This window comes from Lepidochelys kempii, chromosome 19 (genome assembly GCF_965140265.1).
Source record: "Lepidochelys kempii isolate rLepKem1 chromosome 19, rLepKem1.hap2, whole genome shotgun sequence".
In the NCBI taxonomy this organism is placed as follows: Eukaryota; Metazoa; Chordata; order Testudines; family Cheloniidae; genus Lepidochelys; species Lepidochelys kempii.
Genome location: NC_133274.1, coordinates 693,672 through 754,619, shown reverse-complemented (window position 1 = coordinate 754,619; position 60,948 = coordinate 693,672). Strand labels below are relative to the sequence as shown.

At 47.9% G+C, this 60,948-nt stretch overlaps 1 protein-coding gene across 1 annotated transcript; it reads right to left on the bottom strand.

The window, feature by feature from the left end:
• Nucleotides 1-5,964: 5,964 nt before the first annotated feature.
• POU3F1 (POU class 3 homeobox 1) lies at nucleotides 5,965-7,233 on the bottom strand. Its single transcript, XM_073317603.1, has one exon. The coding sequence runs from the start codon at nucleotides 7,165-7,167 to the stop codon at nucleotides 6,046-6,048; it is 1,122 nt and encodes a 373-aa protein (XP_073173704.1). The 5' UTR covers nucleotides 7,168-7,233; the 3' UTR covers nucleotides 5,965-6,045.
• Nucleotides 7,234-60,948: the final 53,715 nt, after the last annotated feature.

The window sequence follows — 60,948 nt, the reverse complement described above, 5'->3', positions numbered from 1 at the left end:
ACTGAGGAACTGTCAACTGTCACTCACCGCTTCACAGTTTCATAACAGGGCTGAATTGACCCAAACAGGGATTATGTTGCTACTGCTTTCGTTTGCGGAGAGGCAGTTCGTTCTACCAAGAGCTGAGCAGGATCAGGCCCCATGGTGCACTGGGTCTAGGCATGACCTACAGTTAGTGGAATAGCGGGGCTCTGTTGCGGAGATCAAATAGGTTTCTGGGGCATCAATAACCAAGAGTGTCTAAGGCGGCAAATTTCCCCAGGTTGCAATGCTCTCCAGCCACTTCCATGGCTGTGTGCGTGCGATTAGTATAGGGCCGGTTTATTCCTCACAGACAAAGTCTTCCTCCCTTTGCAGGTTGCTGCCATAACATTCTTAGACACGAATCCAGAGTATGAAGATGTTCTTGACACCCCCTGACCTTTGGCTAGACAGGCAGATGGGCAAAGCATCCATTGTCACCACCAGGCTCGCCCATCAGTTTCCTACCTTATTAAAGACACAAGAGAAAACAAGCACCACGCTGCTGAAAATTTCCCCTGCCTCACAGAATAGAGCCCTTCTCTCTCCCTGAAATATCTGATAACAATATCTAGGGCAACGCCTTTTGGGAACCACTTCCTCCTCTACACTGGCTAGATAATCATGGCAGGTTATTCTGCTCCCAAAAGAGCGTGACCTTCCCGCCTGGCTCATCAGGCTCCCTGCACTGTTATGGATTGGGCAGCACAAAGGCTGGGGAAGGGGTGGTCTGGTGACAGGGACATATTCATTGGGCTCCAACTGTCCCAGCTGGCAAGTGGCACTGAAGGGTTGTGGCTATGACTTCAGCCCCTGGGTGTGCGGGTGGATTTTACCTCCCGGCCCCACCACCCCTCTGCTGCATAGAGCCCCATTACTCTGGCTTTCACCCACTGGGGCTACGCCTGTGAGCAAGGCAAGATGGATTAAGCCTTTACTCCTCTGAAACCAAACAACTTGGAGCTCCAACCCAAGGATTGTTTCCTTGGTGTATTGGGGAATTTCTCATAATACAGCTTCATGTTAATTAAAAGCCTGACTAGTCTGGTGATTAGCGCCTGGGGGGGTGGGAGGGCTGGAACAATTTTAATAGTGGAGGTGCTGCTGATGGAAACCGTGTATTTAGTGGTTTTAATTATTACTTCAAGCCAGGGATGTGGCAGCCCCTCACCACCACTGATGACTGTAGTATACAAACCTATGTAGACTAGAACAGAATTTGAATGTAGGTGCAATGGAAACACCTTCTGTTTTCTGGGCGTGTATGCTGTGGCCAACCACTGCCTATGGGAGCAGAGTCTAAGTTCCCCTTATATCTGCTGGTAGTGGACAGTGTTTTCATAATTGTACTTTTTCTGACCTACTAAAACTACCTCCCCATCTTTACCTGTGTTATGTCCATATAGTAGACTGAATGCTCATGTTAACACATTCACTAAAGGTTAAAAATAAAACCAAAACCACCTCCACAAAAATCCCCCAACACCCTAATTGTTATTTACTCCTGGCCTGAGAAAAATAACTGTTCTTTTCACCGAGGCAAACCCTGGGGTATTTGGTTTTTGAAAGGACTAAGCGTTATGGAATTGCACAAATAAAGTGTCTTATTTGTGCTGTGGAATAGCATGAGCACGCTAATGCAAGGGGGCTGCAAGTGCCTGATATATTCTGACAAACCAAACAACCCCAGGGTGTTCGTCCTCAGCAGAACTCACTTCACATCTTATCCATTATGGGGATGAAATGTGAAAATTGACCCCTCTTTTTTAAATAGCAATGTAATACTGTTTGCTACATGGTCTCTCTTCTTTTAACTAGCCTACCTAAATTGCTCATGATACACACAGGCACGGGCTTCAATTCTGTACTGTTAATCCCCAAATGCAAACGGGAAAGACTTCCCGCAAGCCCCACAGTGAAGTTTCTCTCTCTCTCTTTTACTTATTTCCTTCTTTTGCTTTATGACTTTAAAAAAAAAACAAAACAAAAAACCAAAAACCCGACTAGATATCACCAAAAGGTTTCTAAAAATGGCCTCAACGTTACAATACCAAAATTAAAAGCAAGTGTCTGGGGGTGAAACCGAGAAAAAAATAAAAGCTGTAAAAGGATTTGAAATGTGGAAATGTTTCCATAGTTTCATAAAGGTATTTTGGATGAGAACCTGGTTTGCATGTATTTATAATTATTGTTACTTTATTTCTGATGAGCGTATGCTATCCAATCCATTGCAGACGCTCAGCAAATTCTAAAATTTATAAACACACACAAACTTTTTTGTATTCAGAATTCCACACCCCATTTCATGTTGCTGAACTACAAGTCCCTGCCTTTTTGTGAAACAGTCACATAAGCAGAAAGAAATTAAGAACATGAGCATGTAATCAAAGCTGACAAAATGCTTTATTAATCATGTGTGTTGAATCTTTTAAACAATATTGCGTTATTTTGTTGCTCTAGAGGAGTTATTAATGCGGTCTTCTGCAGTGTTTGCCAGCTTATTTGTACTGCAAGGTGAACCCATTTGCTGGTGTGCTAACTTATGGGTATCAAACATGATATTTAGTCTGATAATGGTCCATCATCGTGACTTTTTTTAAATTAAAAAAAATCCAAAGAAACAGTTGATAAGAGTAGGAAAGCTGTAGCTATTAATATCCTTTGTATTAGCCACTACACAATAACTACATTTTTGAAAATGACAGAGAAAGTAGGATAATTAATTTATAGTAACATGGCTGATTGTGACATTTGCCTGAGCAATAATGCATTTGCAAACAAAACACTGAAGGCACAAAAATACAATAAAACCAAGCAGAAGATTTTTGTGGAAAACAGAAGATTTTTCATGTTGGGCGCAAACTGTATTATTCACACCTAAAAAAATTAATTTGTGAATTGACACACAGTAATGCCCGATCGTCAACCAAAATTCCCTTTACACCTGCTGTTTCACAAAATAAGAGATGTATCCAAAGTCAACGTGTCAAATATTATAGACTGCGGATAGGAAGTTTTCTAGCAAATTATATTATCTGACATTTTACCCACTTTATGCAATTAAACATTTCTCCAGTGTGTGAGTTCCACAGACACAGGCTTCAAAAGTTCTCTCAACATACAAAGGTTGCTGGAAATAAAAGATCTGTGAAAGTGAAAAGAATCCACTTATGTGACCTTGCCTCACAAATTCTGAGAGAAAGCAGACTTTAAAAAGATACAAATTAATTCTTCTAGAAATACAGAGCATGAAATAAATAAGTATTCTCTAGACCTTGGTATAGGCATAAATATTAGGATATGATACTCTATAGAAGGATCTGGTGAAATCAAAAACCATCAGAGCACAGCTTGAGTGCTAGGATGGAATTTTCTTGTATTACATTGTTGTTTATTATTTTCTGTAATATAAGGTGAGAAAATTCTTTAAAAAAAAAACACCAAAAACATTTTCTGCTTGTATTCTATATTCCAAAAAGGCGTATTAATCTCAATGGACTATCATAGCACCCCAAATACAAATTATGCTATTCCACCGGTATTCTACATTTTAAAGCTCTGCGTGTGTACATAAAAGACACACAATATAGACGTCTAAGCCATGAAGATGGAGTTTCCCAGAAGTGTAATTAACAGGAATGTGAATGCTGATTAACTGTATTGGTAACAATTGTAAACATAGGTGAGTAACAGATTTTTCACATATTTGAGTTATCTGAAAGCAAAGATAATATTAAACAGAACATTAGAAAGCTGAATAGGAAAATAAAATTACAGGTCTTTTACCTCTAAAAGAAATTAATAACGTTGTCTTTTCAGATTTAAGTTTATGATAAATGAAAAATGAGGAGTTTTTTCTCCCTTTTCAGGTAAAATGTACATTTCTAGACTAGTGGCTTCCGCTTCAAAAAACAAAAAAAGGGTTTCCCTTTCTCTCTCAGGTAACAGGTGAGCATTTAGCCCTGTCTGCGCCTCTCTCTCTCACGGCACTAACTGCGAATATGATGTGGAAGAGATTTGCAACAGTCACATTTTGTTTTAAATTCTACCTTCTCTTTAGGGAAATCTTTGGAACTGAAAAAATGCAGGGTATGAAGAACAAATCAGACCAGATTCTTTCCCCTTAGCTAGGGCCACACAATATACTTATAATTTTCCTGAGATCCCTGTACGGGCAGCTCATCTCTTCCAGAGACCCTTGTAAGTGTAAGAGCTTCCACACATTTGTTTAAAGAGCTTGATTTTACACTTCCCTGCTGATAGAGTCCACAGCTCCTGGAGTATCAAGAGCAAGTTGCACACACTGCAGAATGGAGAATAATTTTGGCAAAACACCGCCTATAAGCTCTAGGAGTCAGGGGATCTGAGTTATAAGATTTTAGAAGGATGCAGCCAGTAAACATGGACTCTGAATCTCACTGTGACACATTCCCCTTGGACCAAACATGAACACCCGAAGTCATGATTTAGGATTCAATTCCCCATGCGGAATCAGCGGCTCCCCCCTCCAAGTTTAAATGCCATTTGCGATCAGGCCGGCAGGTGCCCTGCCCCGGGGGCGTTTATTTGCCTCGGTTTTTCAACAGTTGCAGTCCCGGTCTCTCTGGAGCTGCCCCATTGTCCTGCAGGGAGAGCACGGGACGCCCCTGCTGCTGGGAACGGGGGCTTGGTTCCTGCAGAGCCAGGCGAGGCGGTGGGAAGGGTCCTTGCAAAGGAAAATCCCAACTTGCCTCAAACTTTCTACGGGGATGAAAAAAACAAGCCGTCGGAGCGGCTGAAGCAACGGGCAGCCCCGCCTGGCCTGGGCCACAGGACCAGGGAGCGTCCTGCCCGCTTGGGGCCCCTGCCCCGGCCCGCTTGGGGCCCCTGCCCCGGCCCGCTCCCTGCCAGCTCCCCTAACGCCAAGCCCTCGCCAGCCTCCCGGGCAGGGTCCAGCAGCCTGCAAAGAAGACACGAGACCGGTTCCGGGGGGGATGGTTTATGTACGTAATAAAAATATTTACTATAAACATAAATAGAAACGTAACTTCGCGGGCTACATAGTTTTTTGCGATTAAAAAACCAAAAACTCCGAACCCAACGCTGCGGAAGGAACCGAACCTGCCCGCGGGAAGGGGGGCTCTGAACGCGGTTAGAAATAAATAGAAACGGGACGGGAAACGATATTAAAATAGCCTCTCGCAATCAGTCCGTGTAAAAAACCGGCCGGGGGACGGGGCGGGGATCCGGAGCGGCGGGCACGTGTGTACATATCTCACATATTTACAGCCGGGCTGGGAAAGTTACCGCGACCCGCCCCGCACACCCCTGCGCTCCCCAGCGCCCCTCCCAGGCCCCGCAGCGCCAGCCCGGGGAGCCCCTGGAGCGAGCCCGGGGAAACTCTCCGCTCCCTGGGAAGCCAAGAGGCCGCCGTCTGCACCGGGCGGCCCCCCAGGAGGAGAGGGGGGATCAGCGCCATCGGAACCGGTCCAGGGGCCCGCGGGGGGGGGAGCTTCGGCACCAGGTCTCGCCCCTCCCCGACCCGTCCCAGCCTGCAGCCGGGGGGGGGGACAGGGGGGCGGGGAGCCGGGCCGGAGAGAGCCCCCCGCAGGGTCAGTGGCATGGGAGCAAACGAAGAATAAATTAGATCTCAAACCTTTGGCTAGTTCTCCTCTCGCGGCGTTTGCAGAGCCGCGGGGCTCTGGAGCGCGCGGTATTTTTGGAAGTCAAATAAATACAGCGATTTAAATTAGAGACAAATTGCAGTTGCGCACCAGTCTGAGGAATAAATTAAGGAGCGTTTTCCACGCGCCGCCCGGCGAGTCTCGGCATCCAGGGCCCGAAACCAAGCGGCAGCAGCCCAAGTCCCGAGCGCGACTGCCCGCCGGGCCCGCGGGCGGGGTTCGGGCGCCCTGGCCGGGCCGGGCCGGGCGCGGTCCCTGCCGCCCGCGGGCCCGGTCCCTGCCGCCCGCGGGCCCTCGCTGTAAACTCCAGAGCTGCACCCGCCGCGGCCCGGCGCCCTCAGCCCCCTGCCCCGCCGCCCAGTCACTGCACCGAGCTCTGGAGCGGGTGGTGCAGCGGCGAGGTCTCCGCCTGCGCGTAAACATCCTCCATGGGCGGGTGCGGGACCCCGGCCGGCGTCATGCGCTTCTCCTTCTGCCGCCGGTTGCAGAACCAGACCCGCACCACCTCCTTCTCCAGCTGCAGACTGTCCGCCAGCGAGGTGATCTCGTGGGCCGAGGGCTTGGGGCACTTGAGGAAGTGGCTCTCCAGGGCGCCCTTCACGCCCACCTCGATGGAGGTGCGCTTCTTGCGCTTGCGGCCCTGCGCCGCGATCTTGTCCAGGTTGGTGGGGCTGCCCGTGCTGGAGTCGGTCTCCTCCAGCCATTTGTTGAGCAGGGGCTTGAGTTTGCACATGTTCTTGAAGCTGAGCTGCAGCGCCTCGAACCGGCAGATCGTGGTCTGCGAGAAGACGTTGCCGTAGAGGGTGCCCAGGGCCAGGCCCACGTCCGCCTGGGTGAAGCCCAGCTTGATCCGCCGCTGCTTGAACTGCTTGGCGAACTGCTCCAGGTCGTCGGAGCTGGGCGCGTCCTCGTCCGAGTGCTCCTGCGGGTGGCCCAGGTGCTGCGGGGAGGCCTCCAGCTGGGGGTCGTGCAGCCCGGCCGCCTCCTCGTGGCCCAGGGGGTCCCGCAGGCCGTGGTGCAGGGCCGGCGCCGGGGGGCCCAGCATGCCGTTCAGGTTGGGGTAGGCGGACTGCGAGTAGAGCAGCGGCTGGTGGCTGCCGGACGTGGGGGACATGGGCGCCAGGTGGTGCCCGCTGCCCTGCGCCCAGGCGCCCGGGTGGCCGCCGGGCGCCTGCTGGTGCACCAGGTGGGAGCGGGGGTGGAAGGCGCCGGGCAGCTCCTCGCGGCCCGCCCCCTGCACGCCGCCCTTGCCGTGCTCGGCCTGGCCCAGGTGGGAGCCGCTGCCCCAGTCGGAGCCGGCGCCGGGCAGCCACTGGGGGTGGCCGAGGCTCACGGGGTGGCCGGAGCCGCTGGCCAGGCCCTGCAGGTACTCGTGGTGCATCATCTTCTGCACCTCGCGGTAGGTCGTGCCCTGGTGCATGCGGCCCGAGTCGGGGGGCAGCAGCGGGCTGCTGCGGGGCAGGTACTGGGCTGCGGCGGCCATGGCTCCCCGCGCTCACTGAGGGCGCTCGGCGGAGCGCGGCGCTTTAGAGCCGGGCTGCGGGGCGCCGGTGGGTGCCGGGCTCCCGGCCACTCCCCCCCGCGCCCCATTGGCTCCGCCGGCCGGGACTGGCAGGAGGCTCCTCGCCTTCATAGGGTGCCCCCGGCTCGGGGAGCTTCCTCTCGCCTCCCTCCCCGATTGGAGGCGGGGGTGCAGGCGGCTCCCAGGGATTGGCCGGGGATGCGCTGGGGCTGGGGAGCCCGCGTGCTCCTGGCCCCGGGGCGGGCTCCGATTGGAGGGAGGCTGTTCATTCATGCTGGCTTGCGATTCGCCACGTGGGGAGGGCGCTTTGCGGGGCACCTGCTGCGGGGCGCGCCCCGCCCGGGCTCCGTGCGGCTCCCCCCGGGCCCTGCGGGGCTCGGCCTGGTGCGGGGCTCCTGCCCGCGGGGCCGGGGCGTCGCGCTGCGGGCGCTGAGCGGCTGGAGGCTCGCCCGGCCCCGGCCGTCGGGCTCGGTTGAAGGGAGACCCCCCGCCCAGGCTGGCCGGCGAAGGGCGGGACGAGGAGCCCCCGGGGCAGGCCGGGGAGCGTCCGGCGCCCGCGGGCAACTCGGCCGGGGCAGCGCGTTGTGTGTCCGGGGGCCCGGCCCGGGGGCCCGGGGGCCCGGCCGCTCCTGTCCCGCTGGCTCGGCACCGCTCCGCGCGCGGGGAGGTTCCCTGGGGCGGCTCAGGGCAGCGCCGAGCCTGGCTCGCAGCCGCCCGGCCGGGCAGGGCTGGCTCCGGAGGGGCTGGCAGAGATTTCTGCGCCGCGGACAACCCCGGCGCAGGCTCGAGGGCCTCGCTCCGGCCATGTCCTCTCGGCCCCGGCGGGCAGGCGGCGAGCAAAGCCCAGGGACCCACGCCAGCTCGGGGCGCCTGAAGGCCGGCGTGGCGCACGGGCGGGGAGACTCCCCGGCACTTCGGTGCCTCCCCACGGCTTCCCCCGCTGCAGCCACCCGACGGGGCGAGCCGAGGCACCTAGGCGTGGCCGGGGCACGGCCGTAAAGCTGGTGAAAGGGGCCAGATGCTGCCTTTTGTGAGGACGGTGGCCTTGCGTGGCGCGGGGGCATTTCCACCGGGATGCTGCCGGTTGCCATGGCGAGGGCACGAAGGGATCACAGAGCCCCATTGAAGCGGCTCCGCGCAGGAAGAAAGGCCCCTGTTTAACTTTCGAAGTCCCCAGCGCCACCCATGAATCGCGCCTCTTCCAGCGGCAGCCAGGGCGCCGCGGCCTCGGGCTGCAGCCCTTGGAGCTCGGCCTCGCGGCTGCTTTTCCGCCCTCGGAGTGCGGTTTGCGGCGTGCAACTCCGCGGAGCCTGCGGGAGGGATCCCGCCGCTCGGGCCCAAGGAAGGGGGCCCCTGCTGCTGGTCCTGACCCTGCTAAAGTGGGTCCCGGCCGCAGCAGGCTTGGCCGCCCTTTGGCAGAGCGCGGGCCCCTGCCTAGCGGGCCCCGGGTCGGCCTGCGAGCTCTGCGGTGCGGGGGCTGGTCGGGGGACGGTGGCACCGCCTGCCCCGAGCTTTGGGGCTGACCCTCGCAATCCAAGGGTCTGCCCAGCGCGCTCCAGGGCTCTGGGCCGGAGTAATACCGGGGGGAGGCCGGCCCCGGGGAGCCCGCGGACCCCAGGAGCCAGCGGTGCAGGAAGAATTTGTCTAGTGGGGGGTTCCAGAGCCACTGAGCCGAGCTGCGAACCCCGCATATCATGGAAACCGCTTCAAGCCGGGGGTGCAGCAGCCCCCCGCACCCCGAGTTTCAGCACCTGTGCCAGGAGCTGGCTGCTCCCGCAGCTCAGTGCCGGGCGTGAGGGGCTGGTACACAGCTGAGGGTCAGATGCGGGTTCTGCTGGGTGCGCAGTTCCTGGCGCCTGCTGGAGAAACCTCACCTGGCAGGCGGTGCCTGAGGTCACTGTCAATTAGGGTGACCAGACAGCAAATGTGAAAAGTCGGGGTGGGGGGGGGTAACAGGAGCCTATATAAGAAAAACATCCCAAAATTGGGTCTGTCCCTATAAAATCGGGACATTTGGTCACCCTGGTGTCAACATCCCCCGTTAAGGTCAGTCTGAGCCAGGAGACTGGGTCCCCGCTCGCCTCCACCCAGGCCTCGGCCGGAGCCGGGTGTTGCCAGCTGTGGGTGCAGAGAGCACACGGGGAGCGCCCTGTCCCCCAGCGCAGGGCGCACAGGGCGGCGGCAGCGATTGTCCCTGGCAGCCTGGGACCTGTGGGCTCTCGGGCTCCAGGCTCAGCTGCCCGCCCCTGTGCGCACCCGGCGGGTGCAGGAGCCCGGCTGGCTGGGAAAGCCCCGCAAGGCGGCCGGCTCTGCGGCTCCAGAGGGCCGGGGATGCTGCGGCGGGTTTGAGTGAGAAAGTCCCTGCGCTCTGAGCGCCTCAGCCAGGGAGCACTGTGGGGCAGGGCGGGTTTGCATAGGCCCCCAGGGGCTCCCCGCATACACGGTCCGTAGTCGCAGACGTGCACAGGGCAGGGGTTGGGGTTGGGTGGATCCTAGGCTGCCCTGGCAAAGCCAAGACCCTGGAATCACCCAGCCTGTTCTCTGCAGCTCCGTATCCCCTCGGCTCTCTTCATCGCCCCAGGGTTTGAGCAGTGAACAGGGCGCCAGCAAGTCCCACGCCCGCCCCACCCTGCGGATCCTCCCCAGGCTTTACACCTCGCGGAGGGGGTTTGTTGGACTGGGTTTTAATAACTGTTCAGTCGCGGTGTCTCTGTGCTGTGCTGCCGAAGACAAGGTGAACAAAGTGCGCCCAGTGCCTACAACAGAACTGGGGGTGGGTTGAGGCCTTTTCCCTCCCCCCGCCAGTTCCTTCCAGAGACTCCCCGACTGTCCCACTTCCACGCTTCCCTCCCATCCCTGGCGGGAAGAGACAGGTGTGTACAGTGCAGGTGTTGGAGGCTGGAGCTGCTGGCGGGAGCCACGGCACTGGAACCTTCCACTGGCCCCTGCACCCAATCCGAGCAGCTCTGTCGAGAGGTGGGAAATGTCGCTTTAAGCTGCTGACTGTTGACAGGGTTAATTTAACCTCGCCAGACCTGGCCAGAGTGGCTACAAGGATGGTGGGTAAAATCCATCACAAGTGAAAAGCACGTGTTCAGTCAGCTTCGTTCATGACCCTGGTGTGTTAACTTTCTGCAAACATTCAGGGGCCCAAGTTCTACTAGAACCGATACTTGTCAACAAGGAATTTGAAACTGGACTTTTCAATGGGAACGAATTTTTAATTGCTTATTTAGCTACAGTAACTGAAATTCACAGCAAAGGCTGTCTGTTAGGTACAGAAATCATCCAGTCAAGAAACAAACAATTCCAGATGACGAACGTGACTAGCCTATCAGTTGAATTTTTGAAGCTTGAATTGTGTATATTCGCAATGAACGCGTCTATGAATTGCAATTTGCACAGGGGAAAATATGCAAAGAAATTTATACGTAATTTCACATTATGAATGTCAGTTTTGCTTTCCGACCTTTACAACAAGCGCAACTCCCTAAAAAACACAACCCAGAAATTCTGCTCCAAGCAGAGGCTTTAGTGTAACCTGAAAAGGTAGAAGAGCCGGAACACCAGGACAGCCAAGAGACTTTGCCATCACTTCTCTAGTTTGCACAGAAGATGCCCAGATACTAGTGATGGGCAGCACCACGAAGTCCTAAGGCAGGATCTTGCTGTCTGGTGGGAAATTGGAAAAGGAACATAAGAATGGCTCTACTGGGTCAGACCAAAGGTCCATCTCTCCCAGTATCCTGTCTGCCAACAGTGGCCAATGCCAGGTGCCCCAGAGGGAATGAATAGAACAGGGAATCAATCATCAAGTGATCCGTCCCCCATCGCTCATTCCCAGCTTCTGGCAAACGGAGGCTAGGGACACCACAAACATGCTATATAAATGATCCCTTGTGAGTGTTTTACTGAGCTCTGCATATCACATCCTTTCACATCTTCCAGGCCCTGTCCATTGAAAATAACTATAAACATATACAAGGGCTGGCTACTGCTCTCCATCCACATGCACAACTCTCACTGCTGCCAGCTGGCTTTTGGTCTTGTGCCCGAGAAAGGACAGCAGGATTTGCCTCCTGTGTCTTTTCCCTACTCTCCGCCCACTGCCTGGCTCCCTGTCCAAAGCTGCAGCAGCTCAGCCACGCTCTCTCCCCCTCTCTCTCTAAATTTTTGTTTCTGCTATGTTGCTATGGCACTTAGTGTTGCATTCATCGGTAGAATTTAATATATACCTGTGGGAAAGAATTAGTTTGTAAGTGCTTTATACACCACATTGCAGTTACAGGTATAGCTTTTGCATCATTTCTCATTAGATTTTATACATTGACATGAAAGTGACATGGAATCTCCTTTTCCTTTATTTGTACATTTATGGCTATGTTATTTATATAAAAATAAAGAAGATTTTGTAAATGGGAGCATTCCTCCACACCCTGTCTCCTATGCAATCGTTTTAGTAGCTTTCAGACGAGCCAGGTACATTACACTTTAAACCTTATACAGAGATATTCAAATAAAAGACCTCTCCCAATGCGTACATTTAGAGTCCAGGCTGGGAACATGGACTCACTCAAACTGAAACATGCTGCATGGGGCAAGCAAAGCCTGCTTTCTCTTTTAGTTGAGGAATTCCTAGTAGCTAAATAGCTGTCAGCCATTCAGAGCTGTGGGGATGACCCCAGCCCTGGTTTACTTTGTGTCATTGTATTAATCATGTAATTTCAATATTTCTGGGCACTGTGTAATTATAGGGCAAATGCCTTTTCATACTACTATATCTAAGCCAGTGGTTCTCAACCTAAGGCCAGCAGGCAGTTTGTGGCCCAGTCTGCACCCAGTTGCAGCCCAGGTGACATCCTTAGGGTCATACAGGTGGTATATATATTGTGTGGATGCGGTCCACATGACACACAGAGAGCTACATATGTGGCCCACAGTGGTAGGTTGAGAATCACTGGGCTAAGCAGATATATCGATATGACAAAACATCACACATTTCCCTCTATTTTGGAGTGTTAGACTCTAGCCCCTGCTGTCGCAGTTACATTTTGCTACAAGAGTGAAACCGTTTTTTACTTACAAAGGTTTGTTGGCACCACTTGTAGAATATGGCATTTCTCTTGAAATAAGACTGGCCTTCAAGTGAACGCTGACATACAGTGAATGCTGCCAACCCCCACAGTCCTTAATGGCAGTTTTGTCATCTAATACCATCCATATGTGGGCTCTGTTCAGAGGCCTGGACCCGGCTCAGAGTCCCACTGTGCTGGGCACTGTACAAACAGAGGAAGATCCAGCTGCTTCCCTAAGGAGCTCACACTCTAAGCAATGCAAAGGGTACTGGAGAGGCAGCCCATCCAGTCAATATATTTTAATTGCAATAGATACAAACTAGCCGAATGGAATTTGCTGGCCCCACTTGTCCCTCAGCCTCGTCCCCAAATCCTAGCTGAGCTCTTGTGGATGCCGTGGGAACAGCAGGCCTCAAGGAGGAGAGGGGATCCAGTCTGGGAGGGTCTTCGCAGTATCATCAGCAGCTGGCTCACCTGGCAGAGTGGAAGGTGCAGGGCAAGGCAGCTGGAACCCAGGGTGGATAGTTAGGAAGTGCAGGGCGGGGAGGACAAGAAGGGTCAGTGTGATGTGGAGGAGGAGGGGGCTGGTGTGCTGGGAGTGGCAGAGGAAGTGGCTGCAGCTGGGTTTTGTGGGGAGCCAAGTAGAATGAGCTGGGCATAGGGTGGGGAGGAGGCTAGCCCTGGAGGCGGGAGGGGACAACTCTTATCTTCACATGTGGAAACCCTTCTTTCTGTTCTATATATAGCTGGACACAGTCTTACCACTGTATTAGAAGCAGAGAAGGTCAGGGTTGGAAGGGACCTCAGGAGGTCATCTAGTCCAGCCCCCTGCTTGAAGCAGAACCAATCCTCAATTTTTGCCCCAGATCCCTAAATGGCCCCCTCAAGGATTGAACTCACAACCCTGAGTTTGGCAGGCCAATGCTCAAACCACTGAGCTAGGGACGATGGGCTGAGTGTGAGTTTTAGCTACAGGGACAGAGAGAAAAGCTCTCATTGACTTTATCTGAGACTATGGGCATAGGTGCTGGAACTAAGGTGCAGGGGGGGGCTGCAGCACCCCCTGGTTTGAAGTGGTTTCCATTATGTACAGGGTTTACAATTTGATTCAATGGCTCTCAGCACCCCCTGACTATGAGTGGCCAGCACCCCTCAAAATCAGGCCCAACGTGTCCCAAGCCAAGCTGAGCACCTGAACTCACTGGTCACTTCTGAAGAGTAACTGCTGCACCGCAACATCCCAGCTGCAAGGCTGGGGCCATGACACTGACTGCCTCTGCAAAGGGCTCGGTGTGTCAGAATTGGAGCAGGTGCTCCTGTGTGTGACATTTCAATGGCTCGATAATAGATATTAGCCATCTATGGGGACGAGATCCCATACGGGGATCAGCCTGTTACCTTACACCCAGTACCAATCACTACCTTCTTGTTCCGAATAGTTTGTCACTTAGAAAATAGCCCAGATCCCTGCTCATATTAAAGCTGCATTTTGGGTTCAGCTCACCATTGCGCTGCACCTTAAGCACATATGAATTGCCAGAGTAGATCAGAGCAGAGGACTATCTAATGCAGCATCTTGTCTGATGGTGGCCAGGTGCTTCCCAGCAAGGTGTAAGCACACTGCAGCCTTCCAGTGGCAATGAGTTCCACAGCCTCATAACCTTGTAGCCTCATTTACATCTGTGAAAAATGCCCCTGAAGCTGAAAGGCAATTTTCACAGCCACTTCGCACCCCCTTTGCCTGAGTGTGAATGACACAAGGTGTAAGGCAATGGTGACTCATGCTCCTTGTGTTTCCATTGGGGCTGGCTAGGATGTGGAAGCTGGGGACAGGTGTGAACAAAGGCCCTGTCTCTCTGTCTGCCTCAGTGCACACATTAGCACACTCAGACGATTCAGATCGCACAGTGTGGCTGTTCGTATGTCCCATCCCTTCACACTTGAACGGCTACTTCCCTTGGCCTTGTGGGCAGCTTTTACAATCAGCTCTCACCCATTTGGAAACGTCTGTCTTTTCCCTGAGTGGTTTTAAATGGACGGTAGCCTATCAGGATTGGGAGGGGCAGAAATCATCTCTGTCCCCTGGTGGCTACAGGCAAAAATGTGGGAAGTTGGGACTGATTGGGCCCTTTTCAGAGACCTGCCTATTGTATCACATGGCTGGGGAGTTGCTAGCTCTTCTTTCACTGAATCACAGGATAAACAGTTACAAAAGCGACATACCTTGCTGCTGGCAGTCTTTAGCTTTGCACTCTCCTTGCCAAGTTTGGGTTTGAACATATATATTTTTGGCTGCAGGATGCTGTGTAATTCATTCCCACCACTGACCCCAGTTTCTGCTCTTGGGTAGGCAGCCTCAGAAAGCGGCCAGAGTTTGCAGAGGGAGAGATGGGCTTCATAGATCACCATGGAATGTATTTCATTTGGAAAATAATGCTCTGTTTTTCCCCTGAAGAATCCTTTGCAAACGCCGCATACATCTGTAATGAATATAAACCTTTCAGATGACTCAGTAACATGCTGTAAAGTATCATAGTTGGATAAGCATTTCATATTTTTTTTTTCTCTGACCCAGTCTCATATTCATGTCAACTTTCCATGATGCAGTGGCTTAATATTCAAATTTTGGATGGCCAATTGCTTTTGATATTTATATCCATTTTTAGGGGAATTGCAATGAATGAATGTCCCTGGCTCTAACTTTATGCAGAATAAGCTCTCTGCAAATCAGTATATCATTAATAGAAATTAATCACTTCTAAAGGCTGAGGTCGGACTGGATTTCATGTAAAACTTTTATCTGTATGGTTTCAGAATGCACCAAAGGAGAAAACAGATCATCTGTGATAATTTAAGACCCTGTCACCATCTTTTTAGACAGCTATATGGGTTTATGTCTGATCAAATGGTATTTTCAAACTGAGTTATTGCTCAAAAAGTTTACAGGGTCCTGGTTTACTTAGTATCAGCTAAATGTAAGGAACAGAGACAGCAAAACACAGGGAAAGATCAGGACCCTCCCCCCCCCCCCCCCCGAGAAACCATGTCTTTTAAGAACTGAGAGCTGGGTTGCAAATTAGCTCATTTGCAAAACCTTGTGATGGAGGTGAAACCAAAGGAGTATACTGAGTCACAGTAAAGCTGCAAGGGAGGGGGAAAGATTTCTGCATATACACAATAGTTTCAAATGTTACGTTTGTATGTGCCCAGTGTCCCTGCACCTGCTGGGGTTTTGGCCCAAGGAGGTGTGTTGTTCCATAGGTTCCTGTCCATTTTTCAGTGCCTTGAAAGTTTTTCTTTTTAAAAATTTAAACAGTGCTCTTTTACAGCCAGACCATCCAGCTAATTCTTCTAGGACAGTATTCAAGTCTTCTAGAAAAAACAGGTTCCTTCATTACATCCTGCCAGTAATACTGGCATGCAGTCCATTCCCTATATAACCAAGCCCACGGGCAATCTTCAAAATGATTCATTTTCTATGTGACTGAGAGCATCACACCTGCCTTACGTAACCAGGCTGAGGGTTGGTGGGACAACAAAACTAATGAGGTGAGCACAGTGTACAAAAGAGCTAAGCCTGCATCATGTGCCACCAACCCTGCAGGCAGTGAAACATGGACTGTAGCCCACATGTTGTATTCTACAGGGTGCCATCCAGAGGAAGGACATGGACCAGTCAATTCATCACTGCTGAAGATGGATGATCTGGCTACAAAGATGCCATTCAAGGCAATTAGTCCAAAGTTTTCAGGAGGGTCAGGGCGCCCACAGTGGGGAGCAGATTTTCAAAAGAACTAAGCTCCTAGTTGGTCTCATGAAGAACCGGCCGCTTTCCTGAAGGGCCTCCCCAGGAGCTTGCCCGAGGTGTGATAAAGCACAGCAGGTGTTTTACAGGCAGCCTTTCCTCAGAGCAAACCGTAGTGTATGTTATCAAAGAGCATGAATGGAAGAATTCCTCCTGGAAACTTGCACTCAGGTGCCCTACTCTTCCCTCTGGTCCCTGGGTCAATGCTGAGCTGCAGTGCTGCAGGGATGCATAACCACAGATATGTGATGCAGGGTAGGGGTCAGCCATACAGGCGGGTTACTCCCGGCAACAGCATGAGAACCCCTGGTGTTCTGTTTGGCAGGAGTTGAGCCCCTCTCTGCTCCACCTCTCCACAGAAGAGCCTGGAGGTTCAGCTCCCTAAGCCCAGACATCCGGGGGCAGCCAGTTGGGCTCTTACAGGAATTGCTCTGCCAGAGGCTCCTCCAACCGCTGCTGGCCCAGAGCCCTCCTTGGAGCAGTTCCACAGTACAGTGCGGGAAGCCGCAGAAGTTACTGCAGATTCTGGGTCCGATTCTCCTCTCCGTGCTCTGTCACTGGCACAGCAGTCACCAGCTGCTCGAGCAGTTGCTCCTTGTTCCCTCCACTGTAAGCGAAAGGGGGTTGCCCATCAGTTCTGTGCAAGAGACTGCAGTGAAGGCCTGCTCCCGAACCTTGCTCCCTGACACTGCCACCGCCTCCACACTGGGACTAGAGATTTGGGGGATAGAGGGGGAGCAGCATCCTCTCTGCCCTGCCTCCACAAGCCAGATCTGCTCCACTCCTGGCAGGTACCCTGGTATCTAAGGCATGGGCTGAGCTGGCTTTGGCAGCTTTGCCCTTCACCAGCTGAATGCCACTGTGCTGCAGTGAGCATCCTGTCCACGTGCCACTTGCTCAGAACACACGGGCTGGCAGCTTTTTCTCCATGTAACGGTGGACATTCTTCTCTAAGTCAGGGTTGGATGTCCTTTGCCCTAGGAGCCTCTCCCATCATTCCTGGACCTTTCTGGAGTTCATTTCTGTGCCTCCCTCCCTGGCAATTTCTCACCTTCTTCTCACTGAGAGGAAATGGAAAAACAAAATTCAGATTTCTTCCAAATTAAAGGTGGTTTTGATAAGCTGCACTGAGTTTTATTCAATGGAGTTAATGGTGTATCATTAGGCAGAGCCCCAGCCAGTGGGCCACATCACTCCATGTGACAAAACAGCTTGTTCATTGTGGCACTGTCTTGACATTAAACCTGGAGTTCTCATCCACTGGGGCCAATTCCATCTTGACTCAGAGCCAGAGCCTTCAGCCCAATATGAGTTGAGTTGTATAGGATGTAAATTGGGCCAGATTTGGCCTGGTCTTCTTTTATGCTGTATCTGTCAGTGAAAACACCATTGTTTCGACCTGCAGGTTACTGAGATTCCTCCTCTCCCCCCAGTATAAAGCAAAAAGGAAGCAGACAAGAAAAGGATGTAACTGGTCTCTGCTAATGGGCAAAGGATGGGTCCACTTGTCACTGGAAACTAACAGCAGAGGAATGTGAGGGTGGGGCTCCATAGCTCTGCTGATAGGCAGTGGAAACCAGTCCTGCAATCTGTGCACTTATGTATTTTCTGTGTAACCTTCATTGGTTACAAAAAATCCCCTTTTTGGAGTGGAAGCTCTTTGCAGTAGGGTCTGTATCACTACCTCTGATGTTTGCACAGCTCTGAGCACATTGCAAGGGAAGAGAGAGAGGGCTTCAAAATTACTGATATGTCACCTATTGGCACATGGCTTTTGCATGACCTCTGAACCAGTGCCCTGGGCCTTCACAAGCTTGGTGCTGCGGGTAAAGCAGCTCTTGTTCCTGACTGGGCTTTCATGTCAGGCGGCAGACCAAACAATTTTGTCAGATGTCAGAGCTATGGCTGGACACCACTTCTGCAGCAGGGAAAGCTACAGATATTGTCCACTGAGATCCTAAAGTCCAGTATTTCCAATGCAAACTTGGTCTTCACCTCCCAAGATTGTCAGCTGAAAGGTGGTGTTGCCTATGGGTTATAGCATTTCATTTCAATGAGCCTCAGCTGGAACCTGGCATTCAGGAGTGCAGATCTCACACTCATTCAGAAAATCTGCCTCTTAGATAACCATGTAAAATGTTTTTACATTATTGGAGAAATATTCTCTTTATTGTGCTGATGTAAACACTAAAACATGCTCTTAATTTAGCAAGTGAAAATTAGCAAGTTATTAGCCCAGAAAGTAGCATAGTCACTTGCAAAATTAGACAGAGACTGAATTTGTAGAGTAGCTAATATGAATGTGGACGGGCAGCTATCCCATTATTAGCTTTTCTTATTACATACAGCAACATATGATTTGAAAATTGTCTAAAAGCACCTTTGCACAATAGGCCAGAATAAATGTAAAAATTGCTGTTATGGTCTATTACTGAATTAACGATATGCAGAATAGACAGTCACTAAATTCCTATTTACACAACAGACCTTAATGGCTCCAAAGGAAGCACTGAAATATATTTGGCAAATAATCCCTATTTATGAAGGCCCCATAATATGCATTTACATAATCCGCACTCTAAAAAGCTCTGTCAACTCAAAGTTTCTCACTTTGGAGATTTGCCCCCAAGTAATTAAAAATACCAAACCACAAAAAGGAAAGTCACATGCAAACCAAGGTAAAGCCTAACACAAACTCTCTAAAGGCAGTAAAGAGAGACACCCCAGCCTGCTTCACCCCCTTCCCCACTTTGTGCCCTGGTATTGATGTGATCTGGGATGAGCGCTGGATGCTGCAGTATCACAGTAGCCAGCAAACCACGCTTGGCTTTTGTGAGTCGGTGTCATAAATGTAACGTTATTTAACCTGCGCGTGCCCTGATGTCAGATGCAACCCAGCCATTTGTATCCGTGTCCTGAGCGGGGTTGGTTTTGCCAACAGCAGACTTGGCATGAAGCCAGCGGGTCACAGGTTTTCTTCCTACTCAAGAACACTGGACACTTGTTAATATTCCCAGGTGACGGATGGGGTGTTTTGCTGTTGGCGGTGCTGTCCTTGAGATAAGAACTATAGGAGGATGTAGCCCTGCACTGAGCACGTTAATGTTCCTGAAAGGGGTTGAATTGAAAAGCTGCTCTTTATTGTGGAAAACAGGCTCTAAAATATCTGGCTGGTCCCTGAAAACCCAGTTGTTGGAAAGAAAAATGCAAATTTCAGATGTACTGATTTCTTCTATAATTTCATCCCAGATGGGATTAGTGGCTGCCCCTTTGTTTAGTAACAAAACGCTGTGCCCCTCTGTATGGTGCAACAGTTCCAGACAGTGATCTATTCCAGCTGGTGCATGTTTCTGTCTGCTGAGTAGCGCACAGGCCAAGATCTCTCAGACCAAGGTACAGGCAAGCTCCAGCGAGAGAATTCTGCTGCCAGCACTTCCTTAAAGGAGGTGGGTTTTCCTCTAGCCCTGTCTCTCATTGGTGTGAATTTAACAAAGTTACAAACTTAGAGGCTTTATGAAGCTGAGCAAGGGCCAAAGAGTAGAAACGCTGCTGTCTACCCTCGAATTACGGCAACATTCTGGGGTTTAGAATTATTACTGCAGCCAATGCCCTGGAATCCAGTGGAATCTACAGGCTGAGTTTCCAAATGGCTAAGGCCCCTGCTCAGCCTCAACTGCAGCTCTTGTGCTGGGAGACCCCACTGCAGTCTCTTGCTGACCTACAGATACTAGGGTTTCTCTCAGACCCTATTCCACATGTCCAGCAGTAGTGGAGATGGCAGACATGTTTCAGCTTCATACACAGGCCCCAGGCCTGCTCCACTTGGAGTCAATGGGATTTTCCCATTGGTTGGATTGGGGGCAGGGTACTACCAATGTTGCTGATGGCAGCCTTCTGTGTTAGGAGACTGCCTGAGACCAGCCCACACTGGGACAGAGGCTACACCGAGCAAACCACTCAGCAGTGTTCAGCTCACACTCCTGGCCTCTTCTCGTCCATGGCCCCAGGTTACACTCCCTGCACCCCTCTCGTGTACATACTGAATCCCAAACCCAGAACAAGATCCACCCAAAAGATTCCAGACTCCTTCAGTGGCATCAGAGAGTCTCTTTATTAGCAGTTTGCAGAGTCCTTTGGCTCCACCCAGACTAGTTTTTAGTGATAAAAGGCCCAGTTCTTCACCACTAAAATTGGTGTTCATTTTGCCACTGACTCCAATGTGAACATCTGCAAAGTGCCCAGTGCTTCCAGAGAGATGCTGAAAGGCCACCACACCCAGCAGGAGCCAAGGGTGCTCAGCGCCGCACTGGATCAGGCTCCTAAGGCAGCAAACTCCACTGCCCAAAATAGAAGACGCCAGCCTAGTAATTTCCCAAAGCAGCCCTGGGTGGCCTGAACTCAGTGCCACCTTAATAAGGAAGCTCATGAGTTAAGGTTTCCATTTAATGAGGATCTTTACAGTTTACATAAAACAACCACATGAATAAATACTGAGTCTTGAAAAGATAAGACCTGAGGATGAGTTTGGCTGGTGTTCAGCAGGGAGGATTATGCACTGAGCAAATAGACGTGTCTCTACAATCGTGCTGTCACTTGATCTTGTCAATCTAACATTCGCTCTAATAAGGCGAAGGAGCCTTTGTTACACCAGGGTGCGATGAGTGACAGGATACCCAGGAAATCACCACACTCAGAGTTTGCCAAAATTCATCAGCGCTCATATAATTATTTCCCACACTGACTAAGCAGAGATTACAGATGGAGTTTAGCAAACTGCAGAGCTGGATTGTCGAGAAACTCAAAATGCAGTGAGTGCTATTTTATTTTCATTCTCTGAAGAGATTTGGCACAAGACGTAAATTCCTGCATCCTCCCCAAGCTCTCTGGGTTATTCTAACCAGGCATGATTCCAATGGGAGCCTTTCAACATTGACGGGCTATGACTTGATCATTACCTACATGGCTACCAAAATAGATTCAGTTTGGAAGGTTTGGAAAATGCCCAGAAAAGGTGACTCCCTCTGAGCTGAGTTCCTGGGAACAGTGAATTAATCAGCACCCCCCACGCTCATTGTTTGCTGAGGAGTTTGACTTCCTGACACTGAAGCCAAATCCAGAACATCTCCGCACACTTGGTGGGAGATGCTCCAGATTGACAGTGGTGACCCAGTCCCACTATCCTCTCTCACCCCTGCTGGCCTGGAACCGAACTATCACTTCTGTGATTCACTACTGGCTGCTGTGGCCGAGGTTTGTAATAATTCAGGCGGAGAGCTATGGCTCGGAGGGACGAAGAACAGCGGTTTCTAAAGTAACTCACTTCTCAAGAGAATCTCCAGTGGACACTGGCTAGAGGTGTCTCTTCTCATCCTTACTCAGGCACGTTTTAGGTCAGCATCACTGAGTAGAGGAGCAGACGATGTATTTACCTCACCAGAAAGCGGATTTCGTTTGATGGGTTAGATACTGAGGAAAATCCCAGCAGCAAAGGGGCGGGGGGAAATCTGTTTTTGGACTTTCTCCCTAGTCATTTTCTTGGGGATAGAGGGGCCCCTCACAAAATAGGCCATGGGACGCCCACCCAACGCAGCCTGGTGAATCCATGGGAGGCCTGCAGGGAGTCTCATACCTCCCTGCTATCTAGGTCCCAAGCAGAATCCCAGGCCCTGGAGCATTCCTGCTGACAGCAGCTCCAGGGAGGGAGTGGGAGAGAGTGATAAGGGAGCCCCCAGCTCTAATATCGTCTCAGGATTTTTAAGGCCTGCTGGGTGGGAGAGAGGGGGATGAAGGATGTGCATTCCCTCCAGCCTGCCCACTCCTCCCTACTCGCCCAGCCCCCTCCTGCTGCAGGAACCACAGCTCTGTTGAGAGCCCTCGACAAGGTCTGCAGGGGGCAGTGCCATGAAGCACACATGGCCCCCTCCACATGTGGATGGGTAGGGCACAATCCAGGCCCTGCCAGACAGAGATGCAAGCAGCTTCCTTGTTTAAGCAAGTATTACTGAACTGCTGGAAAGGAGCAGACACTGTGAGGCACAGACTCCTCCATACATGATGCTGGACCAATATTTACTGTTCCCCAAAGCCTGTTTGGAGAGGAGGGTTGAGAACCAGGATTCTGCTCCATGCTCTGGCAGGATGCTCAATGCCTCTGAGTCACAGCTCTACTGAGCAGGGCCAGGGTGTGCACACTGGAACTGCGCCAGCCAGACAAGCTTTGCCTTTATTAACTCTTTCTTACAGGAGAAGCAGGAGTCAATTCATGATGCTTGAGACTTGATGCAATCAGCTTAGAGGAGCAGCGTGCAGATTCTCCTCTGATCCTGCTGCTAGTGAGGTCACTGCAAAATTCCCAGTCTTGGATGGGAGCAGGAGCAGGTGTGTCCCTGGGGAGATGGACATGCTCAGTTCATCTCCAGGGCATTGTGCCTCCTGGATACAGTGCCCTGATCACCAGCAGAGGTGATGATGTCAAAGCAGGGCCATCTACACTAGACCAGAGTGAGGGTGGGCACTACGGGAGTTCTCATAGGAGCCAATATATGGTGGGCACCATTAAAACCTGTACACATGCCTTCACAGGTAACAGGCAGCACCGCTGTGCCCCTGGGGCATCCCCTACACTGAGAAACACTATCCACATGAAAAGGAAACGCTGTGTTGCTTCTGGGGGTGGGGGGGCAGGGGTAGAACCTGAGAAGCAGTGTTTCCATCAGCAGGGCTTGCTTCACATCCTCACCTGGGAAAACGATGCTTTCTTTGATAGGAACCTGGGAGTTTGTACAAACACCTGTTTATCCATCCACATCCACCTCTCTCCCAACAAGGTTTCCTTGGTTCAGGAGGGGCTGGAGCCTGCAAACACAATCACTGTTCCCTCTAAGCTGTGCGCGCGCGCACGCAGATCCTAAACCCTGCACCCATGGCGTAACACCACGGGACAAAAATTTGCACAGAAGCTGAACAATTTGGACAGAAGAAATTTTTTGTGCACACAGCCTGTCAAAAATTAGAGGGAACATTGCACACAATGCTTCAGTCATTTAAGAATGACGTAAAAATACAGCAGAGAGCAACGCTCCTAACGAGGGCACTGAGAGACAGTGGCCCATTGTCCTCATTAAGAGGCTGGTTAAAGAAGTCTGAGAAGACGCCATAAAATATTGGAGTGAAGAGAAATAAAAGGTTAAACAACAGTCACAGCTTTTCATCTTTATTTCTTTTTTCTATCCATCTTTTTGTGGCAAATTCCGTCCCAGGAGTCAACGGTTTGGCCTTTCAGAACTGTTTAAATCCCTGGCTGAGTAAAACACTGCAGGAGGGTTGTTTAATATTCCAAGTCAGATTCCCAAAGGCGCCTCAGCTCAGCGTTGATTGTTTTTGCACAACTTTGAGCATGCAGATAAAACTTAGAGGTGCAAAACTCATTTGTGCGTGATTTGCAATTCTGTCAGGTTCATGCACTAGTGCCCGTGCTCAAAAATTGAGCACACAAGTGATTAGATGTGCAAAATTGCATGTGCACAATAGCGGCTACCTTCTGAAAATGTCTCTCTTTGCAGTCAGAGGCATAAGGACTGGTGCACAATTTAAACATCCCCTTCCTACCATGAGCTCATACAATAATCTGTGTGCTTCACCATGCATCTCCTGAAGCCTTTACTTGTGTTGCATGATGCACCGCAGCAAACTTACGCATCACCGCATGGTTACAAAGGCCCTGCTCCTAATACCCGAGTACATTTCTGTCGTTGCAAAAAGACTGTATGATTTCTCAGATGCTTACTTCTTCCAGATGTGCATATTACTGCTGACACTTTGGCAGACAAACCACACATGTATTTGAAACAAACAGGGTCGGACTCAGGATTTAGTGAAACGCAACAAGATTGGCTATGAAAATGTCCCATAAAGAACCTTCAGCCTAAGGGTTTTCATCCTTCTGTCCCTGAACCAGTTTGACTGATCTGATCCAAAACTTATTTTAAATACTTAGTGTATCAGAACTGTATATACCTCCTCTCCAAGGGGCCGTGTAACAAACACATGACAAGAGATATGTGGAAATAATCTTTAAAATTACCAAAGCCCAATTCCTCTAAACCTCTCTGATATAATAAGTTTGACTTAGAGCACTGTGAGGCTCTGCTGTACACAGGGACCATATTCCTCTCTCACCCACCTGCAGAGAAGGGGCAGTATGGACTCTGATGGGCAGTTATTGGCATAATGAGCCCTGTGCTGCATCTTTCTATCCTGCAAAACCCTGAGGTCGTGCCTCTGTTTTCACTTAGTCCTTTCTCAGCCAACTCCCAGAAGAGCCAGTTTGAACCAGGCCCGAGTACAAGCTAAAATAAAGGATGCCATTGTTTACGTGAAGTTGTGAGAGAAGGATTCTCCCAGCAATAGGAGGGGATTAGGCAGCAGAATGAGAGACTGGCTCTCCTCCCACTTACCCCATCAGGAGTAATTCAGTTGGTGTCAGTTGGTATAAATGCGAGAACGGTGCCTTGGAGATTGAAAGGGATAGAATCCTAATTTTCTTCACACTGTCCAGACCTCTAGCTAACCAAACAGCTTCAAGTCAAGAATTACTTGGCCATGGAGCTTTAATTTTTAACTCCTGATGCTCTTCCTCTCCCTTGTGCAGTCGTAGTGGGTTGAACACAATCTAGTCTGTAATTGTGTGTGTGTGAGGAGACCAATTAAAACAACAAAGGCCTGTGTTCCGTTCGGTCTCTCTCTGGTGGGTGTGCACTGCTCTGACAGCCTAATGAGAAGGGACAGCTAGAAATGCAGTGCTAGGAAATGTAACATAGTAGGTTTAGCTGGCTGCACTTATTGAAATGGAGAAGGCTGGCAAGTCATGAAGAAGAGGGGCTGTAAAATGCAGTCAACGCAAAGAGTCTGAGTGCAAGTGGGGAGAGGGAAGCAGCAGAGAAAACAATCAGAGAAACAGAGAGTATGAGAGAGAGAAAGAGACCGTAGAGAAGAAAAGAAGTTAAACTGTGAGAGATGCCCAGATGCCACTTACAGCAGAGACAGAACAGATATTTGGTCTGTGAGACTATCTTAGGGCTGAGGTCTTCTTAGAAGAAGCCTTCATCTGATCTGATCAGAAAATGTATCATCATTTTAATTTCAGGACTGTTAACTCTGTGATCCAGCATCCTCTTGTGGAAGTTGGTCATTGTCCACTGCTAGGGATACCCCCACCCTAACTTTAATTGAAATTAAACAAAACAAAGGGGTGTAGTCGCTTCTCTCTTCAGTACGTTGGAATTTGCATGTCTTGAGCTGGGTACCCACCTCTTCCAGGCAGAGTATTAATCAAAATGTTGGTTAGTGTTCAAAGGTGGTAACGGAAGTATAGCCTCCCCAAAGTGTAGCATGGATGATTGCTGAACTAGCTTTAAGGCACCTGCCTGTATGTCACAAGGACTGTAGGATTAGTGGGCCCTGTTCTTTGCGGGGAGCACAGAGAATACATTTCCTAAAAGGATTAATTATAATCATGTATGGTGTGTGCCTGCCAGTTGTTACAAGTCAGAGACACACAAACTGTCTGAGACCCCACTGTTAGTTCTGCACACATGGACAGAGCTATGTGCAGGTTTTTTATTTGGGTCAAACATGGCCAGTTAAATGCTAACACTGGCAATTACAAATTTAACAGTCTGGGGGAAACATCAAGCACTCTTCCCTGAGACAGGCATCCTGTGCAGATGAATAGGTGGTGTATCGACGAGATTCACAGGGGAGCTGCCTTCTAGCATCAGGTTCTGAAAACACCCTTGGGTGTTGGCCCTTAATTCCTCATGCAATTTTTAAATTCCTGCCCTTAGTATCTGGTCTGAACTTGCCATGTAACATGCAGAAAGTGGAATGGCCTTAGGAGTTGCAGAAGCTCAGAAGGGTTGTATGCCCCCTCTGTCTGCATCATTAAGCACTACGAACCTTTGTCTCCTGCATTAGGTACCATTTCCATTAGATACCTGACCTCTGTTTTTTATTTAATAACTGGTGTAATCAGACTGCAATGTCTCGCATCCCTAGCTGCAGAAATCCTTTTCCAAATAGGACTAAGCCTGATGTGGTTAATTACCTCAGCTGTATTGTTTTAATACAAGATATCTGGATGGCAAGAAGTTACGGAACCAGCTTTAGTCAGTCGACATACAGAATACCTTTGTCAGAGGTATTTTAGGCTCAGGAAGAGGGCACCTGGCCCAATGTTCCCCTCCCCTTCTCATCCACCTCAGCACGTGCCCTTTGCTTTGGCTGATTAAAATATCCCAGGTTTTCACTCACTTGTTGAATATGGGATTTCCAGCTCTTTGTTCTACCTGTGGGGATAATATATTCCCCATGATTGTTACAAAGCAATGCATTCTGGGATTCCTGGGAGTAATTAATGTTTGCAAGGTGCTTTGAAGATGAAAAATTCGGCCTCAGCACACAAATACGATCTATTGGCATTATTGCTATTTGTTAGTGTATTTTCCAGAGCCAATGTAATTCACATAGAAACAGACAAAGGGGCACACGGGCAACAAGGCAGCATCTTTGAGGGTACAATGTGTGCTCAGATTTACAGCCACATTTCCTTTTGTGAGTGTAAGGCTGAACATCTGCATCTAGTCCGTGGGTGCAAATTCATCTGCAGGTGCAAAAAGGGAGGTTTCCACTTTGAAAAGATGTACCCAAATGCATGAACTTTCCTCTGTTTCTCCAGGTTTGTCTGACCCACTGAGCAAAGAGCCCAGGCAGCCCCCAGAGGAGAAGAGCCACATTTAATCCTACACCAGAAGAAGCTACATGCAAATAGATGGGCCCAGTTTATGGAGGTGTGTTGGCAGATGTTTAAAGGCAGTGAAGGTTGTGGGTCTTGTGTCAGAGTCACACCTAGGGTAGGTGTATACTACGCAATCCAAGCCTGGGGTGTAAATAACCTTCTACATAAAACCTGATGGGCAATAACTGGAGAATGATTACGTAGGGGAATGATTATGAAGAAGAGAAGGAGCAGGAATGGCTCTCAAAATCCTTCCTCCCAGAAAGACAAGTCAAAGGACTGGCTTCCTATCTGCTTTCTACAGGTAGGCCTCAGAGAAACAGGCTCAGTTCCAGGTCAAAAGGTGACTGAAGGTTGGATTATCTCCTGGGTGCTTCTCTTTCCTTGTAACTTTCACACAGAAGCATGAAATATAACTGGATGAATTTCAGGCAAGACAATGGATTACCTTGTACAGACTTGCAGGACCAAGGTGTCTATTATTTATAGATCTCATTTTCTTGTAGTAGATTTGCATAGATGAACGCCTGGTGGCTGACAGGCCTAAAGCTGAGAGGCTCACAAGTCAATTCAGATACTGACGAGTAGGATAATTTAGCAGCCAGACATCATCTTGTGTTACATTACATCATGGACTCACACAGTGTGACCTACTAGAACTGCACCAGCCAGACCTCAAACCCAAGGGAAAGGGGCAGAGGATGGTTTTCCCAGAAAGCCGGTTAAAGGTATTTGGGATTTAACAGAAACAAATATCCTTCCACTATACGTTGACTTTCAATCTGTTCTGGTGGGCAAATTTAGCTATTCCTCATGTCACCTAGTTGTTACAAATGCTTAGCAGATGGAGGAGTATAAACACTCCCGTACCTGTGAGCTGTGTCTCTTCACAGTATTTAGAGGGATCCAGACTCCTGTCAGAGCGCTGGCAGCGTCTCTCATTTATACATTGTCACTAGGAGTAACTTCCAGCAATGACACATCTTTCAGGCTGAGAGAAAGCAAACTGCCTTTGGAAAAGCTAAACACTCCTACACCTGGTTTGAAACCGAAAAACTGTTGCGTGTCAGCATCTTTTCCTGTTGTCATCAAATAAAATAGAAACGTGTATCTGTCAGGACATCAGCAGCACATGCTTAATGGAGACTTTCCCCCAGCACCTCAAAACCTGCAGTCTCCAGCGGGCAGCCCATGGGAGAAGGTCCCATTGCTGCAGGACCTATTGCCCCAGTCTTCAGCTCAGCCCTGGGAAATCAGGGAAGAGAGCGTTAAAACGGCCACGAGTTCTCTTGGGCCCCACTCAGGGAAGAGTTTTTAAAATTCAGCCCAGAGGAGAGAAGGGCCATTGCTGCAGGGGTTTATGGGCCAAAGGGGAAGGAGATGTCATAAGCAGCCTGCTGGAGAATGTTAGTTAGCAGTCAGTTGTAAATGATCAGTCACCATTAAATAGCTGCAAGAAGAAATACTGAGCTGTGAATAGAAATTTGGAGGAGGGGACTGACTAACTCTCCTAAAGCAACTCCAAGTGTTTTTTTTTGTTTTTGTTTTTTTTGCAGTGCTAATACACGACACCTCTCCCAGAGCCCCCTGGCATGTTGTAATCTTCCCAATCTACTCCCAACCATTAGTTCCTTCTGTCACCCCGGGCTGAAATGTGCTTCTCTGGCTCCTGTTAGCATCAAGCTGTAAATGACCAGTAAAACTATGGTCTGTAATGGGCTTCTTACTCCCACCAAGGCTTTTGGAGTCAGAACTACTCCTCCGCACAGGAGTTTTACACACCCATCCACCATGTGATGCTCGATTTCTGTTGTTCCCTGCTGACTTGGCTTACCTCAGGCAGGTGTAAGTGTTGCACACTGCTTTTGAAAGGACCAATGGTTTTGGAGCCATTGTCTTGATAATAAGGCATTTGCTTCTCCCCGCTCTGCACATTTCTGCACCCAGAAATATAGCGGGTTTACATGTGAACTTTCATCTTTAACTGAATCTTGATTTCACAGCAAAAAATAATCAGGATTCCGTTAAGTCATTCTTTTGCAGTCATTATTCTAAAGCATTCTGCAGTGAATAAGTAATAAATTGTGGTCTTGGAGGCCTGGAACGTAAATTCATCACAAATTAATGTTGCAGGCAAACAGCACTTTTAACACAGCTGAAGAAGTCACTATGCCCATAGGAAAATAACCCCTGGCAAACATCCAGCTGTTGTCAGTGGCTGTTGGACTGTTGCCAGATATAGCTTCTGTAGCAATAAAATTTCTTATTGATGCTGATTTTCTAGATTTTCCACAGTAAACAAACAATCACAGATTTCAAACAGAGCTATTTGGTCTCAATTCAATAATCTTTAAATTCAGCTGAAGAGAAGAAAATCCTGGAGAAGTATGTTATATTATATCCTAAACTACATGAGTCTCAGTCACTGCTTAACTAAGCACCGTGAGTCAGATAAACCATAAAGAACTATTTTGCAAGGATTAGAGAGCTCAAGCCACCCAAATTTAAATAGAGTCGCAAATATAAGGATTGATCTGTGCAGATGGAGTTGCATTTTTCCTCCCAATCTGACTGAGGTTATAATTGCACATTGATCGGATTCTTTGGCAGAGCCCAAACTTGGTTCCTTAGAAATATTCTTGTCAGCAAACATGAATATTCCCAGAAACTTCCTGGTTTAGCTCTCAAATTTGTGGCAGTGGTAAGCGGTGGTTATAGTTTGGAGAGAGAAGGTATTGGGGATGGGATTGGCACTGAGAAGTTCAAAAGAAGAGAGAGAAAATGTAAAGCTAAATTTAACTGAGAACAGGGCTTCATTTAAACAGAATAAGTTGTTAAATTCACCAAAAAGCAAGATAGATTATACAGAAGTCTCTATTCATACATCAGGCATTTTCTACCTTCATAATGATTAAACACAGGTGCAGACTAGAATATTAGTTACAACTATTTCTCATCTTTTGTCCTTTCCCTGGGATTTCTAGCCAACATGAACACAGCCTTGCACATGTGAGGAACTTCCGAGAGACCTAAACAAGCTAGGTGAACGACCAACAGGATGGCAAGTGAAATTCAAGGTCGATAAAAGTAAAGTAATGCATGTTGGGGTGGAGGGAAAATTATTCCAACAAGGTTCTAAATTAACCGGATCAGCTCAGGAAAGGGACCTAGGCATCACTATAGATAGCTCAGTGAAGGCCTCTGAAATGTGCTGCTGTGGCCAAAAGAGTAAACAAAATGTTGGGTTGCATATGGAATGGGATGGAGACTAATATGGCAATTAGTAGAATACCATTGTATCAGTCAGTGGCGCAGCTTCATCTAAACTATGGTGTACCGTACTAGTCACCCCATTTGGGACTGGGTACTTCAAAAATGAGATGAAGGGACATGATAGAAGTATATAAAAGAACGACTGGTATTGGGAATGTCTACTCTCCCTGGCCCATAACACATGAACAAGGAAACATTCAGTGATTAAAAGGTGGGCAATTCTAAGCTGATCAAAGGAAATGCTTTTTCACACAAAATGTAATTAGACTGTGGAACTGAATCCCAAAGGAAACTGATGAGGCAAAGACCTAAACAAGAGCCAAAAGGGGACTGGATATTGATATGGATAACAACATGCAGGATTATAATAACTACTTATAACCCATTTTATGGTAGAGGGATAATAAATCTCTTGCTTCTAACTATTAGTGACCAGGATGAGACCTACTGGGGGGGCAGATTATCCCTTATCTGCTACCGCAGGGGTCTGACACCTCCCTTTGAAGCACCTGCTGATGGCCACTGTCAGAGCCAGGACATGGGACTAGATTGACAGAGCCACAGGCTGGTAATTCCTGTGTTCCTCTGACTCCAGCTTAGCCAATGTGACTCATTTGCAATGGGAAAAATAAATTATGAATTTAGGAAGGAAATACAACAATGGAATAAAAAAGTCAGGTACTGAATGTATATTAAGTAAAAGACGTGTGTGTGCAGCCACCCACACACCATTGTGCATGTGTGTAAATAAAACAAGCAAACCAAACAGAAAACTTATTCTAAAAAGACTAAAGGTTAAAACTAAAAGAAAAAGCCACGAGGAAGAATATTAGGAAAAAATCACAGAAAATAAAAGTTTTTAAAAAGAAAAGCAAATGCCATTAGAGAGAGAGAGAGAAAAACAAAAAATATCTCCTGAGAGAAGCCGAAGGGACCACAAGCAAGGAACTAAGGGATGAAAGAAAAATTGAAAGAAAAGTCAAGGCAAATATCATAAAAATGCCCCAAACAGGAAATGCCACTTTTGATGTAATGGACAAATAAACCTTCTCTCTATACTGAGAAGGGTGGGGAGAGAGAATTAGTGTCATTTATTGCTTGTATTACCACAGCACCTGGGAGTCCCAGGCAAGGACCAGGACTCCATTGTGCTAGGCACTGTACAAACACAGAACAAACTGTCCTTGCCCCAAGAGTGTACAATGTAAATATAAGACAAGCGGCAAGGGATGGGAGAGTACAAGGAAACAATGAGACAACATTAATCAGCAGAATAGGTGGTGATCCCTGCACACCAACAGTCATGAGGACATAAGAATATAAGAAAGACCATACTGGGTCAGACCAAAGGTCCATCCAGCCCAGTATCCTGTCTTCTGACAGTGACCAGTGCCAGTTGCCCCAGAGAGAATGAACAGAACAGGTAATCATCAAGTGATCCATTCCCTATTGCCTATTCCCAGCTTCTGGCAAACAGAGGGTAGGGACACCATCCCTTTCCATCCTGGCTAATAGCCATTGATGGACCTATCCTCCATGAAGTTATCTAGTTCTTTTTTGAACCCTGTTATATTCTTGGCCTTCACAACATCCTCTGGCAAGGAGTTCCACAGGTTGACTGTGTGCTGTGTGAAAAAATACTTCCTTTTGTTTGTTTTAAACCGGCTGCCTGTTAATTTCATTTGGTGACCCCCTAGTTCTTGTGTTATGAGAAGGAGTAAATAACACTTCCTTATTTACTTTCTCCTCACCAGTCATGATTATAGATCTCTATAGGACTCACCAAGTATTGGAACAGTTAAAATATTGGGAAACCATTCAGAATTTCCCACACTGACAAATGTTCTGGACTTCCTGATTAGATTGTTTTCCACATGGTGGTATGGCCAACATTACAAGTGAATCTGCAGAACATGTAGGATGGAAGTAGTCACCTTGGAGAGGCTCCCAGCCCTTCTTGCTTGAAGGATGCACCCAGCTAGTCTGAGCAATCAGCTCCTTCGTCACCGAGATTCCCGTGCACATGGGCTACAGCACCTCTGCTAGCTGAAGGATTTAGTGCTCCAGATGGTGCACTGTGTTTCTTTCCTCACTTTACTACATATGAAATGCATGCAACCTTTTTCCTTCACTTCTGACTGACAGGTTTCTAAGGTTTCAGGTTGGTTAAGTGTGTCCTGATGCCACCTTAAACAATATTAACACAAACAAAAATTTTGTTTTGTGACAGGTAAGTGCCAGCAGCATGATCAGCACTGTACCTGGCAGAGACATGGCCCCTGTCCAGAAATGTTTATAATCTAGCCAATTCAAACCCAGCTCAGGTGCCTGAGGAGCAAGCGGTCCATTTTAGCACATTCCGTGCCACGGTAATATTTTAGTAAAGTCACTTCTACAAGGCGAGTGTCTGTTTTTTGTAGTTTAATTTACTCCTGGGGGAATTCTGAATTACTGTGCATGCACAGAATTCATGTTCCCCGCAGATTTCTTTGCTTCCCCACAGAAAAATGCCTTCTGATGAGGAAGCAAAGGGAAGGCACACAAGTGGTCATGCACCTCTCCCCAGCACCACAGGCAGAGGCAGGTTGGTTTGGGTGCCCAGAGCAGCCAGTAGAGACATAAATCCCTGCTGGGGTGGCCGTCATGTGTGTGAGAGAGAGAAAGAGACACTCTGTGTCCCTCTTGCTATTGCGGCATGCTCAGCGTGGAGGGGCAGGGTTTCGGGGTGTTTCTGAGGAGGTAGGCATGGGGCAGGCTCTGTCCCCTCAATCAGAGCAGAATGTAGCAGCCTGCCTGCTTACTGAATTGTCTTTGTGAATTTCCCCAGAAGTATGAAACAGGTATAAAAGTTTTAAGGCTCCTTCACATTGCCAGAGGGTGTAAAGGACAGTATGGCCTTATAAATGTTTATGGTGTTTTAGTGATTAGAACTGGTCTAAATTTTTGGGCTGAAAACATTTCCTATCAGAATGTGCTCCATGAACTGTTTCATAGAATCATAGAATCATAGAATCATAGAATATCAGGGTTGGAAGGGACCCCAGAAGGTCATCTAGTCCAACCCCCTGCTCAAAGCAGGACCAATTCCCAGTTAAATCATCCCAGCCAGGGCTTTGTCAAGCCTGACCTTAAAAACCTCTAAGGAAGGAGATTCTACCACCTCCCTAGGTAACGCATTCCAGTGTTTCACCACCCTCTTAGTGAAAAAGTTTTTCCTAATATCCAATCTAAACCTCCCCCACTGCAACTTGAGACCATTACTCCTCGTTCTGTCATCTGCTACCATTGAGAACAGTCTAGAGCCATCCTCTTTGGAACCCCCTTTCAGGTAGTTGAAAGCAGCTATCAAATCCCCCCTCATTCTTCTCTTCTGCAGGCTAAACAATCCCAGCTCCCTCAGCCTCTCCTCATAACTCATGTGTTCCAGTCCCCTAATCATTTTTGTTGCCCTTCGCTGGACTCTCTCCAATTTATCCACATCCTTCTTGAAGTGTGGGGCCCAAAACTGGACACAGTACTCCAGATGAGGCCTCACCAATGTCGAATAGAGGGGAACGATCACGTCCCTCGATCTGCTCGCTATGCCCCTACTTATACATCCCAAAATGCCATTGGCCTTCTTGGCAACAAGGGCACACTGCTGACTCATATCCAGCTTCTCGTCCACTGTCACCCCTAGGTCCTTTTCTGCAGAACTGCTGCCTAGCCATTCGGTCCCTAGTCTGTAGCGGTGCATTGGGTTCTTCCGTCCTAAGTGCAGGACCCTGCACTTATCCTTATTGAACCTCATCAGATTCCTTTTGGCCCAATCCTCCAATTTGTCTAGGTCCTTCTGTATCCTATCCCTCCCCTCCAGCGTATCTACCACTCCTCCCAGTTTAGTATCATCCGCAAATTTGCTGAGAATTTTTCTGGAGACGGTCAGTAGCCAATATAAATTGTGAGTTTATTTCTCCATCCCTCACTTGCTCTTCAGTTGCCTACGATGTAACACTGAGCATATGGCTGCATATATTTGTTGACTAATAACTAGAAATAAAGTGTCAAACCCAGCTACATTACTATTAGGCAAGAGGGTTTGGGGATTTCCTCCAACGCTCCCCACTCTCACTCCACTGTATTGTAGTTTAAATAAATGAAACCAGAGTGATTATATTGCATTATTTTGACAAATAAAATATGCAGAATTTTAAAATATTGAGAGTGGAATTTTTAATTTTTTGGCGCAGAATTCCCTCAGGAGTACAAATTGCCCTGCTAGCCAGACCTAGCTCCTGATGATGCTGGGCAATGCAGATATCACTGCCATCCTCTGGAACAGCATTTCAATCTGCAGTTGATAATCTTGATAAACAGCCACAGAGGTTGCAGTGTGCCAACTCTTAATCAATTTTTGGCTGGACTGGCCTCTGGTGCCTGTGGAAGGCCCAGTCAAATGACATTCTTGGACGGTTGGAAAGTGAGTGTCTTTGGATGAGTGCAGAGCATTAGGCATCCCATTATGGAAACTGCCATAAAGGCTTTCCTCCCATACACTGCCTTCCTGATTCCCATCCAGAACTGGTACGGTCTGGCTCTCGTTCTAAGCTGAGTAAGCCTGTAACTGTGGACATTTGGAGCTGCCATCGGGCCCCCTTGGCAGCTCAGTGCTTTAGGGAGGGGTGCCCTCCAATCCTTAGAGATTTGCTAGAATTTCTCCTGGCTTCAAGGCTCCTTGAATCACAAAGGTACATGAGCAAGTCTGATCGTAATTAGGTGCCTAAGCAAATTTAGATCCAATTGCATAAAGCAGGATCATGTATCATAAAACCAGCTTTGCTTAGTTAATCCTTTGATTGATTTTAAGGCCTTACAGGCACTGAAAGACTATTAAAAGATTTGTGTTGGCAATGCTTCTCTGCACAAGTACACTCTCAATTGCAGTTCACCTGACATTTATCCAATCACAGTTTAAGCCGCTCCTGTGGGAAATGGAACCAGTAAAGCCTTCATTTAAATTGTATCAACTTTCTCCAATTATTTGTTAAAAGTCTGTTTCCAGGATTAAAACTTAGGTGTAATTAAAAAGCAGATGCCACATTAGAACACAGCACTGCACGTAACAGTACCTGCCTAACACAGGCCGAGATGAATGACCTGCTGCACCAAGTTATTGGTGTGCAGCACTGAACGCAACAATCCCATCGCTCGGACCTTACCCCGAGAAGTAAGATTCTCACAAGGTCTCAGAATTTCCCTGGTTTGCCCTTCTTGGCACCTACATTAGCTTTTGTGCTGGCAGGGTCACCTGGAGTCTGCTGTGAACCCCTGCTTGCACGTAAATTACCTTCTCTCCCAGCTATTTCTCTTGCACTGAGGTGGCTGGAGGTTTTGGAGAGGGAGGCTGGCGCCATGCAGATACTGATCCCAGCGATGTCCCACATGGTGTTACATGGAGATTACTTTAGTTGCCACTGACCTGCTGTCTGACTATGGGCAAGGTCCTTCCTCTCTGATTCTGGGTTTCCCTTTCACCCTCAGGCCAGATTGAGCCGTTTGGGGCAGAGACTGTCTTTTACTTGGCAGAAGTACAGCTCCCAGCCCCAGGGAGCCCCAGCCTCCTTTGGAATTTCTAGGCATCGTTGTAAGGCAACTTACTGGCAATAAGAGAAAGTCAAAACACCAAGCCCCATTGCTGTACATTCGCTCTGATCTCACCATCACCTGTCACTTTGATCTACTCCAGCTTCCAGATCCCACCAGCCTCAGCTGTCTTCATGCCCTCCCTCTGCGCCGGTCGATTAGAACTCAGAGCCCTCGGGCAGCCAGTGGCTGGTAGACCAGGGCAGCAGGCACCAGCAGCACCTGTGGGGCTGGCAGGGACCACAGACGGTCAGAAGAGTTTTGCAGCTATTGCAGCATGACCGCCGCACATCACTTAGCTTATCTCCCAGCACCCTTGGCTGGATCTCCCTGCTGGCGCTGAGTGAGCAGAGCTGGGAGGTTCACTCCTGCCCCTGCCTCCTCATGCATCAGATACTGACCCCTGCTGGCCAGGTGCACTGAGGGATGGGCTGGCCCTGGAGATTCAGCACAAATCCTTGGGATTTTTCAGATCGTTTTAGTGGCTGAATTGAGGCTGCAGCCAGACCTTTCAGTTCCAGATGGGCCACGTTGGTACCAGACAGTCAGGCTCAGGTAACTGTCAGACAAACTTGGCTTATTCTAGGATTTACTGCTGCTCCAAGCTATTTTTTTTTAAACAACCTGATGTCGTGAGGCTGCATCCCATCAGGGTCAATTAGCTGATTTACTGCAACTAACAAGGACAATGGAGCTTCTCAATATGCTATTTTTAGCAGTATGTCCAATGCTTTCTCACATTTCTATGGAGGCTTCAGTTTTGTCTGTTTCATAGTTTGCCTGGTCAGCAGGTGGGATGGCTGAACCAAACCCCAGCACTGGGCAGACAGAGCCTGTCAGAATCTTTATAAACACAAACCAAACCAGGGAACATATGCACAGACCTCCTTTCCCCCACAACATGGGGCTGGTCCAGCCCCCAGGGTCTGCCTGTGCCCGGCCACTCTTCGCTGCACCCTGTCCAGAAGCCCCTCTAGTAGCTTTCCCTGGAACAATGTGGGCAGAAAGATGCCAGCAGTTAACCACTCATCTGTTGAGGTGCAGGTCCTGTCCCTGTGCCAGGTCACAGGTTGTCACGTGGCAGGAGTTGGGCCAGGCTCACACACGTGTTAGAACAGCACACAACATGGCATATGAGCAGAGGCCAATCACTTCTAATGCAGGCAGCTGGGACCTGGCTGCTCCCCAGCCCAGGCACTGTGCTGACACCTCAGACCTGTCTGCCCAGAGAGATGCAGCAACCTTGGTTTGGATACGATACAACAATGGATACCGGAATCTCAGATTGTGCCCAAGCCACTTTCTGTGCCTGTCTCAACACACTCCCAAGCAGCTTCAGTTCACAAGCTTCACTCTATTCGTGGGAGCAGATCTCCCATTCCGACAGACATGGGGTGTCGCACAGAGCCACAGGCTCAGCAGGGCTGAAGGCTCAGGGGGCTGGTAATGAGCTGCGGTGCCTTCCAGTGGGAGGTCACAGCGGCCAACCCAACTCCGGACAGTTTGAAAGTTGTCACACCTGTTTTCTGTGACACCTGAGAGACGACCTTTGTGGTTCTCTGCCAAGTTCCCAGGGACGAGTGGCCATGTCACAGTAAGAGCCACCACAATCAGCACTAGTTGGCCCCATAGAGGGAGGTTTATCCCGGCACTTTTGAGGGAGGTGCGAGGCTCTGGGGGCTTTTAATGTGACCTAAGAGTTTAAATGAAAAGGTCAAAGAGCAGCAATAAAGGGCTTCCATCTTCAGAGTCCTTTCCTTTCAGAGCTCCCTAAAAATGGAATCCTCTCCTCCCAGTCTGGTAGGCTTGCAGTCTGCCAAGCCCATACTGGACTTTCTGTTTTGGCTCTGAGGTCTCCTCAGTTCCCTCCCTATTTCTGGCATTTGCTGGTTCAAAGGAAATAAATCCCCAGGCAGAGGCTGCTATCACCTTCCCCATCCCCTCCTGTTGACAGTCTCTGCAGAAAGGCCCAGGAAACCCTGAACTGACATGTGGAGCAGGACTGAGGCCCACTAGCTGGGAGTTCTGCGTTGCCACTGCTTGTCTGTGCCCTGCCCAGGGCCTGAGGAGAGGCCATGGGTCTGGCGCCTCTCACTGCTGTGTCTTACAGAACAGGGGACTGTTGAGGTGGATCACACACCGGCAGTTATAGACAAAGCCCATAGCTGGAGAAATCCTGGTGCCTTTGCAGATTCCTGCCTGAGTCCTGGAGTGTGTGCATGGCAGAGTCAGCATAGCTCTTCGGAATGGCCAGGAGAAGGGCGAACCAGGGAATTCCTATCCAGTCAGCCTGACACCTATTCCAGGCAATATGCTGGCACACAGAACAAGGGAGGCAGCGGGCAAACAGATGGGAATACGGGCTAACAAGCGCCATGCAGCAGGGGCTTATTAAAAATAGGTCACGCCAAACAAATCTAATAGACTACTTTGCCAGAGTCATGGATTTTGCAGATAAAGGGAATGCAGCTGATAGCATCTATTTAGATTCCGGTAAACCAGTAGATTTCATGCTGCATAATAAAAGGTAAAGAAAGCAGATAAATGCTACCCAAAGGAAAGCCCACAGTGAACAGCACGGAGTAACAGCTGGCTAGCCGAGGGAGCTGAGAGTCAATGATCATGAAAGGACCTCTAGGACAGGGCACTGCAAGCGGCTTCACACCCTGCCCAATCAGACAGCAGTGTGGGGTTAGGTAAAACTTAAAGCCACGCAGGAGGTTCAGAGTTCCTGCTAGGCACCTTCCCAAGGCAGAGACAATTAGACAGCTTTGCTTTGCTAGGCTAAGAACCTTAAAAAGGTGCTGGGCTATTGTCTTCTGGGCCTGCTGAGCCCAGAGCTGGGGGTGCTGGAGCCATAAGAACTGCCCTCTTCCTGCTGTTGTACATGGCACGGAAATTGTGAAGCTGCGAGACAGGCACATGGCCAGAGACGGTACTGTTCCACCTTTGCTCAGTTGGGCACAGCTGACCCAAAGGGAATGGCTGGGGAAGGAGGCACTCTGTGGTGTTTTCGCTTAACTAGGGTCTCCTGTGACTATAACATTGATTATAACATCAAAAGAATTGCATATTAAGAACGAGATAGAAAAGCAAAGAGCAGCCCCAAGAGGACCTGTCCCATCTCAGTGGGGTTTGCCACAAGGGGACAGGATTCAGACCATAGTCTGGAGAAGTGAAGACTCAAGGAAACAGGATCAGCGTCTCTAATGATCTTCCAATTAACCATGTTAATGACCGGAGAGGTTATTCACAGAAGAGAGTACCACAGGAAGCAGTGGCCTGGAGCTAAGGAAGGAAAAGTTTAGGCTAGGCATTGAGGAAAAGTTCTTACAATAAAAACAATTGGCAGCAGCTCAGACTCCCGCAGGAAGGTGAAGACGGCACATTCCTGGTAAAGCCTCAGAAATAGGTCAGATAAGACATTAATGGGACGAGCGTAAGAAGTAACTGTGAAGAGGGGCAGAGCATCTGAGCTGTGGCCAAGCGGTCTTTCCCGACTCTGCTTTGAAGCTGTAGGCTGGGTTGTAGCCAATTGACTCCCACGGTAAATGAATGGAGATTCGTGGGTGACATTGACACCTCCATTAATTTAACTTTCCCCCCTTACCATACAACCCTCTCCAAAAATAGTAGAGGAACTTTATTTGCAAAACATCCTAAAAGAAAGATAAAGCCTTTTCCCCCGGGTTTCCTTGGAATATATTTTGGCAGCAAGCACCAGGTGCTGTTGTGTTTTAATCTAAGTTAAGTGACTCCTGTTCCTACTCCAATACTGAATACTCAATTATACCCAATAAATCATGTTCAGTCCCACATTCCCTCAATCATATTATGGCATTCACCCCCTCAGTGAGCATATTCAGTCAGACTTCCACTCAATTGATCATACACAGCAAGGCTCCAGCTGCATTATTCTTCACTCCTCCTTGTTGAATTTCATCCATTTCCAATAACCTTAAACTCTGAATGGAAGGTGATTCCTGGCTGGGAAGAAGGCTGCAGCACCATACTTTGTGGCCTCTAGTTATTCCCCTTTCATCTTATTCTTTATTTACAGACCAAGATTTCGCCCCGCAACACTGGGCTGTACCAGGGTGTAAATCCCAGAAGAATGTTGGTGATAAGGCAGCGTATAGACTTGAAAGCGCCTATGCAGCCTGCCAGAGACAAGGGGCCTGTTTATGAGACTGCAAGTGAATCTCAAACATGGCACTTCACAACTTCAGCCAGGGAACTTCTAGGGTCACCTCCCTTGCTGCGGCACTTGCTCAACTGACCAAGTGAACTAGCGATGGGGTTGGTGGGGCTCGGCAGGCCTTCACGTCTGATGTTACTATGGGGTATTGCCTCTGAAGCATCAGCCACTGGCTGCTACTGTAAGCAGGACATAGGACTAGATGGATCAGTTCTTAGGATCCATCATTTGCACTGGATTTCTTTATGCGGTCAGGCATCTATGCAGCCTCTGTTAATGTACAGCTTCATAATATCATCTTGGTAGGGCTTTATCAGCTGTGCATTGCCAGAGGCTGCATAGACACCTGACCTCACAAAGAAATCTGGTGCAAATGACAGACCCTAAGAACCGATCCATCTAGTCCTATGTCCTATTTACAGTAGCAGCCAGGAAAGCTTCATAACAGCATCTTTTAGGGTTTGACCAGCTGTGCATCTGAGTGGGCTCTGAAGCATGGAGCTGGCTAAGGGGCTCCTGTGCTGTAAGGGTTTCATAGAACACTGGCACTCCTCATCCTATTCACCCTCCTGAGAGCTCCCTCCACCAAGAACATGTCACACTGCGTGTTTGAGATCTCTTTGTGCTGCTCATGCAACCATTTCTAACGTTCTTAGTGTTTCTGGCACCTGATCTTCTGTTGTCAATGTGACTTGCACATCCACAAGGGGGACGCTCTGGGTTTACAAATTTTATATGCAGACTCCCAAAGAAGGAACTGCTGCTGTTAAATGCCACAGTTACCCTGAAGTGTTAGAGAGGAAGAATCCAAGAAAGCAGACGAAGGAATAGGATCCCGCACTATTCAAGGGAAAATGGGCAAAGTGAGATTTTCCCTTGCAGTGGCTGAAAGTTGTTTACAGGAATACAGATAATACATGTGGTGTCTGTTGTGCAACGGCATTGGTCCAGCAGATGTCGAAGAGCATAGGCACATGAGTGACATACTGCACAGGGTGCAATAGTGCACATCTATCATCTTTTCATAGACAGGGCATATTGGGCAATAACGGTTTGGACAGCAGACTTAGAGCTAACCTGGAGATTTAATATTTATGTACTTTGGCACGGTAAATGTGATTATTTCCAAAACCTACATTCATAATCTAAAAAAACACAAGCAACATTAAGTGTCTCGAAATTGAGATGGCAATATAGATTCTTCTGCACACAGACTGCTCCTTACTAATACTGTGGATATTGATTAATTGTCTGGCATTTCACTTATATTAATAGGACTGAATAAGCGTCTTTGAACAGTTAGGAATTAGAAGTTGGCTGCACTTGTTATGGATGGAGCCAGACGGCAAGAACAAGTAAACCAAATGGTAATGTAAACTCCAATGAAAACATAATTCTGCTTGATAGTTGATTAATGATTTTGGCTGAAAGCATGCATTTGCCAAACTGCCCCTTGTATCACAATGAGCCAGATCCAATTTCCTATCAACTTAGAGAAGGCGGCCAATACAATTCTGTTTAATTGGATTGAATTATGACTCTGAATTTGTAGTTTTGCTGGACGTGGAATTTTGCTGCTCTCCAGGTTTCTCACCCTGTCGGAGACTTTACATCTATGTTGCAGGAATTAAGTGAGAGACAGGACTAGCAAGGAGGCACTTTTGAACGAGACTATTACAGAGCAGGAATAGTTAGAGGAATTTAGATCCAAAATATGGACTCAAGAAACAGCCTCAGGAGAAGGCACAAGGTGATGATCAGGGAATGATGTGAGCAGCCTCCACACCCTGCCTTGGCTTCATTTACAGTGAGGAATGATTTTCTAACACAGTGATCAAAACGGCAATAACACCACCAGATCCACATGGGACAGATGAACATTTGGACCCGAACCCAAGGCCATCGCTGATACCAAGGGACAGCTCAGAGGATTCCTTACCAGCCACATATGAAAGTGAATTATACACAGTAGAGGGCTGTTACATTGATAAAGCCCATACAACATAGTCCATGGTAGCTGGTGTCATCTAAACTCACACAGACATTTGTGTTGGAGTCCACCACTCCCAGCATGTTGTCGAAGGAGCTGGGGCCACCACATTCATTCCTGGGAAGGACATACTAGCAGATTCAAAAATACAGTAGGGCTGTTCTGACACGACTATACTTTATTAGGACTGCACCCAGCCTTGCACTACATTTATAGCAGACTCCATCACGTGACCACTTTGGATCATATTAGTACCACCGTGGAGATGAGCTGCTTGGTCACACATGCCTTCTCATTATGGCAGTGATAAGCATCTTCTTACCATGCCACCTGTCCTTTGACTTAGCTATCTGCTGCAGTAAGAATAAACTGGTGTGTGTCTGTACCAGAACCCCAGCCTTACCACCTGTTAGCTTTTCAGTTTGGGTTAGAATAGGCCTTCTCAGAGCTGTGTCAAGTCTTTTGGTTTCTTCCCACCATGAGCCCTTTTACGGCAGTCTCAAAGGATTCTTTCATACGACTGTAGTTAATGGCTTTCTGTGCTCTTTATAATTCACCTTCATTAGGCATTTTACAGTTGAACTCCACCATAAGCCACCCCAGGCCTTTATTATAACCCGGGCAGGCCACATTCTCTGGGCAAAGTCCCTGTGGGTTTTTCATTATACTTTGATAGGTCTCATGCTCTGGTTGCTTTTGCCTTCAGACTGTATGCCAGCTTTTATTGCAGGCCTGGATGACCCTGCTTTGAATCACAACTAGAACGGGCGGGCTAGTCAGTCTAATTCCTATGGACATTTGAAAAGTCGGCTGGGGCACACATTCTTTAGTTGGTTTCAGAGTAGCAGCCATGTTAGTCTGCATCCGCAAAAAGAACAGGAGTACTTGTGGCACCTTGGAGACCAACACATTTATTTGAGCATAAGCTTTTGTGAGCTACAGCCCACTTCATCAGATGCATTTAACATTTTTACAAAACTCTTTTCAACCCTCCTATCAAATAGTGAACCATGTTTGCCTCAAGCAAAGATGACCTCAAAATCTATAAGCGAGTAGCAATGTGTCCTGGTATTGGGGGTGTACCTGGCAAACACCAGCATTTGTCATGTGGAAAATGTCTGCACCACACAATCAATAGGAAAAATGTGTAAAACAGGGGCTGAAGGTCTAAAACCTAATGAAAAAGGCCCCATTAGAGGAAAAGGTGACATGTAGCATTTAATTATTTATGGTCTATATAAAAGGAAATCTTTAGGTTCTGGGGAACTATTTCTCACTGCTCAGTAACAAACCTTCGGGCTTTTATATGAGCGATTAACAGCTTTGCAGAAAGTTTAGGGGCAGAAAAGAAAGACTAAAATTTAAGTATAAGCCCAAAGTTTGCTGCGTGGTTCGAAAGAGCAAATGAGCTTGTGGGTTTAACTCCTCTTGTGTTTCCTCCGCACACAGTGTCTCATACACTTGGACGACAGAGCACACAGTCTGAACACAGAGGCTTCATGTATTATTAATGGGGTTCAGTTCATTTCCTGTTTTCATGCTGATAACCCACTGAAGGAGAGGAAGGGAATTCAGGTGGCAAAGCCTCAGCTCCATTTTTCTTTTACCCATGAACAGTTCACAAGTGGATATTTCACTAGCAAAATCTCTCAATTGCATGCGTTACTGCGTTATCCTGGGGGCTTAACCTAGGCTCGCTAGCTCCAGAGTCAATTGTATGCACTCAGGAAAGTTTTGCTGTTTTCACGGGGACTTCTCTCCAAGGGGGTGTTTTTCAGTTTTCTATTCCATAAACTCACAGTAGCTGCTTTAACCATTGTCCTTTTTCTAGGGCTGCACTCAATTCACAGATATACCAACAATTAAGGTTGCATGTCTGTCACGGAGCTCATGGCAGGAACGGATTCCGTGACTTTCCTTGACCTCAGTGGCTTCCGCAGCGGCTGGTGCGTCTGGCTCCGGGGCTCCTGAGCAGCTCGGGCAGCCCCTGGGCCAGCCACACCAGCCGCTGCTGGGGCAGTCTCAGGCCACCCTGCCCCACCCCCAGCAGTAGCAGTACTTGGGGTGTGGGAGGCAGCTCAGGGCTGGGGCAGGAGGTTGGGGTGTGGGGCGGCGCTTACCTCAAGGGGGCTTACCTCAGCTGCCATGTCCGTGCAGCTCCTAGGTGGAGGGGCCAGTGGGCTCTGCACGCTGCTCCTGCTTCCAGGCACTACCCCCGCAGCTCCCATTGGCTGCGGTTCCTAGCCAATGGGAGCTGCAGAGCCGGCACTTGTGGTGGGGGCAGCACACAGAGCCCCCCTGGCCTTCCCCTCCCTTAGGAGCTGCAGGGACATGCCGGCTGCTTCCAGGGAGCTGCGCGGAACTGGGTAGGGAGCCTGCCAGCCCTGCCAACCCAGGCCTCCCCCCCAAAGCACCAGTAGAGGTCCCAGGCTGCCCCCACAGAGCACCTCCAGCCCCCCAGCCCAAGTTTTAGTTAGGGGTATATAGTACAAGTCACAGACCGGTCACGAGCCATGAATTTTTGTTTACGGTCCACGACCTGTCCATGACTTTTACTAAAAAATACCCATGACTAAACCGTAGCGTTACCAATAATGTAGAAAATCCCTTGCTAAATGAGACCCATTTTAGCAATGCCACTTTGTTCATAGCAGTGCCAATTAACTCCCCTACAGAGACTTTGTCATGGGGTAAATCAGGGAGTGAGCCCCAAGCCCACCACTAAGGTGGGTTTGCATTTTGGTGGTTTGGCCTGAAATAAATAGCATAACAAGTCCAACAAAAACAGGAGCAGATTTTCCAGGCACAGATGACAGGGAGGTATAATGGAGGAAGGCACCTCATTGCCATCTGTGTCTTTTGAAAATTCCTCCCATCACTTTAACCCTCAGCATGTCCTCCTCTGCATACAATATTAACCAAAGTTGAAGTGGGGCCCTTTATCAAAGGGCCCTGCATTGGCCCAACTCAGGAAATGGGCCTGTGGGAATAGACTGAATTTCAAGTGTCTTTGCTTTGGTCCTTCTGCAACTCTGTACTATCATTTTAACACTTAAATGCTGAATTTCTTTGCAAAAAGGACTGCAGACTGAGGTAGGAGTGCAGCCAGAGGGGACCCTGTACTGGAGACCTGCGTACAGGGAGGAGATCTCTACAGGCTGCTACTTCAGCCTGGCAGCTTGTTTACACTGGGAATTTACCCAGGGCCAGCTCCTAGACACACCACAACATACAAGTGGGAAAACCTCATTGTGTGTGTCCAGTCTGAAGTGCACACTTCAGGAAAGCTGGCTTTGTGCTGCTAGTAAGCAGCCTGGAAGGAATGTTACTCCCTCTGCGGTAACATCTAGTCATATTCCAAATGAACGTTGGGTCTGTGCAAGATCTTCAGGTGTCATCTGTGCAAACCTGACACGAAAGAGTGCAGCGAGGTTAGTGTGCTGCACCAGCAGTTTGTATGTCCCTAGCCACCCCTGGAGGTGGACCGAGCAGCTCAGTTCACTGGCCATGTTGAGGGATAACTTTCTTGTAATATTTTTCCAGGAGCTTTTGTCTGCCTCCCTCAGCCTCAAGGATTCTGTATATTAAAGAGAAATGGGCTATTTTACTGCATTCATGGAGCCTGTCCTTCATTGCATTAGCTCCCCCAACAGTGTAAATAGTCACTTTACCCTGCCCTTCTGCTTGGACACCTCAGAAACACAAGCATCCATGGTCGCTGTTTGTAGGCACTATCTGTGATTCAGGCTAAGGAATGGATTGTGGGACTGGCTCCATTCTTGCTGCTTTGGTTTTATGTTTTGCTCTGTTTGTGCTTTACCTTTTTGATAAACTGGTAGAAATACTTTCCTTGCTCCCTGCGGGTCTGGGCAATGTGGACCTATGTGACCCTAACACTGGATCCCACCACTTATCTTCTGCAGAGAAATTGAGAGGGAAAACATCAGCAAATAATTCCCTCTGTGGATGTGGGCTGAGCAGCAATTTCAAACCCTAGTTTGTTTCTTACTTATGTGCTCTCTGCTCACCAGCTTGCAATCCATCTCTAATCTGCCTTTTCCAGACTGTGGGTGGTAGCTGCAGGGAAGGAGCAGTGAGACAATTACAGAATCAGCAGCATCCCTTTGGCCTGCCGAGCACCCCCTAGGAACTCCTGATTTTCCCACTCTTCCTGGAACAAACCTCACCTTCAACCGGAGCCCACACTAGATTGGAGGGGAGCAGAGAACATACTGGACACTGCAGGGAGCCAGGCTGCCTGGTATTCTCTGCTGTCTTTTGTTATCAGCATGCTGTCTGCATGACTTCAGTCCAAGCTCTGGCTATTGCACTCTGGAGTGGGACCCTGACACAGGTACTGTGGGGACAAGACTTGGTCTGTGGTTGATGGTTCTCCTTCCGCTTCCTAATCTGGCTGACAAAGAGGGAACAAAGTACAGGTGGAAGTGGCCATAGAGAAATATCTGCATTCGGTACTAAACATAGGTTGCTACAGATAAACAATCTGAGGCCCAGGTGTGTTTATTCCTTCCACTGCTGCATTTCCTTGCTTGTGCCTGGGAAGTAGCATTGACATGGACTCTGTGAAAACAGGATCTAGCAAGAAAAACAATGCTGCTCATTTGCATTTATTATTCCAGCTCAGAGTCTGAGTTTGCAAATAAACCTGCCACTAAACCAAAAGCACAAAGTTTTGATTTAGAAGCCATTGTTTTAAATACCAGATACATGCTGAACCTTTGCCTTCTTTCCAAGTCAACAAAACAGATTTGAAACCCTGCTGTAGATTCCAGCGACATTTGATAAATAAATCCAGAATGAAAAGTCTGAGCTGACCCACCCCTGGAATGCTCAGCAGCTCTCCCACTGGGGCGCAGGCTCTTTTCACCAGTTTTACATTGAATTGCCCCTCCTGCTGACCACAAATCCTGAGTGTCTGGTTCTCTCCTAGCCTTCTACATTTATTGAAATGGGCTCAGGCTGATTTACTGAGACAGTTACAAAATCACAAAATCTGCAGCCCAAAGTAAACCTGTGCCAACTGGTACCTAGCTCTGTGTGAAAAGCCCGTTTCCAAGTTTCTAATTGTTCTTATTATTTACAAGTTCATAGCATCCCAAAGTGCACTGGGAACACCAAGGAGGACAAGGACACACAAGGCCTGTGCCCCACGGAGCTCACCATCTAAGTTCTGGACATGATGCAAAAAGGTAGGATAGGGCAAGGCCACAGCAATACAGTCATTCAGTTTAGACATGTGCACACCCTGCGGTGGGGCCATTATGGGTTATTTTTAATATACAGAAAAGATAAGGACGAGCAAGCTCTCAGTGAGTGAATTCGCCTGACTCACCAGCATCACAGAAAAGGTGAGTTGTCAGGAGGGATTTCCATAAGGAACGTGGTTCAGACAGAGACACTGGGCTAAGGGCAGTGAAGGAAGCCCCCTCCCTTCTGCTCTACCACCAGTCTCTTCTTTGACCTCTTCCGTGTTCTTGGCAGTGCTAATCCCCACAGCGCCTCAGCAATTCCATTTTGCAGATGATATGTTGAAGTTTGCAGCTGACGGGGTCCCTGGGACATTTCCAAACACCCTCTTTTGGTAATGGACGCCCTGGTTTAGAGCAATATAAATGTTTAGCTCTGTAGATTAGTTATGTGTTTTAAAATCAGATCTTTCCTACCTATTCCGATGGCCTAGGTATACTTGCTCCTGCCTCAGACCAGGGCACCCCTTGAGGTCCCTCCAGCACTACATTTCTATGATTATATAATTATTTCACAAAAGCCACAAACTGTATTTAACCTTTGTGTAGCCATATAAGGACCCTAGGAACAACCCTGAGCAGACAACCACTGGCTGCATAGTAGCCGAAGCTAAACCTCATAATAAGTTTACTGGCTTCAATGAGAGCTTTGTTTGATTAAGGGCTGCAGAATGTGGCCCAGAGAAGTATCCTGCCACAACAGCAGCCTAGGGGTAAGGTGGAGGTTTGGAGAACTATGTTGTTGATTTGATTCTTCATGTATTTCTTTTAAAGTCAGATACACAAAGGGACAAGGAGAGAGGCAGCAGTTTGATCTATAAAGACGTCTCATTTGCTTCTCCTTTTCAGACAAACATTTGGAAAAGGATGATGTGAACTGGCATGGCACAGCGAAGTCAGTAAATATGTACACACCAAGTTCCAATCCTTCTGTTAAGTTCTTCTAGGCAAGAGAAATGGTGCTCCAGCAGAGTAGGGAAAAACCCTGCTATTCATACTGACAATTCCCTTTTAAGACACAGAGCAGCAGCAAAAGCCTGGCTCATGCTACTGATAACACACGCAAGCTGCAGGCCACCCAGAACAAACCCCTTCACGCACGTAAAGGAACAGGGGAACAGCTTTTTAGTATGATGAGAAAAATTAAGTGTGCTTCGGGAAGCTGCAATTGGACAATAGATATCCCTTTATGTCAGCATTTGCCAAGGAGAGCACATGATGTCACGAGGAGATCAATCCCTCGCACAGCATTGTATCCAAAGGCCTAAGCACAGGGGGAAAGATACGGGGGCTCCCCCAGGGAACAACCGAGTGGGCTGATGTGGGAGACGTCAAACAAGAATAGTTTTCCACGGCTGAAGGCTGTGACAAAGCCCTGGCTGGGATGATTTAGTCGGGGATGGGTCCTGCTTTGAGCAGGGGGCTGGACTAGGTGACCTCCTGAGGGCCCTTCCAACCCTGAGATTCTAGGATTCTGTGATTCTAAGGCTGCTTGTTGGCGCAACTGCAGAGGCAGCACTGATAAGGAGTGTCAGGGATCTGTGACCAGCATGCGTTTGTATGTGTGTTGCACCCACTCGCTGGGCAAGGGCACACGTGTGCTGTTGGAGATCTGGAGTCTGGGTTCCATTCTTAGCTCTGTTCATAATTCCTTGTCTGACTGGGGGCAGGTCCCTTCCATTCTGTGCATCAGTAACAAGACGCTAACTCCTTGCTCCTGGGATTAGCTGCAAATCCGTGTCCCAGATGGGCTAATGTGCAGGGTCCATGCTAAACTCTTTCATGACTGCTCCAGTTGATTAAGAACCTTCCCTCTCCTTTTATTCTAGCTGGTAACATTGCAAGTCCTGATCATACCTTAAAAACCTAATGTCCCGACTCCACTGACCAAGACAAAATAACAACCAACCTCGAGGGGTGGGGGAAGCTGTTCCTCTGAAATAGTCGGTTCTATTACAGATGGGGATAAATGGAAAATTCCCTCTGCAAGCCCAGAGACAGGCCAAGGATGCCAGGCACTTGGCATTCAACTGAAAGCAGCAAACAGTTACACAATACCTGTTTTTCTAGCTGCTTCCTCTGCCAGCCCCATTCACCACTTTCCCAAAGAGAACAGAAGCCATTTGAATCCCCAATTCCATGTGCTGCTTCATTGAGGCCACACTGCGGTGTCGGGGGGGGGAGCGGGGGGGCTGGACGTATCTCTTTGAAACATACCGGCGTCGTGGTGAGATTTTTGACAATCTGTATGTGCAGTGGTACATGTGCATGCATGTGGTGTGGGTGTTTAGGGAAGAAACCCTGCATGGTGCCCTGCATGTCGAGTCAGAGCTCAGAGGAGATTCCGGTTTGCCTTCCCTTGGTAACAGGAACCCAAAGCATTCAAAACCCATGAGGTGGGCCCTCCCCCCACAAACGTAATACATTTGGGATTCTCTCTCTTTGTCCTCTGCTTTCTGAACCGTCGGTTCTCACTTACGTCCCATTTTCTGGGTTTTCTCTAAAACCTCGGGGGCCAGAAACTTACTTATCGTTGTTAAAAAATCTCAGATATTTCTTGGTTATAAAATCAGAGTTGGCAACCCTTCTTCCCCTCAAGTTCCATGCCTAGACTACCTTCTGCCAATGAAAGGAAAGGTATTTGCAGCAGCTTCCACAAGGGATCAGAGAGAGAGAATGGCCTAGGGAGCTTGCAGTGGTCAGAACAGGTGTCTGGGAGCCAGGACTCATTGATTCTACAGCCAGTTCTGCGAGGAATTTGCTGTGTGGCATGGCCATATTCCGTCTCCTCTCAGTCTGTAAAATGGGGATAATCGGAACCAATGAACCCTAGAGGGGAGTTGCAAGGTTTAATCATTGTTTATGCTGCACTTTCAAGAGATGATGCCGTGCTAAGCATTAGCGTCATTGTTAGTCTGCAAGGCCGCTTGGGCAAAGAGCTGGGCGAAAACCCAAGCTCCAATCCCTAGGGATGGGTGAGAGACACGTCACAGGTGTATCCCAGACTGGTGAGCGTCACCAGATCACTAGGGCCTTGCCAGCGCTGCTGCCGGCTTTATACAGTTACAAGTGTCCTGGTTTTCGTAACATTTGTCTTTAGCCCATAAAGGTGAGGCTGCCGTAGCTGTGTAGTGAACTTTATTACCCTGGAGCTATTACCCTTCCTTTTTCTGCCAGCATCCTGTTCTTTGCTCTGTTTAATTCCAGCAAATTGCAAAGCCCAGTTTAGAGAGAGACCCTTTTTATTGCCAGTGCAATCACCAGTGCAAATTCTTTTCTGGCCAGAGAAGAATATTAGTTCCCACTGATTCTGCCCTGGGTACTCTGATGCTGAACTATCAGGCAGCAATTAGAGGTGTGTACTTACTACTAGACATGAGTAATTTCCAAGAGTCAGTGCATTCTGAAGCTTCGCAGAGATACATTGTCATAAAGGTGGCATGTTATATAAGCTTCCTTTAAATATCCATTAATTCTACATTCCTGGAAGGAGACCACATGAAATCTTCCTTCAGATGGTGGGTTAAAAAAAATTCATAGAGTAAATTTTTTTTTTAAAAAATCATATCATTTACAATGCAAATCATGGAAGGAAAGTTAGTAAATTAAGTTAGAGAATTGCCTAAATTAAGCTGGCATTCTATTCTAGTGCATCAGAACTCGGAAAACATTTCTGGCTGACAAAACAAGCCCTGGAATGATTAGCTAAAACCTCCTTCAGAGGCAGCAGACGAGCAATCCCTTTGAACCTTCGCAGCACATCATAAACGCTCAGCAGACTTACAGTGCGGCAGTCCCAGTGCTATCAATTATTTACTCTTTTTTTCTGTTTACCTTCAGGCAGCAAGTAATTATTTTTAAATATTAATTTAGTTGTGTCATGTACAGTTTGTGGTTTAGCCCTGAGATCTGAGATACAGAAAAGCAAACTGCATCTCAAATCACATTTAGCCAGTGAGGCACTGATAGTCGATCCCACTCTCTCTCTCCAGCAGCTGCACTGAAGTTTTTGCATCATTAGAAAAAAAAGTCTATTCATTCATTGCAGGAAAATGAAAACAATTTTCCTAATGAAAATAAGACACTGATTTATTGGCCTGCTATCCTAGAAGCAGGAAAATCTAAATGGCAACATTCTATCCTGAAAAGTTTTAATTTTTAAGACTGAACATTTTTTTCCTCTTTGTTTCCCTCCTGATTTTTTCCCAGGATGTTTCATTCTTTTTATCCTGAACTAATTTAAGTTAAAAAGAAATCAGCTGTTGTTCCTGCAGCCCTAGGGGAAAGAGGCTCCACTGGGACAAGAGCTGCCTTCCTGCACTGAAAACATCACTTCTCAGAATATCAGCAGGCAGGATGGGTCTTGTCAACTCGCACGAACATCGCTCCATGGGAGACTGAGTCTTTCTTTTAAAAACTTTATCTGGTAAAAATAAATATTCATTTCAATATACTTGTATAAAGGCCCAGCTCTATTGTGTGAGAGAGGGCAGCTCTGCAGCATGTTTGGGGCAGACTTGTTGGTTCTGATAGACGAACCAAGGTGAATCTGTCTGACCAGAACTGTTTGAGACTTGGAAAAGCCTCTTAAGCTGCTGTGAGAGAGTTTGATCTTGGGCACTTCTGCTCCAGGTAGCACCAGGGAGAACAGGAAATCTGACCAAGCAGCCTGGTCAAACGAGAGTTCTCCATCAAATAAATTGAGGTCAGCTTTGCACCAGCACAGACTCAGCTTCTCTGTGCTTATCTAAACCAAGCCTCGGTGGGGTTCGCCCACTAGTGCACGATTATTATTTTTATTACTTGGCTCCTGGAGGTCCCAAGTGAACTGGGCCCTAGACTGCTGGATGCTGTACTGTCCCTGCCCCAAAGAGCTTATAACCTTAGTTTGAATCAAGATGCAGCAAGCGGTGAAACAAATAAATGGGTGAGTAAAGGACAGGGTGGCAGCATTACAAACAAGGAGCATTTATACCATGACCTAAAACGTATTCACAATCCACTAGGGGAGACAGACCACCATGACCCTGGACGAACAATAGCACTCAGTCAACTTATCTCCCCTGCCTCCTCTGAGCACCTCTTGTCACTGCTCCTTCGATCACCTAGAGTCTCCTGCTGGTGCAACCATCTACAGACTTGGTGAGCGTGTTCGTCTTATTACCATGCGAAGGGCACTTTAAGTGTCTTATCTTAATCTAATAAAGGAAATTGCAACCCCTGAGTCACCTCTCTTTCCCTCTTCTCATTGCACTTGGGGATTACAGAGCTCACCAGTCAGACAGTGCTGTGGCTTGGCGTGTGTGCTGTGCAACCTAAAGCAGCACATCAGGGTGCATTACAAAGTCTGGGGTTTCAGCAGCCTGGGTGACAACTGGGATGTGTCATTGGAAATGCTGAGAACTTTGCAGCAGCTCTAATATCCTAAGAGCAGTCCATAAGACATGTCATGCTTTCACTTGGATCCTTAATGATAACTGAAAATAGTTTTTTTTATGGCTCTACTGCAAAGGACTTTCCCTGAACTGAGGGAATCAGAAGACTGTTTCTTATATCCTGTTCTGAATTCCTGTTTGACCCTTGGATCAGCTACCGGGACATGCATTTACATATCATGCATTATGAAGCCACAAAGTCTCTTTGCCCTAGATGTCTCTTGATATATCCTTATCTCTGACTCCAACACAGGAAGAAAGGACAAGGACATCAAAAAGGGAGGTTTAGCAAAGTAGTAAGACAAGCAAAAGAACTGTCCAAAAGCAAAGCAAAGGAGATCTGGGATAGAAGGTGCTAAAGCAAAGCTTTGCTATGGTAACGGAAGTCTACATTACAGTAACAAGAAGAACAAAAGAAGCTTTTTTCTTTTTAAAAAAACCACTAACTCCATGATGAATGACCTGCTGGGTAGCAGGTACCTGATATTGGACTTCCCCTGAGCATCATTCTGTTTTTAAGGGTCTTTGTCTACAAGCGACAAGGAAAAGGAAGAGAAAATTAGCATAACAAGTTCACAAAAGCAGCAGAGAAAAGGGGAAAAGCAGGCGCCAGGAATTCATTGACAGTGACTAGAGGGAATATGGTTGGTGTTGTCATAAATTCAAGTCAAGCTCACTTCTTTAGACTCTGACATTATGACTGTGGGTGGGTTATTTTAACCTGCCTCTCTGTTGTACCCTACATAACCTTCAGGCACAGCACACCCGCCAGAATGAAACGAGCCAGGGCAATTATTGCATTTATAGCTTGCTCTGCAATGGAAATGCAGAATGTTCTGTAAAACCTGAGCCATGGGCATCTTTCACATCTCTCCCGACCCCACTAGGAGCCCAGAAAATAGCCACAACTTTGCTGGCTTGCCTCCAATCCACCTTGGTAGCAACACTGACCAAATGATGCTGCCTGGAGTGATGCCAAGTTTCTCCTGCCCTTGGTGAGGAGACAGATCACATGGTTTCACTAAATCTTTCTGTCCAAGGTGAATGAGGATAATGTCTGAAGAACCAACTCAAGTGTTAAGGGTAACGGCGATGACACAGCCCTTGTCCCCTAATAGGGAGACATGCCCTTGAGGCTTGACATCTTACCAAGAGCTGGCTTCGTACTTACCACTTCTGAAACAAGTAGCCAAAAGCCACAGTCCTCAAAGGCAAGTCCGGTGCCTTCTAGTAGTGTGAGAACAGGACTCAGCAAAGACACAGGAGAGCCAGTGGAGTACATTGTACTCTACAGTGTCAATTTATTATTCACACTAAGTCTTTCTTGCCTCTTGACATAGAATCTTACAGCCAGCTGAGTAGTGAGCTGGCTGTAGGTCAATTCTGGGCCAAGATCCATTTTTTCTGAGTCACTTGGTAGATGTTTTAATGGCAGCAGCTTCAGCTTGCACAGGAGAACAAAGCAAAAGCAACAGAGTGTGACCGGGAGGAGGAAAGGTTCAGTTATGAAAGTAGAGATTTGCCCTCCACTGCAAATTTGCTCTAGTTCTTTATCTTTATGTGCCGTGCATTGGTGCTACTTCCACTCTCCTGCATTTCTCCTCTGCCAAGTGCTGTCTCTAGTAAAATCATTAACCAGCCCTCAAAATAACTCCATAGGCATGAGTAATTGAAACCTCAATAGTCATTATTTCTTCCGTTCGTGACCTGGGAATAGAATTTTAAGGCTAAAATACAAGCCCAAGCTGTGCTGAAAATCAGGTCTCTGGGTGACTGTAAATCAGAGGCCATTTCAGGGAGCAGTAATTCCACAGAGCTGTGTTTGGGCTTCTCTGGTTTATAACACAACGCTGCAAGAAATTTATTTTTAGAACACATCAGACCAGTAAAACTGAAATTCGTGATGTGATTAAATTGGCCAAAAAAGAAAAAAAATCTTGTGAATGAGCTGAGCAGAAGCCATGCAGCGAGGTTTCTTATCGAGAGCCTTCCCATCCGCCCCACCTCAGGTAACCCGGACAGCAGCTGTCCCCCGTCTCTCGCTAGAAAGGGTTGCTGGTTTGAAGGTTGGCTGGGAACTTCACAGCAGACACAGTTCATGAGCCAAAGAGCCCCAGGCTAAATGTTGTTCATGACACAGTGAGCGTGGGCCAGGGTTCCAACAGCATTAGTTCAGACCTGGTCACGACTCAGGGGTTCGTTAATTTTTTTCAGTAACTAAGATGGTGCTATTGACTCCTTTACTGTGGGTTTCACAGGAGCAGAGAGGGTTTGGGAGGGATTTAAATGAAGAAAATCTTGTTGCAGCAAAGGATGGAGGGCATTCCACCCATCAGATGAAGGAAGGGGAAACACTGACAAATCACTATCCAATGCCTGCTGTTTGCCTCTCCTGGAGAGCAGCACCCAGCGCTTGGGAAACAAGTGACACCAAGGCCTTTTCCCAAGAAGGATTTAGTGAACATAGCAAGGCACTGGCAGGGAGATAGGCACTCTGCTAAGGCTGTTTCCAGGTGGTGGTGAGAGTATCTGGCTCTGCCTATTTAGAAGCACCAAACACCCAGCATGTATTTCAGGAATAATCATGTAGGTACTTGGAACTTTCTCTCTAGTCCTTGTCCACTTCTGGTGTGGGCAGGATTGTCTTGTGCTCAAGGCACCATACTGGGGAATCAGGTGAGCTGGTTTCAATTCCCAGCTCCGCGACAGACTCTATTATATGCAGGTTCTGATAGTGCCCTCACACCCATAGTATCAGAGCCCCTTCCAGGAGTGCATTAAGCAACATAACTCACGGCTGTCATGAGTAATTCATTCTCTCTCCTCATGTCTCCCCTGGGGGAAATTGTGTTGGGGTTTTTTGTTTTTTGATTTAGTATATCGCCTGTGCTCGGCATCTACATTGGCAAAGGCTGATCGAAAAGGCGCACCTTGCACTTGGAGCAGAAAGTGGTGAGGGAGGTGATGGTTGTTCGCTCCTGCAGGAGTTCATTCCACAGTCTGAAGCTCCGTCTCCTGCACGGTTCCACCATGCCCAAGGAGCAGCGCTGTCAACTGCAGCCCTCTGTCCAGAGCTTTAGGTGTCCTAGGCCCCAACCCACTGGGTGTCTTGAAGATAAGGACTGAAGACCCTGAATGTGATCCTGTGTTATATGGGAAGCCAGTGTAGAGAGCGCAGGCCAGTACTGATGTGGTTGCAGTAGCCCATGCCGCCATGGAGATGGGCTGCAGCATTCTGTACTGTTTGATGTTTCCAGGGGGCTGATGGCTTCATGGCGTTTCGCATGGCTGCAGCCCAGCCACAGGGCAAAGGCATGTAGTACGACAAGGGGCAGGGGATAGTCTGTCACGGTGGGATGGAATCACCTCCCCAGCCATAGACGACAGGATGCGTTACTTGTGGATGCCGGTGTGACACCTTGGGCCAGTCACTCAGTCTCTCTATGCCTAAATTCCTTGGAAACAAAAGTATTGGGACCGACTGTTTGGCTGGTGACAATGGGGGAAGAGTCTAGGCACAGGGAAGGTCCCTATTGATACCCCATGAGGCCATCAGGCAGGAAATGGAAAACAAAGACCTTTGGACTGGATTAAAAACAGAGCCCCTGGAGCACAGGGGAGAGAGGGTCAGAGACTGTGGGAAGCAAATGGAACCCCAGTCCCCAGAAGTGGAGGCTTACCTAGGCTTTAGGTGAGACAGTTACGCATGTAGACTATTCATTGTGTTATAGACCCTTTGGCTTGTTATACTTTGTTCCTGCTGTTGGATTAAACAATACTTTTAAAAGGCTGTTTGGGGTCATTATTCACACACTCACAGTTCCTGAAGGGAAGACTTGCAGGCTGCTGAATCCATTCACAAACACAGCCCAGCATGTGGCCAGAGCGTAGAAGAATTCTGAGATTCCACCCCAGTGAGGCAAGGGCATGAAGGCTAAAACCTTGGAAGGGAGCACTAAGAGAGGAACCAGAAGTTCAGTTAGTCCTGAACTGTAACAGTCACTTTGGCTTTTCAATACTTTCTATCTAAACAATGTTTGAGGGGTTTGCCAAGGGTTCTGCCCAATGTGGAAAGGGCTGCAAGTCCTGAGAGCATTTTCTTCCTCCACTTAATTTTTCTGTGCCTGTCCTGTTCTAGAGTTCAGTCTTTGTGCTCTGGCCGTGGTGCTGAAGTTACATACACCAATGGTTGAAGCAACCTTGGGCAGCTAACTGCAGACGTTGAACCTGGCTGGGAGTTGGTTTTAGATACTGGAGGGGTTGCTGAGTTACACAGTTTCCCTTGGACATTTTGGTGGTGACTAAAATTACCGGAGTGGCTTAGGAATTTCAGTTTTACACCATCACCAGCTGTTATCTAAATGAAAGGGAAACCAAAGAGTCAGTGATATCTGCTTGGATTTCTCTTTGAAATGAATTCTGATTCCCACAGAACGTTTTTAGGGATAATCAGGGCAGCTGAGAAAACAACGACATGCAGAAATGGCTGATAAAATTCAAATGAAACATCTGTTGACACTGATTTTGAGCCTGTGGCCAGAGATGAATGATTGAAACACCAGGCTTGTGAAAGCTAGAATGCTTTTGATTTCTCTTCTCTGCACTGAACAAGATTTAGCTGGAGGGAAGTTAGCAATCCACTAATTGACATTGAATTAACCATGAAATGCAGTATAACTACTTTTGTTCTGAATTGCATTTCAGCAATACTTTAACAAGGCTTTTAATTATTGATTATTACTTATAACGCACAGTGCATCTCCTTTTATTTAGCAAGTGTGGCATCCTTCAAAGGTATCAGCTACAGCATTGCCCTGAAATTTTCCCTGGTGCTACCACAAGCCGTTACAAAGCCTCAGGAGAAAGTGATACTTTATGGTCATCTTTAGCAAAAGGAAGACAAAAGGTACCATTGTTTCCATTATTCTGGCTGGATTAAGAACCAGTCAGTGTCCTAGCAATATAGGTAGATAAGAAACCCATTGCGCCTGTGTGAAGGCTGGGAACTAGAAGAAGGAACTTGTGGGGGTTTTTCCAGAAAACCCACTGGATTTACTGTTGCCTTGAGAAAACAAATATTTAGTATTCAAAGGATAGTCTCTTGCATGAACAGGAAGTTAAAACGCCTGTTTGCTGCATGTCTGGGAAGCTGGAAGTGGCACAGACGGCAGTGAACACAATTACAATCTGTGCAGCTGCATATGCACCATGTCAACTCCAGCGGGGCTCCAGCTCCACACATGCTGAGGAAGATGGTGCAATCTGCATTACTAACTGCTGTGACAAGAGCGTGAGTGGAAGATGGCTAAATGAGGAATCTGTTAAGACTGTGACACATCCAAACCGTGACCAGGAAAAATATGAATAAAGTCCAGGGCAGAGAGGGGTGCTCAGGTAGCAGCATGCTCAGATGGTCTTGCTATTCCAGAAACCGGCACTCTACCCTCCCAGCTCGTGGAGCCACCAGCTCATCTTTATTGCAATGCTGTGGCCCTGTCTCTGACATTTACGGGACAGCCCCAGCAGCCCAGGATTTCTGAAATGGTGGAAATATCATTCCCAGAAGTCCCAGTTGGGTCATATCAGGGGCCCTTTATCTTTGTAAATATCTGAGTTTTGTTCAGGGCACCCACAGTCCCTCTGCTTTGGAGTTAATTTTTTTTAGTGATAATCGATGTCAGCAAAATAATTTGCAAGTTGCCCCAATGTATTGTCCACCAAGTACACCCAGAATCAATGGCCCTTTGTTCCTGAGGCTGTGGCATTTCAGGAACAGAAAAGATTTATTTCCTGATTCAGCCATTGCAGCTGCAGCATTGTACCAAAGCAGAGAAGGAGCTAGACAACCAAACCCAGGGTCGTGAGGGCACACCTAGTGTGTGATCGGTACCAAGTGTTCTAGAGGGTGCCCAGTGCACTGATAGTGTGTGATGCTTCCCAGAGGTACCCAGAGTTGTGAGGCACCTCTCTACCACCTGTCTTTAGCTTGAGGGAGCCTGTTTGTGCCTGAGCTCCCAAACACAACCTGCCCCTGGCAACACAAGCACTGCCTTCCAGGCCTCTGCAGGCCCTACTCTCTCTGTAGAGGTTAACTACAGGCATACTCCAACTCCCCAGTGGTCCGATCAACTCCCTGGAGTGACCAGTCCCTGATCCACTGGATACTCACAGAATTCCCAGATCCTCTGTTCCCACTGGCACAGTCCAGCACAGCTCCCTGGTTGTGCTGTGTAACTCACAGCACTTAGAAGTGCTTCTATAGAAAGCAACGATGAGTCTATTTAACACAAAACAGAGATTCAAACGATAGCAAGCAGAAATATTGGGAAAAAAGGGCAATATGTAAACCAAATCATAACACGCATACTAGAGCCTAAACTTAGCTCATAAAGACACTGTCCGGTCATAAGAGCAAAAGGTCACCCCAAATCCTTCCAGCGTATTACAGCCAGGCTTAGCTGTGATGTTCCATTCATTGGCTTACTTTCTAGGTAAAAGCTGCAGAGTTTGTCTGTCTCTATAGTTATTGTCCAAAAATCCACTGTCTGCACCCCCCACTTCTGTGTTTTCCTGGCTAAACAACAAAGTCAAAGAAGCAGTGAGAGGCAAAAAGGGATCCTCTAGAAAGTGGAAGGTAAATCCTAGTGAGGAAAATAGAAAGGAAAATAAACACTGGCAAATGAAGTGTAAAAATGCAAGTAGGAGGCCAAAAAAGAATGTGAGGAACAGCTGGCCAAAGACTCAGAAAGTAATAGCAATTTTTTTTAAGTACATCAGAAGCTGGAAGCCGGCTAGGCAACCCGTGAGGCCACTGGACAATCGAGGTGCTAAAGGAGCCCTCAAGGACGACAAGGCCATTGTGGAGAAACTAAGTGAATTCTTTGCATCGGTCTTCATGGCTGAGGATGTGAGGGAGATTCCCAAACCTGAGCCATTCTTTTTCGGTGACAGATCTGAGGAACTGTCCCAGATTGAGGTATCTTTAGAGGAGGTTTTTGAACAAATTGATAAATTAAAGAGCAATAAGTCATCAGGACCAGATGGCATTCACCCAAGAGTTCTGAAGCAACTCAAATGTGAAATTGCAGCCCTATTAACTGTAGTCTGTAACCTATCATTTAATTCAGCTTCTGTACCAGATGACTGGAGGAGAGCTAATGTGATGTCAATTTTTAAAAAGGGCTCCAGAGGTGATCCCAGCAATTACAGGCCTGTAAGCCTGACTTCGGTACTGGGCAAACTAGTTGAAACTATAATAAAGAACAATATTCTCAGACACATAGATGAACATAATTTGTTGAGGAAGAGTCAACATGGTTTTGTAAAGTGAAATCATGCCTCACCAATCTACGAGAATTCTTTGAGGGGATCAACCAGCATGTGGACCAAGGGGATCCAGTGGATATAGTGTACTTAGATTTTCAGAAAGCCTTTGACAAGGTCCCTCACCAAAGGCTCTTAAGCAAAGTAAGCTGCCATGGAATAAGAGGGAAGATGCTCTCATGAATTGGTAACTGGTTAAAAGATAGGAAACAAAGGGTAGGAATAAATGGCCAGTTTTGAGAATGGAAAGAGGTAAATAGTGGTGTTCCCCAGGGGTCTGTTCTGGGACTAGTCCTATTCAACATAGTCATAAATGATCTGGAAAAAGGGGTAAACAGTGAGGTGGCAAAATTTGCAGATGATAGAAAATTACTAAAGATAGTTAAGATCCAGGCAGACTGTGAAGAGCTACAAAAGGATCTCTCAAAACTGGGTGACTGGGCAACAAAATGGCAGACGAAATTTAAATGTCGATAAATGCAAAGTAATACACATTGGAAAGCATAAGCCCAACTATACATATAAAATGATGGGGACTAAATTGGATGTTACCCTCAAGAAAGAGATCTTGGAGTCATTCATAGATACTAAGGTCAGAAGGGACCATTATGATCATCTAGTCTGACCTCCTGCACAACACAGGCCACAGAATCACACCCACCCACTCCTGCGAAAAACCTCACCCTATGTCTGAGCTATTGAAGTCCTCAAATCGTGGTTTAAAGACTTCAAGGGAGCACAGAATCCTCCAGCAAGTGACCCATGCCCCATGCTACAGAGGACGGAAAAAAACCTCCAGGGCCTCTTCTAATCTTTCCTGGAGGAAAATTCCTTCCCGACCCCAAATATGGTGATCAGCTAAACCCTGAGCATATGGGCAAGATTCACCAGCCAGATACTACAGAAAATTCTTTCCTGGGTAACTCAGATCCCACCGCATCTAACATCCCATAACAGGC

Excerpts from the sequence above, each read along its gene's own strand:
- POU3F1 (XM_073317603.1), bottom strand. The coding sequence starts at position 7,167 with ATGGCCGCCGCAGCCCAGTACCTGCCCCGCAGCAGCCCGCTGCTGCCC.